General features: G+C 52.9%; 1 protein-coding gene across 2 annotated transcripts; it reads left to right on the top strand.

The window, feature by feature from the left end:
• Positions 1-19524: 19524 nt before the first annotated feature.
• SBK1 (SH3 domain binding kinase 1) lies at positions 19525-66683 on the top strand. Of its 2 annotated transcripts, none has more exons than XM_032431026.1 (4): positions 19525-21626; positions 63497-63729; positions 65048-65250; positions 65824-66683. In XM_032431026.1, exons 1-4 carry the CDS (start codon positions 21601-21603, stop codon positions 66661-66663), a joined length of 1302 nt encoding a protein of 433 aa, XP_032286917.1. In that variant the 5' UTR covers positions 19525-21600; the 3' UTR covers positions 66664-66683. The 2 variants fall into 2 exon arrangements, with proteins under 2 accessions (XP_032286917.1, XP_032286918.1); XM_032431027.1 differs by lacking the exon at positions 19525-21626 and adding an exon at positions 44759-45573.
• Positions 66684-70459: the final 3776 nt, after the last annotated feature.

Below are 70459 nucleotides of genomic sequence, written 5' to 3'. Positions count from 1 at the left end.
AAGGACCTGAGTAGCTGCTTCTGGGCTCCAGACAAAGCCTAGAAAAAAATAAATAAATTCAGTGTTCTTTTGTGTCATTCAAGTAGCATTTTAAGGTTTCCTTCATACAGATTTTTTTTTAAGTAATCTCTACGCCCAATGTGGGGCTCGAACTCACGACTCCGAGATCAAGGGTTGCGTGCTCTTCCGACTGAGCCAGCCAGGTGTCCCTTCTTCATATAGATTTTATGCATTTCTTATTAAGTCGATTTTTAGGTCCTTTATCTTTTGTGTTGCTGTTGTAGTTGGGGGTCACCACTTCCATTATCTCTTCTAAGTGGCTGTTTTTAGTAAAAATAGGGAGGCTATTGATTTCCTTCATTAAATTTTGGACCCAGCCAACTGAGTATTTTTATTGTTTTGTTTTCCTTTATTTTTCCCAACAGATTCACTTAGGTTTGCCAGGCACAAAACTGTATCATCTGAGGGGGGCCTGTCTGGCTCAGTTGGTAGAGCATGCAACTCTTGATCTTGGGGTCGTGAGTTCGAGCCCAATGTTGGGCATAGAGATTACTTAAAAAAAAAATCTGTATGAGCAACTCTATGCCAGCAAATTAGATAACCTGGAAGAAATGGATGCATTCCTAGAGATGTATCAACTACCAAAACTGAACCAGGAAGAAATAGAAAACCTGAACAGACCTATAACCACTAAGGAAATTGAAGCAGTCATCAAAAATCTCCCAAAAAACAAAAGCCCAGGGCCAGATGGCTTCCCAGGGGAATTCTACCAACATTTAAAGAAGAATTAATACCTATTCTTCCGAAACTGTTCCAAAAAATAGAAATGGAAGGAAAACTTCCAAACTCATTTTATGAGGCCAGCATTACCTTAATCCCAAAACCAGACAAAGACCCCATCAAAAAGGAGAATTACAGACCAATATCCCTGATGAATATGGATGCAAAAATTCTCACCAAAATACTAGCCAATAGGATCCAACAGTACATTAAAAGGATTATTCACCACGACCAAGTGGGATTTATCCCTGGGCTGCAGGGTTGGTTCAACATCTGCAAATCAATCAACATGATACAATATATTAACAAAAGAAAGAACAAGAATCATATGATCCTCTCAATAGATGCAGAAAAAGCATTTGACAAAGTACAGCATCCTTTCTTGATCAAAACTCTTCAGAGTATAGGCATAGAGGGTACATACCTCAATATCATAAAAGCCATCTACGAAAAACCTACAGCGAATATCATTCTCAATGGGGAAAAACTGAGAGCTTTCCCCCTAAGGTCAGGAACGCGGCAGGGATGTCCACTATCACCACTGCTATTCAACATAGTATTGGAAGTCCTAGCCACAGCAATCAGACAACAAAAAGAAATAAAAGGCATCCAAATCGGCAAAGAAGAAGTCAAACTCTCACTCTTTGCAGATGATATGATACTTTATGTGGAAAACCCAAAAGACTCCACCCCAAAACTGCTAGAACTCATACAGGAATTCAGTAAAGTGGCAGGATATAAAATCAATGCACAGAAGTCAGTGGCATTCCTATACACCAACAACAAGACAGAAGAAAGAGAAATTAAGGAGTCGATCCCATTTACAATTGCACCCAAAACCATAAGATACCTAGGAATAAATCTAACCAAAGAGGCAAAGGATCTGTACTCAGAAAACTATAAAATACTCATGAAAGAAATTGAGGAAGACACAAAGAAATGGAAAAAATGTTCCATGCTCATGGATTGGAAGAACAAATATTGTGAAGATGTCAATGCTACCTAGAGCAATCTACACATTCAATGCAATCCCCATCAAAATACCATCCACTTTTTTCCAAGAAATGGAACAAATAATCCTAAAATTTGTATGGAACCAGAAAAGACCCCACACAGCCAGAGGAATGTTGAAAAAGAAAAGCAAAGCTGGCGGCATCACAATTCCGGACTTCCAGCTCTATTACAAAGCTGTCATCATCAAGACAGTATGGTACTGGCACAAAAACAGACACATAGATCAATGGAAGAGAGTAGAGAGCCCAGAAATGGACCCTCAACTCTATGGTCAACTAATCTTTGACAAAGCAGGAAAGAATGTCCAATGGAAAAAAGACAGTCTCTTCAATAAATGGTGTTGGGAAAATTGGACAGCCACATGCAGAAGAATGAAACTGGACCATTTCCTTACACCACACACAAAAATAGACTCCAAATGGTTGAAAGACCTCAATGTGAGACAGGAGTCCATCAAAATCCTAAAGGAGAACACAGGCAGCAACCTCTTCGACCTCAGCCGCAGCAACTTCTTCCTAGAAACATCACCAAAGGCAAGGGAAGCAAGGGCAAAAATGAACTATTGGGACTTCATCAAGATAAAAAGCTTTTGCAAAGCAAAGGAAACAGTCAACAAAACCAAAAGACAACTGACAGAATGGGAGAAGATATTTGCAAATGACATATCAGATAAAGGGCTAGTATCCAAAATCTATAAAGAACTCATCAAACTCAACACCAAAAGAACAAAGAATCCAATCAAGAAATGGGCAGAAGACATGAACAGACATTTTTCCAAAGAAGACATCCAAATGGCCAACAGACACATGAAAAAGTGCTCAATATCGCTCGGCATCAGGGAAATCCAAATCAAAACCTCAATGAGATACCACCTCACACCAGTCAGAATGGCTAAAATTAACAAGTCAGGAAATGACAGATGTTGGCGGGGATGCGGAGAAAGGGGAACCCTCCTACACTGTTGGTGGGAATGCAAGCTGGTGCAGCCACTCTGGAAAACAGTGTGGAGGTTCCTCAAAAAGTTGAAAATAGAACTACCATATGATCCAGCAATTGCACTACTGGGTATTTACCCCAAAGATACAAAAATAGGGATCCGAAAGGGTACGTGCACCCCGATGTTTATAGCAGCAATGTCCACAATAGCCAAACTGTGGAAAGAGCCAAGATGTCCATCAACAGATGAATGGATAAAGAAGATGTGGTATATATATACAATGGAATATTATGCAGCCATCAAAAGGAATGAGATCTTGCCATTTGCAACGACATGGTTGGAACTGGAGGGTGTTATGCTGAGTGAAATAAGTCAAACAGAGAAAGACATGTATCATATGACCTCACTGATATGAGCAATTCTTAATCTCAGGAAACAAACTGAGGGTTGCTGGAGTGGGGAGTGAGGTGGGAGGGATGGGGTGAGTGGGTGATGGACACTGGGGAGGGTATGTGCTCTGGTGAGTGCTGTGAATTGTGCAGGACTGTTGAATCTCAGATCTGTACCGCTGAAACAAATAATGCAATATATGTTAAGAAAAAAAAAAAAAGAAGAAGGTAGCAGGAGGGGAAGAATGAAGGGGGGGAAATAGGAGGGGTAGACGAACCATGAGAGACGATGGACTCTGAAAAACAAACTGAGGGTTCTAGAGGGGAGGGGAGTGGGAGGATGGGTTAGCCTGATGATGGGTATTGAGGAGGGCACGTTCTGCATGGAGCACTGGGTGTTATGCACAAACAATGAATCATGGAACACTACATCTAAAACTAATGATGTAATGTATGGGGATTAACATAACAATAAAAAAATTTAAAAACAAAATCTGTATGAAGGAAACCTCCCTTTTTCCATTTCATAGAGATGACTGAAAATCGAGAAGGGTGTTTCCCCTGATTCCAAGTCCTGCATGTTCAGTGAGGAGGAAGAAAAGAGAAATTCACATCTCCGGTGGTACCTCCTCGCCTTTACATAAGTTCACTTCTTTTCCACCCCCTCTCCCTTTACATAGTAGGTTTTTTTTAAGATTTTATTTATTTATTTTAGAGAGCATGAGCAAGAGAGAGAGAGCACAAGCAGGGGGAACTACAGAGGGCGAGGGAGAAACAGGCTCCCTGCTGAGCAGGGAGTCCAATGCGGGGCTCAATCCCAGGACCCCAAGATCATGACTTGAGCCGAAGGCAGATGCTTAACTGGCTGAGCCACCCAGGTGCCCCTACATAGTAGATTTCTATCAGACTTCCAGCCCAAGATCAAATATCACTTCCTGTGGGAAGCTCTCCTTAACCTCTCAACCCAAATCTGGGTGGCCTGTACTTGTCCATCATGGAGGTCACCCCAGTCATTGCGCTGCACTGTGGGAGGACGTGATGAGTCTGTACCCCTCTGTGGCTGTGGCTCTAAGAGGGAAGGGAATGTGTTCGTTTCAGGGAGCGCTTGTTTTCAGTTTGCCCAACATCCATCACTCCCTCGATGCCCTTCTGAGGTTTTTCTCCTCTCATTAAATACAGTGAGTAGGGGCTGAAATCAAAAGTTTTCTCTCCTCCAGCCAAGGTGAGGAACATTCGGCCAAAAGTAGGCCAGAGGGACCTCCCTCCCAGGAGTTTGAATATCGGGACAAAGATAGAAATGTTTGGACTGCTGTTCCAGATGCGTGCCCACTCTATGTGACAAGTCCTCCTTCCTAGCCTCTAGAGCTGCCCACTTCTAAGGCTCCTGTTGACCCCATGAACAGCCCATTTCCTGCCAAGAACTTCACTTTTGCTTAAGTTGGCCACAGTTGATATCAGGGTACACTATGCTGCAGTAACAACCTAAAATCTCAGTAGCTTAACACAGTCGAAGTTTATTTCTTGTTCATGTCACAGTCATGGAGGGTTGGCAAGTCATTCAGGGTCACAGGCCCTTTCCATGTTGGGTCTCAACACTCCCTTCAGGTCTCTAGAGTTCAGATCTTCTGCATTTGCTGCCAAACAGGAAGAGAATGTGGAGGGTTGCCCCAGAAGTGCTTTAGGGGGAGAAAGGTCATATATCACTTTCTCCCCAAATTCCATTGGCCAAAACGTAGTCACACGGCCCCACCCAACTGCAAGGGAAGGTAGGAAATGAGGTCTACCTATCAGAATGAGAATAGAAAGAGGGTTTATACTGCTCACCACCAACCAAAGTATATCTTGAGTGTTACACTTGCCATTGTACTTTCAGCCCCAACCCCATTCCTACACAGAGTGCCCACTCAGTAAATATTTACTGAATGAACAAATGAATGACACACGATATTGTGTAGTCTTCATAATCACCTTCGTAAGGCTCAGAATAGCTAAGTGACTTGCTGATGGTCACCCAACTAGTAAGTGGCCAAGCCAGGATTCAGGGCTAGTGTTCCATTGTCCCATGCTGCCACCCAAAATTTCCATCTGTGTGCTGAGCCCTGAGCTGTGTGGGAAAATGAAATCGATAAGAGCCAGCCCTTGGCCTGGAGGAGTTTACATCAAAAGAGAAAAGTTGAAGAGCAGCCCAAGTTTGCCATGATTTAAAGACCAGCTCAGGACAAAAATGGAATGAAATGGCACACACTTCCATGCCAAATGCACTGCACAGATGGAGAGCAGAGAGATGCACTCTGGGGTGAACCCAGTGGTCTGGGAAATCCTCAGAGACAAGGCAGAGCTCAAACATCAAGAGAAGCTATGTGCACACAAATTCTCCCAGGGACATCTTGGATTCAGGCTCTGGTCAATCAGCATGCTGCACTGGATTCAACAGCAGGCAATTTGGGCTTTAGGTGTCAGCCTAACTGCTCACCTGCCACACTATTTGTCATGGGCTGAAATTCTCAAAACTGTTTTAGTTTGTATGAGAGAAAAGCAATTCAAATTGGCTCTAACAAGATAGGTATATATTCTGATTCATATATATTAAAAGTCTGGGTATAGGTGGCCTTCAGGCATAGTTTGATCCAGGGACTCCTACCAGGTCCTTGGAACTTGATCTCGCTGTCTTTAGTCTTGGCCAAGCTCTCCCCTAGTGGTGGACCCTGGCTGTATCAGACTCTTATCCTCTCAGGAATAAGTCTAAAGGAAAAAACTATTTTCTTCCTGAATTGTTCTGGAAAGGATCCTATGACTTATTCTAGGTTAGCTTTAATTGAGCCTTCACTTTTGAGCTGGGTGGAATCTAATTTGAAGTCCTGGATGGTACATATCTGTACTCTGTCACTCCTCTATTTCCAGATCTTGGTGACCTCAGGAAGGATGCAGAAGGAAGAGACTAGCAAAGGGACTTCTCCCCACATAAAGGGAGACCTCAGCCTGGCACCTCCTCTTGGAGCAGTCAGGAACCTGCCCAGCATATCATGACACATGCCGTAGAAACCTTTAGTAGACGGGTCTGGATTTTCTTCATTCAGTGAATGGAAGCCTCTGCTGGACAAAAGGGAGCCAAAAAAAGGTGTTGTAGGTCCCAAGGTTGACAATAGTTGGTGAGCTATCCCCCCCCTCCAACTGCTTGAAGGAGCAAGATATTCTTCTGTTGAGTACCCTTGAGCAGCATTATCCTATCCACATGACTCACTTTGACAAATAGAGCCTGGCATGGGAACCACTGGGGACAGAACCGGTGGCTGGGTTTGGGCTGAGCAGGCTGGAGCGTGGTTAGGAACTGTCATGCATCCACATGGCCCAGAATTCAAGAGGCCGCCACTGTTTAGGCAACATGTGTGACAATAAACAAAAACCCACTTGTGCTAATTTAAATACAGTGATAGTATATACATTAGGAATGCTTCAGCAACAACTAACAAAGACTTAAAAATGAGGACTTTTTTTGCATACTAGTAAATAAGTGACATGACGCTGTGTAGACTCAGCTGCTCAATGGTGCTATGGCATCTCTGTGATTCTCTTAGCCTTGCCCTCATGGTGGCAAGATGGCTGCTGCAGGTCCAGACATTGTGTTCACATTCTAAGTAAGAAGCAGAGGGAAAGAGAATGTGCCAGACACACCTGGCCCCCCCTTTTTTTGGATAAAGAAAAAGCCTTCCGATAAACGTTGAGCAGCCTTCTGCTCCCATCTTAATGATCAGAACTGAGAAATACAGCTTCCTTAAGCTGCAAGAGCAGCTAGGAAAGGAGACAGTCTAGTTTACTAGACTACGATGACGGTAGAAGGAGTGAGGAATACCAAACAGCATCAACCACAGGAAAGTTTATTACAAATATGGCAGTATAATATTTTGGGGACATCAACCTCTGTTCTTTTCAATTTCTTGATATTTTTTTTCTTCCCTGCCATCAAGCTAAAAGCTGTGCTTGTCACCTCAAGAGAGGAATGTGAAAAAGTGAGAAACAGAAAAAGCCATGAGTCTGGCTTTTGTGTCTCAATACTTTAAGTCCTTATCAGAGAAACATAAAAGCCAAAAATAGGGTTTGCCACCTTCAGATCAGGAATATTTCCCTGGGGTATAGGGAAAAAGACAAAGAGGAGATGTAATGCAAAAAGAGAGAGTTTGGGAAGTCTCTGAAGGCCAGGCCCTGAACCCTACTTCTCGTGGGGGAGGCAGCAAGACTCCAAAGAAAGGTTTGAGAAGCCCAAGAGCAGATGGAAAAAATGCTTCCCAGAGTGCCTTGGTTCCCAGCGGGCATGAGAGCAGCAGAATGATCCCTGAGCCTTGGCAATGGACCAGGAGAGGCCAAAGTAGCTGCGCAGACAGAAGCTAAGTGGGCTGTGTAAGCTGATGGTCAGGGATAGATAGCTAAGAACGGATGTCTTGGGCACACCTGCATGGACTTCAGGACCAACACTGCCCACCACAGCTAGGCACTTCAAAGACCACCCAGGAATTAGACACATTCCACAGCAAGGTGCAGGTGCCATCTTGGCTTGCAACAGAAATGATGGTGAATTACGAAAAACGTAGAGAAAACTATTCATGCACCCTTGAGTATGTGGACTGAGGGGATAGTCCATGACAGAGATGGCTGGTTGCCTCCCCCAGCATCCATTCTCCCCTTGTCCCCTAGGAATAAACCCTTACTTTTAGCTGAACACATTTCCCAGACTTCCCTGCAGTAAGGTATGATCGTGTAACTATGTGGTGGCCAGAAAGATGTTAAAAAATTGCTCTGTGGGACTTACAGGAAGTTGCCCTAAAAGGGAGGGACCTGGGGAGCCGGGGTGGCTCAGTCAGTTAAACATCCGACTCTTGATTTTGGCTCAGGTCATGGTCTCAGGGTCGTGAAATCGAACCTGAGTTGGGCTGCACCTGGAGTCTGCTTAAGATTCTCTCTCTCTCTCTCTCTGCCCCTTGCCCCACTCGTTCTCTCTCTCTCTCTCTCTCTGCCCCTTGCCCCACTCATTCTCTCTCTCTCTCTCTCTCTCCACCCCCCAAGTAAATAAATAAATAAAGAGAGGCACCTGCTCTTTATCCCTTCTTCCTGGTTGCTACCTGACATAGACAGCTCCAGCAGCCATCTTGGTCCAAGAGGTCACCTTGAAAACAGAAGGTGGGAGAGAAAGTGGAGCCCGAGTCTCTATGACGTGGCCTGACTGCCTCCGGACGTGTTTGACATGAATGAGAGACGCACTATTATCAAACAAAGTGCCACAGGCTGCGTGGCTTAAAGAACAGAAACATATTTTCTCATGATTCTGGAGGCTAGAAACCCAAGAGCAAGGTGTCAGCAGGCCTCCATCTTGGGCATGTAGACGGTCATCTCCTCCCTGTCTTCACGTGGTCTTCCTTCTGTGTGTCTCTGTGTCCCAAACTCCTCTTCTTCCAAGGACACCAGTCATATTAGGTCAGGGCCCACCCGAACGACTTCTTTTTTACCTTCATCACCTCTTTAAAGACCCCATCTCCAAACAACGGTCACGCTTGGGGCTGCGGGGGTTAGGACTTCCGCACACGCACTGGAGGAGGGCCACACCGCTCAGCTCTACACACACCTGCCAGGAGGCTGGGACTGGCTCAGGCCCTCCACTAACCACCGACCGTCCTCCCGCGATGCACTTGAAGGAGTTGAGGACAAGGCCTGTCCCCGCGGCCAGCCTGCCCTGGGCTTCAGAGAAGAGACGAGTTATGTCTGACAAAGGTCCATTCTAGATGCCTTTCATGGTTAGCTGGAGAACCCTCATTTTACAGATGGAGAAACTGAGGCAAATCCCTACCCTTATACCAGGGCCTTGAATCCCACCTTCTCCCACCTTCTTGAAAACTTCTCTCTTCTATATTTTCAACCCCTTTCAACTGGACCCATCCCATTAACTTGTTAAAGATAATTCACCAGTTAAAAAAAAAAGGGGGGGGGGGCACCTGGGTGGCTCAGTCGTTAAGCGTCTGCCTTCGGCTCAGGTCATGATCCCAGGGTCCTGGGATCGAGCCCCGCATCGGGCTCCCTGCTCGGCGGGAAGCCTGCTTCTCTCTCTCCCACTCCCCCTGCTTGTGTTCCCTCTCTCACTGTGTCTCTCTCTGTCAAATAAATAAATAAAATCTTTAAAAAAAAAAAAAAAAACCCTAAAAACAGAAATGAAGTTTCATTTGTCATCCCTCTTCCCCACCCTCCCCATGCCTGAACCCCTTGTGGAACCACATTTTACTGTTTTCCCCAGTGTTTTTTATGCAAATATAAGCAAATGCAGAAATATTTTCTTATTTCCCATTTTCCCCATGACTTACACAAAAGATGGCACACCAAATACACACTTCCTCCCATTGCCTTTTTTCTTTTCACCTAACGGTATATCCTAGCGATCTTTCCATTACAGTACATAGAAACTTTCTTCATTTTTTTATAGCAGCAGAATATTCCGTTTATGCATGTACCATGGTTTATTTAATCTGTGCCCTATTGGGCTATTTCCAGTCTCGTGAGAAAAAAGTCAAAGCCACAATGACCAACACACACGCATTTTTATCCATGCCAAGTAGCTCCATAGCATAAATTCCCCAGAAGCGAGACTGCTGACTCAAGGATAAATGCACCTGTAATTTTGATAGATAGCGACAAATCGTCAATCACAAGAATTGTTCAAATTTGCAAAACCCCTCAGAAATGTACACAAGTGCCCATTTCTCTTTCAGCTCCCTCAAGTCAGGAGAAAAATGACAAACTAGGGAAAAATATTTGTAACTCAAATCACAAATGAAGGACTCTCCTGCCTAATATGTGCAACTCTTAAAATCAATAATAAAAAGACCAATGAACCAATAGAAAAATGGATTAAAAACATAAAAAAGTCTCTAAAGAATAACTTCCCCAGACCTATGAAAAGATGTCAAGTTCACTCGTAATAAGGGAAATGAAATGCACATCAAAACCATACCAAGAGGCTATTTTTCACCTGTTAAAGAGTGACCAAAAAATCCAAAAGGTTGACATTTCATCATTATTTATGCATTTCCTTTTTTTTTTTTAAGTTTTTATTTAAGTAATCTCTACACCCAACATGGGGCTCGAACCCACGACCCCAAGATCAAGTGTTGCATGTTCTTCCAACTGAGCCAGCCAGGCACCCCATTATTTATACATTTTCAAAATGCTCTCCTTTGTCCTCTCCAGCCACTATCCTATTTCTCATCTCTGCTCCACAAGCAAACTTCTAGAAACAACTGTCTAATGTCACTGCCTCCATTTGCACACCTACCCAAAACACTGCCAAGGTAGGAGTTCTCAATCGCGTGTGATTTCGCCCTCCAGGGGACATCAGGCAATGTTGGAAACAATTTTCGTTGTCATGGCTGGGGGTGGGGTGCTTCCAGCCTCTAGTGAGTAAAGATCAGTGATGCTTCTAATCATCCTCCAAGGCCCAGGACAGGCCCCACAATGCAGAATCATCCAGCCCAAATGTCAACAGTGCCAATGTTGAGATTCCTGACATTGAGATTATCTCTGGCGTCCAATCCAGTGGACTTCTTCTAAGTTTTCATGTACCTTGACCCCTCATAGCATTCAATGTGTTGACTGACTCTCCCTTCCTCCTTTTCGAAATGCTAACTTCTGTGATGCTAGCTTCCCCTCCTCCATTCCCTTCATAGGCTCATGTCCCATATGTGGCAATCCAATGTTGGGATTCCTCAAGGCTGGGTTTCTCTCACCCCACAATGACCCTAGTTGACATCACACACACGCCCTTGGCCTTAATCGCTGTCTGTCCAGACCTCACCTTAGAGCTTCAGTTTTGTAGCACTAACTTCCGGCCCCACAGTTCCACCCAGGTGTTTCCAAGGTCCCTGGCTCCCACCAGGCCAGGCTTGCCTTCTTGGTCCCTCATACCACCCTTGGTGACTGGTAAAACCATCAGTCTAGAAATGCGAGCTGGATGCTGGGACATCATCCTCGATGCCTTCATCTTCATCATGCCTCACCAGGTCCTGAGATGTACCCTCTAAATAAATACCTCTCTAATTCATTCACTTCTCTCCAGTCTCACTACCATCAGTCCTCTCCAGATCACCGTCACCTTTACCCTGGACCACTGTGTCATCTGTGTGGGTTCTCCACCACCACCCTGCCCGCCCCCCCAGCAGCCACAGGGAGCTTTTCGAACCCCACATTGACGTCCACTTGCTCTTAGGATCAAATCAAAACCCTTTACCTATTGGCATGGCCTGGTACCTGCTAGCCTTATCTCAGAGCAGCAGAGAGGATCCCTGCCCCAGAAGACATCACAGGGGACTTTCCACCTGAGATATCCTGTAATTCAGGCCCCTGGTCACTTATAGCCCTTCGTGTCACTTGATACACTGACACTTGAGTGATACAGACCTGAAGGAATTGAGTGGCAAGCTGTGTTGCGACCTGGGGCAAGAGTGTTCCAGATAAAAGACCAGGAAGCGCAAAGACCCTTGAGGAACAAGACAAGTTGAATATATTTCCCCACATACTTGTTGGCAGTTTGTTTTTCTTTATTTTGGAACTGCCATTTCACGGTCTTTGCTGTTTGTCCTATGGGGCTCGGGGGCCATCTCTTTCTGATTTATAAGAGCTGATTTTGTAGTAAGAATACTAACCTTATTCTGTCATTTGGATTGTATGCTTTAAAAATAGTTGGCCATTTGTTGGGGTGCCTGGGTGGCTCAGTCGGTTAAGCGTCTGCCTTCGGCTCAGGTCATGATCCCATCCCTGCATTGGACTCCCTGCTCAGGGTCCTGGGATGGAGCCCCGAATCGAGCTCCCTGCTCAGCAGGGAGCCTGCTTCTCCCTCTATCCCTTCCTCCTGCTCGTGCTCTCTCTCTCTCACAAATAAATAAATAAAATCTTAAAAAAAAAAAGCATCTGCCTTCAGCTCAGGTCATTTCCCAGGGTCCTGGGAGCGATCCCTGCATTAGACTCCCTGCTCAGCGGGAAGCCTGCTTCTCCTTCCCCCTGCTCTTGTGCACTCTGTCTCTCTCACTCTGTCTCTCCCTCTCAAATAAATAAGTAAAATCTTTTAAAATAATAACAATAAAAATAAATAAAAACAGGTGGCCATTTGTGTTTATTTTGTTTGTGGTAGTTCTTTTTCTTTTTTTTTAAGATTTTATTTATTTATTTGACAGAGAGAGAGACAGCTAGAGAGGGAACACAAGCAGGGGGAGTGAGAGAGGGAACACAAGCAGGGGGAGTGGGAGACAGAGAAGCAGGCTTCCTGCTGAGCAGGGCGCCCAATGCGGGGCTCGATCCCAGGACCCTGGGATCATGACCTGAGCCGAAGGCAGACGCTTAACGACTGAGCCACCCAGGCGCCCCATGTTTGTGGTAGTTCTTACTGTGTAGAAATTTTAACATTTTTTATAGTCAAATTTATGATTTCTGAACTTGTTTTCTTGCCAGCAGGACACTTCCCCATTGAGATTTTTTTTTTAATTCATTCATATTTTCTCCTAATTTTTTTATAGTTTTAGCTTGAAGTTTGAAATGCTTGATCTATCTGGTGTTTCCTATGCTTTGAAGAGTGAAGTATCCTTGAGGTGCCTGGGTGCTCAGTCGTTAAGCGTCTCTGCCTTTGGCCCAGGTCATGATCCCAGGGTCCTGGGATCGGGTCCCACATTGGTCTCCCTGCTCAGCGGGAAGCCTGCTTCTCCCTCTCCCACTCCCCCTGCTTGTGTTCCCTCTCTCGCTGTCTCTCCCTCTGTCAAATAAATAAATAAAATCTTTTTAAAAAATAAAAATAAAGAGTGAAGTATCCAGTGAGTAAGGATCTGGATTTATCTTTTTTCAAAGAAAACAGAAAAAGAAAGAAAATAGAATAGCCCATCTTTTCCTCACTAATTTGAAATGCCCTCATGCCAGATATTAAGCTCAAACCTACCTCTTTACACTCTCTGCAATGCGGAGGGCAGGGTTCTACAAACCAGCTTTCTTCTGGGTCAGCGCCCTGTGTACACTCTGCCCATAGGGGGCGCTAGAGATAGACTTTGAGGCTAAAGGATGAGAAGGACCTTCCTGTCCCTGGGGCTAGGACCCAGGGGCTATGGTGATGCTAAGGGGTGGCTTGCAGGGCTTTAGCCCTCCTACCACTTCATCAGATCCCCGCAATCCCAAATAAGCATATTCTAAATTCAGCAGTACCCCCTGCACTCCATTGTTGCCACAAAACGAACACCTCTTCCTCTTCCTCTTTGAATCAGATTGCCCTCCCAAAGATGTCTACAGAGAAATTCTAGAACTGATCTTACTTGGGTTCAGAAGGAGAGATCAACAAGGCCGTAGGGTGCTGCTGTCCCACACTTGAGACCCGCCTCACTGAGATCGACACACAGCTCACCCAGCCCGTGAAACTTGTCTTTGCAAAGCGGAGCCCACACAGGGGTACTGACTCAGAGATAGCAATCCCAGCCCCTCACTCTCCGGTTCCTCCTCCCAGCCACGTCCCACTCCGGAAGAAGGACCCAGGCCTCAAGGCAAAGTCCCCTGGTGCCAGGGGTCAACCCATCATAACACAGGATCATGAGGCAGGAGCTCTCTTGTTGGCATCTGTTGCAGGGCTGCAGTATGTAGGGGAGGGGTTCTATTTTGTGTGACTCCCCAAGGGCAGACTTAGGGCTCAAGGGCGGAAGGCATGGGGCCCTTCCCATTGCCAGCAGCCATCTTGGGAAGGAGTGAGTGAGTTCCCCATCCCTGATCCTTTGCCTGGAGTGTGTTCCCTCCAGTATTAACATGACTCACCACTCATCTCCTTCAGCTGTCACTCAAGTGTCACTGTATCAGTGAGTCCATCTGTGACCGCCTTATCTAAAATTGCAAACCTCCCACTCCATCCCTCTTCCTTGCTTCACTTCCTTAGCACTCATCATCATATATTTTATCAATTTATCTTGCCTATTATCTGTCTCCCACCACTGGAATATAAACTCCACACAGGCAGGGATTTTTATGTTTTGTTCATTACTGAATTCTTCGTGTCTAAAACAGTGCCTGGCACATAATAGATGCTCAACAAATATTTGTTGAACAAATTCCTCCCAACCACCTTAGAGACACTTAGAGGTATTGTTTTTATTCCCATTTCACAGGAAATGAGGCAGATGAAACAACTGGTCTTAGCAGCAGCCACGGGTTTCCAGTCCAGACATGCTATGGCCAGCACCCCTGCCCTTATTTCTACACTATATTGAGGTTACAAAATGCTTATTGCAGCATTGCCTGGAACAGAGGAAGCCTGGAAACAACCTAATTTCCCATCAGTAGGGGGGCAGTTAAATAAATTACAATACTAGGCATCCTGTAATAGCCTATAAAACCAAACTATAAACAAATTTGGAACAATCTCCAAGATATTGGTGAGTAAAAAAAGAGCAGGATGCAAAACAGTGCATTGCATGTGCTCTTGTCCATTAAAAAATAAACAGGATAATCATACGCACATTGGTTGGATATGCAGAGAAAAGTTCTGAATGGATACTATAGAAATGGTTGACAAGGCAAAAGGGAAGCTTGGGGGTCTCTAGTAAGAGGAAGTTTGCATTCCATTTTGTATTGTTGGGATTTTAAATCATGAGCATGATTTACTTTTTTTCAGCATCGTAAATCTTCCACATTGTTTAAAACTCAAAAAAAGCTACAGGGCTTATATAAAAAATTGGCAGTCCCTTATCCCATCTCTTTGTACTGCAGGTCTTTTCCTAAAGGCAACAACTTCAACTCTTTTAGCTGTTCCTTCTGTTTGTTATTCTCTCTCTAAGTCAGGGTTTCTCAAACTTTAAGGAGCACGTGAAACACCTGGGATCTTGTTAAAGTATAGGTTCGGATTCAGCAGGTCTATGTTGGGTTCCAACATTTTGCATTTCTAACAAGTTCCCAGGTGATGCTGATGCTGCTGGTCCATGGATCATTCTTTAAATGGCAAGATTCTAAATAACATGCTAATACACCTAGTTCTTGATTTTTCTGCTTTTGATCTTACTTCCTAATATAGAAAATGAAAATTTAGTTCTCTTACACCCTCACCCCAGCCTCTCCCACACACATGCATCCTGTCCTCATCCTCCTAATATAGTTATATACCTTTTTGGTTAAAATAATTTTTTAGTATTTAGTAGATAATATTCATAGCTCAGCCACATAGTATGCTATGATTATATTTCCCTTATTGTGCAACTTTTTGTTTTCCCTGGAGTTAATAATTGCTTTATTTTTTCCTTTCATCTTTATTAATGCATTCTCAAACTCTCCTGACAAAACTGAAAATCTATTCTTGATAGATTCAAACACGTCATATACTCTAAATCTCAGAGCCTCTGTCTTCTTAGTCCAATATAGATTGGTTATTCCATATTTTTTTATTTTTTTAAAGATTTTTTATTTATTTATTGAGAGAGAGAGAGAATGATAGAGAGAGAGCATGAGAGGGAGGAGGGTCAGAGGGAGAAGCAGACTCCCTGCTGAGCAGGGAGCCCGATGCGGGACTCGCTCCCGGGACTCCAGGATCATGACCTGAGCTGAAGGCAGTCACTTAACCAACTGAACCACACAGGCGCCCAGTTATTCCATATGTTTCCTCAATTAAAAAGACCAAGAAATAGACTGGTAAACAGAGTTTGTAGCAGGAAACAGAAAGGAGTGTTGTTCCTCAGCTATAAATTAGGACTTAATGACTGTTCATTGTATCCTAATCTCCCTTATTCCTTTTAGCAATACTTCACCCCGTCCCCGTTTTTGGCTGTGCATATTGGGCTGTGCTGATAGACGCTGAATTTCCCAGGCTCCTTTCAAGCTGGTGGACTAAATACTTGCTGACAATATGAGTAGATGTGAGGAATGGCACTTCTGCATCACTCTATCTTTCCTCCCTCTTGAGGACGAAAACGTGAATAGGGTGCTCATAAGCCAGCTTCAGCCAAGAGGATCACCTACCTCTGGACTGTTACCTGAAGAGAAATAAAATTCCACCTCATGATAACCTTGGACCAGACCTGGACTGACACAAAACTTTTCCCCTGTGATGTAATTCACATGCTCCTCTGGGAAGACACTGGCATTCTCGACAGAATGCTTGAACAACATTCCCATAAATTTTAATTCAAGTAAGACCTCTTCTAGGAAGTGAGCTTCCTATCCACTCAGCTGTCAGTCCGTCAGTGCCACTAATGTTCCAGAATCAGACATTCTATTTTCTTGTGTCCAACAATGAATATCTAACCATTCTCTTCCCTATAAAAGGGAAAGGTCTCTTTGAACCAAGTTGGTCATAAGCCTCTTTCCTCATGGCAAACTTGAAATAAAACTTTGGCATATACTCCTAATTAACTTATCAGAAGACTTGTTTGAGCTGCTGTAAATGTGGGGCCTCTTTGTTACCGTGGCTTAGCTGTACCCTAATTAAGAGGGAGAGAAGAGCCATCGCCTACCCGCCCCCACTGGGCAGAGAATCCCCCGCAAGTGGGACCCTTTCCTCTCTGGGCCTGTCTGGGTCCCCATGTGCACTGCCCAGTGCATGGCCTGGCCTAGAGCATGCACCCGGTGACTACTGAATTTGAAATTGAAATGGGAGCTAGTGGTGCTCATATTTGCTTCTTCACCAGACTGGGAGGTTCATCCCAGTGATCATGCAGGTCTTGAGTGAAGGACTTTGAAAAACAGCCATGCTCAGTGTGCCAAAGGGGAAGGTGTTTTGTCCAAGCTTCAAAGAGCCCTGGGAGAGAGGGCTGGCCCAGGAGATGGAACTTAACTGACCAGTTACTGTTGCCAGGCATTTTATATGCTTTGATTCATGTAATTCTCCTGAGAGCCCACAAGGTGGGTATTTGTTGTTGTTGTTTTTTAAAGAATTTTTATTTAGTTATTTGACACAGAGAGAGAGAGAGAGCACAAGCAGGGGAAGCGGCAGACAGAGGGAGAGGGAGAAGCAGGCTCCCCGCCGAGCAAGAAGCCAGATGCAGGGCTCGATCCCAGGACCCCAGGATCACGACCTGAGGCAAAGGCAATCACCCAACCAAATGAGCCACCCACGTGTCCCCAGGGTGGGGATTTGGAGTAAACCTCAGCAGTTTTTGCCTGCCCATCATCCATGGGCCATGAAAGGGAACAGGAAAATGAATAAAAACCGGGAGGGGCCCTGCGTGGACCAAGAACAATAATGTGTCATGAACTAAAGAGATGGATTAACTCTCTTATTAGAGTTCTGCACACCTGAGTCCTAAATGGAAAATAAGGGGATGTCGGGGAACGTCCTCTAGGGCTTGGCTGGGGCCTGGGTGAGGCCTCGCAGTCACCATTCTCCACATCCTGGTCCCTGGGTTCCGGAGGGCCATGGCGCTAAGCTAGGAACCCAGCAGACGGCCCCTGCCCATGGCCTGAGTGTTTCCAATTAGCCAGGCATGGGCCCTGGGTCCCTGGGGAAAGGCCTGGGTTCCTTTTTTGGAGGCTCATTGTGTTCTGGAAACATTAAGAAATGCCAAAATCAGCCTTATGAAGACCGAAGAGGATCTTAAATGTTTACACTTGCCTAATAAACACTTTTAACACACACACAAATACGGTGCAATACAGTTGTTCCGTTCACAAGGTAATTACGGGATTCATAAAGGATATTGACTCAGGGCACCCCGTGGGATGCTGTGGGGAGGATGTGGTCTGAGATGGGACACAAAGACATGCTCTTAATGTCCCATGAATGTTCCAGGTCCTCAGTCCCTTCAGGGAAATTGTCATGCCTGAATATATAACTGCACGTATAAATCGTATCAGAAGCTTACATTGAAGTCTTTTAGGGAATGTGAGGCCTGGACCAGATTTCCCCCATGCCCTGGGCAGGTCTGTGAGCCTGGCCTGAGCCCAGGAGGATGACTGGGGCTGACCCTGAGTTCTAGGCAGGAGAAGGCTCCCCCAGGCTGCCAACACGGGAACCAAGGACTGCAGGCCTAACTCCAGCACCCACAAGCTGGTGGGGCTGCCTCAGTTGGCATGTTTCTGGCCCATGGGTCTGGCATAGGGACCATCCGTCTTGGAGCAGGGAGCAAATAAATGGCTGAGATTTAAGGACTCAGACCTGCCAAGATGCTTGGGGCAGAGTTTGGAGCTGCCTAGTGTCCCTAATCTTTCCTCCTTGGCTGGAATCAGAAGAAGGTAGGGGTAAGAGAGAGAAAGGTGGGGTCTCAGACCCCTACAAACTTGGTCTGAGCCTCCAACCCCCACCCCCAAGCCCAAGAGCCAGGCCCAGTCACCCAAACAGGAGACAGACAAAGCTTCACAGCCACTGAGAATTAAAACCTATTGATTTTCCCCATTAGCTAGAGAACACCATCAGAGTGCATTAAAACCAGGCAAAGCACCAGCATCGTGAATAATTAACATCCACAAATGACAACCCATGGGGCCCAGGGGAGGGGGCACAGGGAGCCTGGAGGCTTGCGACACCCTGACCCCTTCTGACTCCCACCCGAGGGAGTCAAAGCCTGGCCTGGCCTGGCCTTCCCTCCTCCTCCTCCCCCCTGAATCTCCACGCTCCTTCCTGCCCCCTCCCCTTTCCTCTCCTCTCCTCAAGGAAACACCAACTCTCCAAGGCAAGCGGCCCAGGCAGACAAGGAGCAGAGAAGATAGAGCACTGAGACGAGAGTCCAGGTGCCGGTCTCTGCCGTGTGTCACTGCGTGACCCCAGGGGAGTCTGCCCCTTTCTGAGCTCATTCCCTCCTCTGTGGAGTGTTGGGGTTGGATTAGCGTGCTTCTAGCTAAGTCTATAGGTTTGCGGTTCCTGAGAGGGACAGTGACTGATGCAAGGCATCCAGCAGGGACTGTAACAGAGCCCGCACTAGAACCTGGGGCCCCTAGGCCAACCCCCCTCCAGCCCAGACTAAGGGACACCTTTGCGCAAATCAGAAATAAGTCCCCCTCTATGGACAGATTCAAAAAGGCACCCCTGTAGGTAGACTGATGTTAGGAAGGCGCTCTTCGGGCTGACCAATTAGCAAAATGTGACCCCACACACACACACCCCCCACACTGTCACAGGGCTAAAGACGCAAAGCTTGGCAGAGCAGAGGTAGGGCTGGATATCAGCCCCCCACTCACCCTCTGCCAGGCTGCCCCGTGCACTGTGCGCAGCCTAAACACTCCATGTGGGGGCTGTGTCCCCAGCCCCCACCTTCTCTTAGCCAAGGAGGAGCAGCTCTGTCCTTTCAGCCAGTGGAATTCAGTTCAACAAATATAGATGTTTCCTTCCAAGCTTCTCCGCCCTCGTCCGCCTCCTCAGCCCCTCAGCGGACCCAAGTTCCTGTTCCATCCTCCTCCCATCCATCCTTCAGCCTCGGAGCCCCGGGAGAGGCACCTCTGCGGTGACTACTTGCTATAGCCCTGACCGCATCACCTCCGTCTGCTGCCTTGCACCTCACCGTCGGGCCCGCATCTACTCCGCTCTCTCTGCTCCTGAGCCCCGGGAAAAACTCTGCTCGCTCCTTAAAACCCAGCTTGAAGACCTGCTCCTCCACTCGTCCCTGTCTTCCTCAGACAAGCCAGCTAGTTCTTGACTCTGGGCCTTTGCCCCTACTGACCCCTCTTCCTGGACAGTCTCCCTCCAGATCTTCCGGCCGCTGCTCCCTCCTCCTCCCGCTGGTGGCAGCTCCAAGGTCACCTCCCCTGGAGGTCCTCCCTGAGCACCCTCTCAAACCGCCTGCCCATCTTCAGCCTCTCTCACATCTCCCTGCTTTATTTTTTCATAGCCCTTTTCACACTCGGAATTTATGTGTCCTCCGTTGATTGGTGTTTCCAGGGCCACTGTGAATGGTTGTGTGCGCTCTAAGTTGCAAAGGAGGTGAGTGGGGCCGGAACCCAGGCTGTGACGGACACTCGGCGCTGCTGTTCGAGGGCCGCACCTGCCTACACTGTCACCGTGTATGTGAGCTGGGACCCCGCCGGCCTCCCGCCGTGACATGCAAAGCCCCACCGAGGCAGGAGCAGTGTCTGCCCTCTCCATTGCGGGGTGCCCAGCGCCCAGCACGGTGCCTGGCACATAGATGCTTCCAACATTTCTCAAGCAAGCGAATTTTATCCGGGTTCCCTCACTCCCACCCGATTCCCACACTCCTCAATTGGATGTATGACTGCATGTAACCGATCTCTGGGTCCCACGGGGGGTGGGGGGGCGTCCAGTTGGGGAAGGAAGCCAGTCAGGGAACCGGACCCAGAGTCAGCGACGGTGACTGTTCAGGGAATGTGGTGGGAGGATCCAGGGGCCTGAGGGGTGGACGTGTGCGTGGAGGCGTCCAGCAGATGCTCCCTGGAGCTCAGAGCCCCGTCCGTCGCAGGGGTGCTGTCCCGAGCCCCCCAGTCCTACCTGGCTCCCTGGAGGTGCTTACGGAGGGTTGAGGTGGCCCAGGCACTCTGACCACGATCCCGACGCCCACTGCCCCTCGGAGCCGGCTGGGCAGGCGGTGGCAGCTCAGGGTCCCACGGAGCTGGGGCCGGACCCGAGGCGCCGCCCTTCCCTCCGCTCCCTGCAGCCGCTGCCAGCCCCGCCGGCCTTCCCAGCTCTGGCAGGGAAGGAGTTAAGCTCCAGGCTTCTCAGCGTGAATGTAGAGCTATTAATACCCACAGCCAAGCGGTCTGCCAGAGCAGCCACCGGAGTCCAGGGATCAGGCAGCCGGGGGAGCAGGCGGCCGGGGGAGCAAGCTCGGCCGAGCCAGAGCCAGGACTCCGAGGGCCCGAACTTTTCTTGGGGGACGGCGTGGGCGCGGTGCCAGCTTCACCCACCTTCGAGCTTCAGGTCCTGACCCTCTCTCCTGGAGGCCACCCACGCCAGCCACCCCAGGAGGGCAGAACAAACTTTCTTAGGGGAAACCACCTCTGCCGCCCGCCGTGCTGGCCGGACAGGGAGGAGCAGACGTCCGGACGGACAGATGAGCGGATGGACAGCGCATCTGCGAGCCTGCCCTCCCAGTCCCCACTCTGACTGGCCGCCGCAGAGTGGGCAGCCACGGGGCCTAGGTCTCCGCCAGGGGCAGCCAGGGGCCCTGCTGGACCTTGGTCTACCAGCCAGCAACCTCTGAGGGCGGGCGGCTCCCTGGAAGCCGCTTCCCAGGACCCAGCCCCGTGGGCCAGGACAGGAGTCCCCATCAGACAGAGCCACAGGCTCTTCTCCCCGCCGAGGCCACGGGGAACCTGAGTGAAAAGGCGCAGGCGGCAGGTGGGCAGGCGCGGGGCCCCGAGGCCAACCGGCTGCTGACCCTGGAGCGCTCTGGCTCGGACACCCCTGCCCAGGCCGGGGACGATGCGGCCGAGGCCCCCAGCAGCCACCCCTGCCCCGTCCTGGAACTCCCTCCAGCCTGGCCTCTGGGCTGTGGAGCAGAAGATGGACCAGCCTTCTGCTTCGTGTGCTTCCACAGGGAGGAGGAGGAGGAGATGCTGAAAGAGGTCCCACCGCAGAGGTCAGTGGCCCGGTGGAGGGGGGTGGGGGCGTGGGCGGGCTGAGGGCACAAGGCTCAGACCCGGGGCCCTTCTCTGTCGGTCCTCTGCTTACCACTCACGGCCACCTCCGCGAGTCAGACTCTCAGACACCCGGCCCGCACCGCAGCTTCCTGCCTGGCTCTCCCATTCTGGTCCCACGGGGCCTTTCCCGTCCTCTCCTGTTGTGCTGCTCACGCCCACCCTGCTCAGAGCCCTCCACGGCCTTCCACTCCCCCGGGATGAAGTCGGCACTCGGCTGGGCGTTCAAGGCCTGCGTGATTGGGCTGACCCCACCCACCTCACTGTGCTCTGCTCCCCTATATTCACCCCCAGTGAAACTGCCCAGACCTCCCTTTCCCTGGTTCCCGTCCATCCGGGCTCAGCGGCAATGTCTCCTCCTCCAAGAAGCCCTCCAGGAAGCCCCCGCCCCACTCTGAGCTGAGAGCCACCTTTCCTCCCTGCACTGCATTGACACCTAATCATGTTCAGTCTTTGTTGAATTACTCGGTGGAAAATGTCTGCGTGTATATATGCTCGAGTGTGTGTGTGTGTGTGTATGCTTGAGAGTGTGTGTGTGTGTGTGTGTGTAAAAGGGAGAGAACAGTGACAGGGTGGGAATGTAGGTTTGTGCGGCTGTGTGATTGAACATTGCGGGGGTGACTGTGAATGTGCATACGTGTTCGTGGGAGTGGGTGCAAGTCCTACGTACCTATGTAGGTGAGGGTTCATGCCCCAGGGGCCATTGCCCCTTTTGCCAGCTCTCCCCACCCCCACCTGCAGGGAAACCCAGGCTCCAGCCAAGTGCATTACCCAAGCTGTGACCACAGGCTCCGGGAATGGATGGCAAGTCTGCAGGGGACACAGGGGTCACCTCTGCTCCAGCCCAGCCTGCCCATGCCTCCATCACTGCCTGAGTCAGCACTACCCTGGGTGGGGAGAAAGTCAGGCTGAGGGCTGACCCGGGTGCCCCTTCCAGGCCCCTTTCAGGAGGGTGGGGGGTGGGGGTTCCTGCAGCCTGGACCGGCTTCCTCCCTGAATTTCTCTGTTGGACCCCCAGTCTATAAATTTCCCTCTATGGGCCTCTGTCTCATCTGTGGAATGGGGAGAAAGCTCCTGCCATGGTTGTCAGTTCGTCACTCAGCAGTGACTGAGCCCCCCCAGAGCACCAGGGCCCTCACCTTCACGGGGTCACAGCCTGCCAGGAGAGACAGACAAGCAAACAGATGAGTTTGGCAGAGTGATGGGCACCCGGACGGGCGTGGATGCACTGTGCTCAGGGAATCGGATGGGAAGATGGACAACTTGTGCCTGCAGGGGCCCTAGGAGGCCTGCCACGTCTGTCTTACTGTCCGGGTCCTCCCCCAGGTGGTGAGTGACATTGAAGAAGCATCACAGGGAGTGGGGACAGCAGGAGCAAAGGCCCGGTGGTATGAGAAAGAAATTGTAGGAGGATGGGGGGAGATGAGGCTGGCGGGGTCCAGAAGGGCCAGGTCACAAGGGGCCTTGACTGCCGAGCGAAGGACTTAATCCATCAACGGTGGAGTGAGCAATGGGGAGGGCCAAAGCAGGAGACTCAGTGCGACTATCCGTGCATCCCAAAGCAATGGGCTCCTGAGAGAAGCATTATTCTCATAGTAGGGGCTTAAAATGCTTGTTGCATGAATGAAGATGGCATGGGGACATAGGATACCAGAATCATCTGAGTGGATTGTCAAAAAATACACACTCCTGGGACGCCTGGGTGGCTCGGTCTGTTAAGCGTCTGCCTTCAGCTCAGGTCGTGATCCCGGGGTCCTGGGATCCAGCCCAGAGTCCGGCTCCCTGCTCAGCGGGCAGCCTACTTCTCCCTTTCCCTCTGCCCCTCCCCTTCCTCCCCCTGCCATGGGGGATGCCCCTCTGCCTCCTCCCTGGGGATACAGTGGCCTGAAAGTCTTCTTTCCAGCTGGTGGGCGCTGGCCCTTTAAGGCCCAGAGAGGGGACACCACCAGGCTGGCCGACAGTGACCACAGGTGCCAGGTGGTGAAGCTAAAAATACTGAGTGATGTGGACACTCAGGCTGCAGGCTGGGGCGGGTGGGAGGGAAGGCTCTGGAATCTTTCTTTCCTACTGTAGGAGGGGCAAGTGAGCAGTGATGTTTGGTAGGGTCCCCTTAGGAGCTGAGAGGAAGTGTCCCCCACCCACACCCCTCTCAGCCCTCCTCCAGCCCCTGGAAGGCGCCAAGATTCACTCCCAGTAGCCACTGCCATACTCAGTGAGGACAAGAAGGCACACACCGGACCGACTGCCCGCAGGCGACGTGCTGTAATTGAGGTGTGAGCATGGAGAGCCCGGGGCTTCTGTTGGGGATGATGCAAGACATCTGCATTGGATGAAGGCTTGTCACCCGCAGTATTGCTTCCCAGCCACCTACCTCTGGCACTTTGATGTATTAATTAAGGCGACGCCAGCTGTCGTAACAAATAAGCCTGGGAATCACTGTGGTTTGACAGAGTAGAGCCTACATCTTGCCTCTGCAAAGTTCTAGGGGGGTTGCGGTGTCGGGGAGACCGTTCCCCTGCTCGGTCTTTCGGGGACCCAGGCTCCTCCCACCTTGTGATGCAGTTGTCACCCAGGGCTTCAGGATCCACTGCTGGATTCTCTGCAACCACTGGTAGACAAAGAAGAAAGAGCACAGGAATTGCATGTGAGGTTTTACGAGCCAAAGCTGGAAGTGGCCTACTTTACCTCGTCCACGCTTATTGGCCAGAACGGCTAATTGCAAAACAAAACAAAACAAAACAAAACAAAACCCCTGGGAAATGTAGTCCAACTGTGACAAGTTCCTAGGGCTGTAAAAATGAAATATTTGAAATATGTGAAAGCACCTGGCACGTAACAGGTGTCCAGTGTGTCCGTCTGTCCATTCATTCATTCATTCCACAAAGTTCACTTGAGACTGGAAGGTGAAAACACCATCTGTGTGCACATGGGGCTTATAGCCAATGTGGGAGCCAAAGAAAACATAAGTAAACAAATAAATATGATCGAAACCCACTGTTAAGGAAATAACCAGAGGGATGGTGGGGAAGACACCACCTTTGCATAAGGTGAATAGGGGAGGTGGGGATATTTCAGCTGAGAGCTTAAGAATGAGAAGGAGCGGGCGCCTGGGTGGCTCAGTTGGTTAAGCGACTGCCTTCGGCTCAGGTCATGATCCTGGAGTCCTGGGATCGAGCCCCACATCAGGCTCCCTGCTCAGCAGGGAGTCTGCTTCTCCCTCTGACCCTCCTCCCTCTCATGCTCTCTGTCTCTCATTGTCTCTCTCACAAATAAATAAAATCTTAAAAAAAAAAAAAAAAAAGAATGAGATGGAGCTGGGCAGAGTGGGGGTAAGAGCATCCCAGGCCTGAAAAACAGATGTGCAAAGGCCCAGGGGCAGACAAGAGTTTGGCCAGCACGGCTCGCACAGAGCACATAGTGGGGAGAGTGGCATGAGGTGAGGAACAGGCTAATTTACAGAGTGGACACAGGGTACCAGTGTGGAGGTCATGGTGAAGATAGAAGGGCCATGGCGGTGGCCTGGACCAAGGCGGGCCTTAGAGATGGGGAAGCAGATGTCTCCTAGGTATATTTAGGAGATGGAGTTTGCTAATGGGCTAAAGGAAGAAGGGAATGGAGGATGAATCTGAGGTTTCTGGGTGGGAGAGACACATGGATGATGGGAAGGCTCAGGGGAGGGAAGGTGCGGTGAGAAACTCAAGAATTCTGTCACGGCTGTTTTCAACTGCCACGGAGAAGCCCTTGAGCTGGCCAAGAAACAATGATGTCAAGTGAGGGCTTGATCCTGAAAGTCTGGGGCTCAAAGGGGGAGACCCTTGGCTGGTGATAGACTGTCAGAGACATCAGCAGCCAAGAGAAGAGCGTCTCCAGGAGAAGGGAGAGCAGACAACTGGCCTCAAAGATGCCAAACAATCAAGGGAAGAGAGAATGAATTTGGCAACACAGAGGTTGAAAGTGACTTGGAGAAGAGACGTTTCATGAAGGGTTGGAGACAGAAGCAGGTGTGAGTGGAGCCGGCCGGTTAGGATGCAGAATGAACACAACACATTTAACTTCTCTGAAACCCCATCGAAAGGAAGGAAGCGAGTGAATGCTTTAAGGTATACATTTGAGTCCTGGGTTTGCTGCCATAACAAATTACTGCAAACTTGGTTGCTTAAGACCAGACAAATGTATTATCTTACAGACTGTATGTCAGAAGTCCAACGCAGGTCTCACTGGGCTCAAACCAAGGTGTCGACAAGGCTGCCCGAGGAAGCTCTTTCTGGAAGAACTTTCTGGAAGTTCTAGAAGAGAATCCCTTTCCTAGTCTTTTCTGAGGTGCCCTTTTCCAGAGGGCACCTGCACTCCTTGGCTTGTGGCTCCTTCACTCCCTCCCTCCCACCAGCAGGTAGCATGATAGCATCTCTCTGATCACAGCTGGGAAAGAAACGTTTTCTGCTTTTTATGCTTCATGTGCTTAGATTGGGCTCACCTGAATAATCCAGGATCCTCTCCCCACGTCAAGGTCCTTAACCTTAATCACATCGGCAAAGTCCCCTTGTGCCAGGTAAGGTAACCTACTCACAGGCTCTGGGCATTAGGACACAGACATTGGGGGCCGAGGGGGCGTTATTCTGCCCAGGACAGTATGAATCTGCAAGAACTTATACATTTCATGGCAGACAACAGCGACAAAATTTTGAATCTGGATGGCAGATGAACGTGTGGTAAGTGATTTCCCAGCCGGATGACGATGCACCTGAAGCCAGCCCCAAACTGGAAGTGAGAGAAACAAGGAGCTCCACAGTTAACCACACAAAACCCCCAAAGCCTCCAGCTTTAGTGGGCTAAGTACTCCTGGAAATGGGAGTAGAGCTGGGGCCCAAAACAGGAGGATTGGTGTAAGAAGGGCTTTAATCCTCAGATTTCCTTCTTCCCACAGCTGGGCGGCCGCCCCTCCCCCACCCTGACAAAGGCTGAACGTTTATTCTCCAGAAAGAATAAAACACAGGGTCTCCAAAAATATCCTGGAGTCTGATGGGCCAAGAAAAGAATACCTATGTAGGCTGGCATCAGGGATTTCCCAGTGAAACAGCGCAGCCAGAATTCTCTAGATTGAACCCCCTGAGCCAGCCAGCCCCCGACCCAACACAGGGCTACTCATCAGCTTGCTTTTATAAATTGTATTTTTATATTCTTTAATCAAGGCATCCTTAGAGTGGAATGCAAAGGCCTTAAGTGGTTGGTTTAATGAGTTTTAACGAATGTATACACCTGTAACCCACACCTCAATCGAGATCTAGAACATTGCCATGTAAGGTAACACATTTGCAGGTCTCTTCACGCCCTGATCCATACCTGCCCCAACACACACACACACGCAACCACGCTTCTATCAGCTCTTTAAATCTTTTAAGCATGAGCCGGGGACTGCCAACATTGGAGAAAAACCTGTAATATAAGAAGCAGAACAAAAACAGAAAGGGGCGCCAGCGTGGCTCAGTCATTAGCGTCTGCCTTCGGCTCAGGTCATGATCCCAGGGTCCTGGGATCGAGCCCTGCATTGGGATCCCTGCTCAGCAGGAAGCCTGCCTCTCCCTCTCCCACTCCCCCTCCTCGTGTTCCCTCTCTCGCTGTCTCTCTCTCTGTCAAATAAATAATAAAAATTAAAAAAAGAACAGAAAAACAAAATTTGGAGGAAACAGAATATACAAGGGAAAGAAAACCTAAAAATAAAACAATTATGACTATATTCTGAAATTTAGAAAATACCTTGCAACTATGAAACAAACGCTAGATGCTATTTTGAAAGACAAAAACACTCTGAAAATGAACAAAACAAAAAAAATTCTTAGAAATTAAGAATATCATCCAGAAATGAAAAATGTATTTAAAAGAGTTAGAACAGGGGTCAGCAAACTATGGCCCGCAGGCCAAACCCAACCTGTCACCTGTTTTTCTTTTAAATAAAGTTTTATTGGAACACAGCCACACACACACACACACACACACACACACACACACTTTTTTTTTTTTTTAACTATGTCCTATGTACTATGGCTGCTTTCACATAAGCAGAGACCATATGGCCCGTAAGCCTCAAATATTTCCCACTGGGCCCTGAATAAAAAAAAATTGGCTGACCGCTGGATGAGAAGATAAAGAAATTTTTCAAAAAGTAGAACAAAAAGGTAAAGATACATGTGTAGATTTGGATCCTCCAGTCAACAGATGCTATGATACGGAGTTAGGAATGCAAGAAGTCCTGGGGGCTGATGCTTAGAAAATAAAGGAAGAGGAAGCAGGACTGGACAGGGAGAGTCTTCAGATTGCGATGGAGAGCCAACACCTGTGAAATGGATGCTGGAAGGAAACCGATCTAAGCAAAGGGCACCTGACCTGGAGGCAGATCAAACAAAATCTTGGCCAACCAGGAGGGGCTCCCAGAGCAAAGACTGTCCATCCGAGGTGCCCCATATTGGGCAGAAATGGCTAGGCCCTGGTGTCTCTGCTGAGCTCAGTCACTGGCTGGGGCTTCCCAAGAAGACCTTGGTCTTGACTCAAAGGCTGTGGCAGATCTCAAAAGCCCTGTAGTTGGAGGCTGTCGGCTACCTGCACCCCTCATGGGTGAGTGACAAGTTCTTCAAGAAGGTAGAACCCAGCAGGGCACCTCCAGGGCTGCCACTTTGTGGAAAGTAGGAAAGAAAGAGTAAGAAAATGAGAGGACCAGCACAGGAATCTCACACCCGAACAAAAGAGTTCCAGAAAGAGAAGAGAGGGAATAATCAATGAAATATTTCAAATATTTTTCAAAATGGAAAGACCTGAGTTTCTAGATCAGAAGTGCCCACTGCATGTCCAACCAAAGGATAAAAATAGACCCACACCAAGGCCAGTCACCAGTAAATTTTAGAACACAAGGACAAGAAGAACATTCTACAAGATTCAATAAAGCATCAAGAATTGAAATATCATCAGACGTCTCAACAACAATCCTGAAAACCAGAAGACAATGGAGCTGTTTTCAAAAGTATGAAAGAAAATGGTTGTCAACCTAGAATTCTATACCTAGCCAAACCATTCACAAAGTGAGGGGAGGAAAAAGATTGTTTCAGATTTACAAGTGCTCAAAACTTTTACCTCCCATGCACCTTTTTTTTTATTTTGTATTTAAATTCAATTTAATTAACATATACTGTATTATTAGTTTCAGAGGTAGAATTCAGTGATTCATCAGTTGCATATCACATCCAGTGCTCATTCCATCAAGTGCCCTCCTTAATGCCCATCACCCAGTTACCCTATCCCCCCACCCACCTCCCCTCCAGCAACTCTGTTTATTTCCTAGAGTTAAGGGTCTCTTATGATTTCCCTTGCTCTCTGTTTTCATCTTATTTTATTTTTCCTTCCCTTCCCCTATGTTCATCTCTTTTGTTTCTTAAATTCTACATATGAGTGAATTTGTCTTTGTCTTTCTCTGACTGACTTATTTCACTTGGCATAATATCCTCCAGTTCCATCCACATCATTGCAAATGGCAAGATTTCATTCTTTTTGATGCTGAGTAATATTCCATTATATAGAGAGAATATATACATATATTCCAATGTATATATAATGGAATAATGGGATATATATATACATATATCACATCTTCTTTATCCATTCATATGTCAAAGGACATCTGGACTCTTTCCATATTTTGGCTATTGTGGTCCCATGCACCTTTCTTAAGAAAGCTCCTGAAGGATGTGTTTCACTAAAACCAGGAAGTAAGACACACAAGAGAAGGACCTGGGATCCAGGAAACAAGGGAGCCAACACGAGAGAGAGAGATGAGGGGCATCACCCAGATGATGGTGAAGGGAGATCCCTGGGGCAGTGTCTCTGGGCAGCAGGCCTAGTGGGCAGGCATTTCACACTGAAATAAGTCAGAAGGGGGTGCCTAGCTGGCTCAGTAAGTAGAACATGAGACTCTTGATCTCAAGATGGTGAGTTCGAGCCCCACATTGGACATGGAGCCTACTTTAAAAAAATTGTGAAATAAGTCAGAAGGTTCTAGGAAAGATTTCTTTAAGGAGATGAAAGAGAATACCTAAGTATTTTAACTTTTGAGAGATTTACACAAGTAGGAGAGAATGTGGGTCACATTAGACATAAACACATAGAAAAAAAACTTTTGTGCAAAAAAGGGAAAGAAACTTAAAATTTAAAACTTCCACTCTGAAAGACACCATTTAGAGGATGAGAAGACAAGCCATAGAATGGGAGAAAAATATTTGCAAAAGACAATTGATCTGATAAAGAACTCTTTAGCCAATAAAGGACTGTTATCCAAAATATACAAGGAATTCTTTAAAGAAAAGAAAAGAAAAGAAAAGAAAAGAAAAGAAAAGAAAAGAAAAGAAAAGAAAAGAAAAGAAAATCAACAGCTCAATTTTAAAATGGGCAAAAGATTTGAACAGATACCTCACCAAAGAGGATATAGAGGTGGTAAATAAGCATATAAGAGATGTTCAACATCGTATGTCATTAGGGAATAGCAAATTAAGACAATGTGAGATACCACCACAGTCTTATTGGAATGGCTAAAATTCAAAACACGGACAACATCAAATGCTGGTGAGGACGTGGAGCAACGGGAACTCCCTTTCATTGCTGATGGGAATGCAAAATGGTACAGCCACTTTGGAAGATAGACTGACAGTTTCTTATAAAGCTAAACATAATCTTACTGTAGGATCCAGCAATAGCCTTCCTTGGTGTTTACCCAAATGAGTTGCAAACTTATGTCCACACAAAAACTTGCACATGAATAGCAGCTTTATTTATAATTGCCAAACTTGGAAGCAACCAAAATGTCCTTCTACAGGTGAATGGATACACAAACTGTGGTCCATTCATATAATGGAATATTATTCAGCAATAAAAAGAGATTAACTATCAGGCCACAAAAAGAACCTTAAATGCAGATTGCTAAGAAGCCATTCTGGAAAGGGTACGCACTACAGGATCCCAACTACCTGATATTCTGAAAAATACAAATCCGCAAAGGCAGTAAAAAGATCAGTGGTTGCCAGGGGGCTTGTGGGGAGGGAGCAGGGGGATGACTAGGTGGAGCACGGGATTTTTAGGACAATGAAATTATTCTGTACAATAGTGCAATGGTGGGTCCACGACACCATGCATTTGTCAGAACCCATAGAATGTACAACACAGAGGGAGCCCTCAGCCCCAACTATGGACTTTAGTTCATAATAATGTATCTATTGGTTCATCCATTGTAACAAATGTACCGCCCTAAGGCAAGATGTTAATAATAAGGGAAACTGGGGGCATCGGAGGCGGGGGAGGTCTATGTCCTTTCTGTACAATTCTTTAAGCCTGAGACTGCTCTACAAAATAAAGTCTTGGGGGCACCTGACTGTCTCAGTCAGTAGAACACGCCACTCTTGATCTCGGAGTCATGAGTTTGAGCCCCACGTTGGGCATAGAGATTACTTTAGAAAAACAAAATCTATTCTAAAAAAGGAAAAGGAGGGTGTGGAGAAAGCTTAGTATTCCACATGAAGCTGTCAGTAATGTTTCCACAATATGTAGGTACCAGCAATGTTCCGATGAGACTGTATTAGGAGGGCGGGAATAGGAAGTGTGTGGGGGACGGATGTAAGGGAGTGTAAGGGAGCTAAATCCTCATCTTCCAAAGTGGGGAGTTGGCAGGGAAAACCTAAAACTGGAGAGAAGCAATGGGAAGGTGCTAGGTAGCAAACCCAGGAGTAAAAATTCCCGCAAGAGTTGAAAGGATTGTCCTCAAGCAGTGGGCAATGGGAGTGGGGCTGCTCGTGTTTCTTGATTCTAAGCTGTGGGCACGTTTAACTGGAATAAAAACCCAAGCCATATTTGCAAAAGGAAAGTGGAAAGAACACTAAGAACAAAGGAGAGACGTGGAGGTGGTAGGGCAGCGACAAGAAGCCAGCTCTGTCCGGAAGCTTTGCGCACCGTGCGGGGTAAAGGAGGAGATGCCCAAGCCTGCGTGCCCGTGGCCACGATCCTGGGACAAGAACAAGGTTGGTGGAACAGGGAGGCAGGGGAGTCCTGAAGAAACAAGGTCCTAAGGGAGGCTTGGCCTCACACGGAGGAGGGCTTCCCCCAACCCAAGCAGATGGGAAGAAGCGAGAAGTGAGCAGCTGGGTGGGTTTGTGCTTTCGTGGCGGGAGGCAATCTGATCCATCTGTTTTCTCAGTGAAGTGGGAGCCACGGTTGGAGGAGAAAGGAGAAGGTGGGAAGGAGTCATCCAGGACCTTGCTGCTCAGAGTGGGGTGGACAGACCAGAAGCATTGGCACGAGCTGGGGGCTGGGTAGACAGGCAGGATCCTCAGCTCCACCAAGGTCCCTAGGAGACTCACAGGCAGATGGAAGTTTCCCATCCCAGAAAGGGGGAAAAGAAGCTGGCAGGCATAGCGGGTGGTGGGGGGCGGCAGTGAGTGCCCGTTCAGGACTGTGAACTAGGAGGGAAGCTGCCAGCCCAGTGCGGGATGCTCGTGCAGAGCTGGCTTGCTCGGTGCAGGCAGAGAGCGGGTGATGGTTGCCATCCTGCCAGGCAGGGACCGCGACAGCAGAGGGGGGGCACAGGAGTGGGGGGTCTAGGCAGCAGCTATGGTGATGGTGTGCGGAGCCCAAACAGGACGAGAGGGACGGTGGTGGCACAAGGGGCTGATGGGCAGCGGACCGGTGGGCTCGAGGAGGTCAATGAGGTCAATGAGCTGTTGCATGCGGGTACCAGAGTAAGTGACCACGAGGACAGAAGGGGGAGACACTGAGATCTCGGGGTGGGGGGTGAGGTGTGGGGTCATTATGAGATCTGAGGTGTAAGCTTGGAAGCAGAAGAGGTTGGGAAACCGAGAGGCCTGCTGTAGGCTGCCTGAAAGTTCCTCTATCCTCCCACCGCCCCCCCGGAAGTTTGCTCCCACAAATCTAAAGATGGCGAGAGGAAATGGATTGATTTGCTCTCGGGTGTGGTCTGTGCATCATGATTTTTGAAAGCTTTCCAGGAGATTATAATGCGCAGCAGAGTTTGAGAGCCCCACAGGTGTAGACAAAGAGACCCAGGCATTGACAGAGAGAAAGGGCCAAGCAGGGGGACAACAAGAAGGTACCCTGGAGTGGGCATAGCCCAGGGAAGTCTGACCAGGAAAAGGGGCCTCAGGTGAACCAGCTGGGCAGCGGCACATGTCCTGTGTTGTAGGTGAGCGGAAGATGGAGATGGGGCGGTCTTCCTCTGCAGGACCAGATCGTAAGCAGGGGTGTGCGAGAGTGTGTGTGAGACAGACAGGCAGACCGTCCCCCAGTCTGCGCTGCATTGTGTCAGACTAGCCACTAGAGGGAGCGCTGCGCTCACACATGCAGGGACTGGACCCGCGGGTCGCCGGCGGTGAGGCTTTGGCCTCTTGATAGGACAGCTTCCATGTTCTTGTTGCAGATTTTGTAGCCACACACCCCTGGGTTTAACTGCAGTCCCCACTACTTCCAAGGCCGGGTGACCTTGGCCAGGTTACCCAAGTGCTCTGTGACCCAGTTTCGTCAGCGGTAAAATGGGCACGGCCATGGTTCCAACCTTCTGAGATTGTTGGCAGCATGAATGAGGTCATGCCTGGGACGCACGGTGCCACACTGGGGGATGCTAACCCGACGTGATGGTGGAGGAGGTTTTGCTGTCGCCTCTGTCTCTCTCTGCTTCTCCTGCAGCCCCTCGGCCCAGCCCAGGCCCAGGGACATGGAGATGGGCTTTCTGGGGTTGGGGGAGAGCAGAGACTGGGGTGGGGCAGGTGGTCCCTAGGGGCAGGGACAAGGAGAAGCCCAGTCACCTTCCCTCCCTGCTCAGTCGTGCTGATTCTCTTATCTTGGAGCATTTCTCATCCTCTGGCTCATTCCCAGCCGTGGTCTCACCCTTCTGGCCACTGTACCTTCCTCCCTCCTCTGGGGAGCCCAAGGGACCAGCAACTACCCTAGCCTGGCAACCACATCATCCCTGGAGCAACGCCACTGCCTGGTACCCAAGGGGCTCGGAGGGGGTGCTCCTTCCCAGCCATTCTCCTAACTGGCCCCCTCACTGTCTCCTGCCCACACCAGCCAAGAGCTGACCTATCAAGCCGCACCACAGGGGGACCCGCATTTCCAGATCTGCAGACACCCCAGGTGCAGAGGTTGCTCTGGGAAGAAGGCCCACAGAAGCAGCCCACACAGGGGGACAGCCTGCCCTGACATTAAACACCGATTTGCCAGTATTGTTAAAAGCAGGGCATTATATCCTAAGATCTGGATTTCCAACTTCTCTTGAAAACTTGGAGGCTCTGAGAGCCTGAGCTTACATTCCCACGTGGCACCAGTAGGCCCCAGGGGAGAGGAGGCCACCGTGCAGGTGAGCCAGGCCTCTCTGGTTTACCACTGTCCCCACCCAGGACGTGTCCCCCAGCCACAGTCCCTCCCCGGCCGCTGTGAACATCTCAGTCTGGGAGCCTGTGCCAGAGAGTTCGGGTGAACCCTTCCATGGTGCCGCCGCTTGCCCAAGGCAGGCTGAAATGAGGTGGAAGATCAGGGTTCCCCCAAAATGACAGCAGACCCTCAAGGGCAAGGAACCCTGGGGACCAGAGAGCTGCTTAGTGTCCTCACCTGTTCATAGAAATTCATGGTCCAGATGCCCACCGTAAACTACACACACACACACACACCCCTTACCCTCGTGGTCCAATCCGTCAGCAGAACCCCCGCTTCTCCCCACCTTTTCCTCCTACTGCCCCAGTCCAAGTTGCTGTCTTCTCTAACCCAGCTGGGTGCAGGAGGCTCCTCATTTCTCCTCTTGCCCCCCAAAGGCTGTCTGCCCCACAGCAGCCAGAGGGAGCCTATGAAAGCCCATGACATGGCTCATTCCCTCCAGTGATTATGGTGGCCTTGAATGAACTGTCCCCATTACCTCTCGTCTCCTCTCATGCTTTACCAGCCTCCTCATTGTTCCTGACATCCCAAGCACACTCTGGCCCCAGGGCCTTTGCACTGGCTGTTGCCCTGGCTGGCCTATTGTTCCCTGCCCAACCCCCACCCCCACCCCCGTATCCACATGGCTCCCTCCCTCACCTTCGTCAAGCTTCTGCTCAAGTGTAACCTTCTCTATGAGGACTTCCCTGTCCTCCCTGTCCCCTCTCCGCTTTGTTTCCCCCCTCGCATGAATCCCTTGCATAACTGTTGACTGGAGCGCCCTGTTTGTTGTCCTCCCCGTCACGAGAATGGGTGAGAACAGAGATTTTTTTTTTCTGTTTTGTTCATTGCATAGAGGAAGCACGCAACAAATATTTGGTAACTGAATGAGTGAAAGGATAAATGGGTGAAATGAGAGCGTGCGGAAGGGCTGTCAGGACTACCAGATGGTGTGTGTCACGCAGGGCCCCAAACCTGGGGCTCACTGCTCTATCATTAGCGTCTTGCAATTGTACGAACTTCATCTTTGAATTTGTAAGTGAAGTCTGATGGGACATCCCGCCCGCGTCCCCTGCGTGGGTTCTCAGCTACCGGCTCCTGGCCCCACGCAGTCACCCCTGCTGTTCCTTCGTGTGGCGGGGGCCTGGGTGAAGGCAGGGTCCAGGCTGGGTCCAGGCTGAGTGTGCAGTGGGGTGGCCCCGGGCACCTGTGAGGGGCTGCACTGACCCAACGCGTAACCCCGCGCGCAAGGGAGCATGACACTGAACAGTAACTAAAAACCCGCCATGACGGCCTGAGAGAGAGAGCTGGGTAGAAGGGCAGGCTTTTGCTCCGCTTTCTGAACAAGAGGCCCACATTCTGTAGCTGGCCCTACTATCAAGGGCTCACGCCTCCCCAGGACTAAGTGCTCTACCCGCCGGAGCTGGGGTGGTGATGGTGATTAGAGAGAAACAAGGCTCAAGCAAGAGAAGGCCCCTGGGGCTCCTGGAGCAGGTAACTGGCCTGGAAGAGAACATTCCCTCGACCTCCTGAAGGCCCTGCCCTGTCTGCACGGTGAGCAGGAGGCTGAGGATGAGCCAGGGCAAGCTCCTTCCTCCCTGGCCTCAGTTGCCACATCCGTGGGCCGGGACAAGAGGCCTGCACATCCTTCCGACAGTGACAGTTGGCAAGCTTTGCAGACTTACACGCGGTGGGATGTGTGCGTGGCAGTCATGGTTCCCGGCCCGCCACGGGGCTTGTCAGGTTGCTCTGAAGGGTTCCTAAGTCAGGGCTCAATTTCTGTCCCTGTGCCCCAAAATGTTCAAAGGGAACCTGGTTTTAGCCCCCAAGGGATGGGTGACAGGGACCAGCCCTCAGTGATGACTTCAGGCCCAGGTGTCGATCGTATATACGAGCTTGGTGAGGGTGTCAGACCTTGATGGTAAGTTCCGACCGGCCCCTGGGGGTGGCCGCACACCCTGATGGTCACTGCAGGTCTTGGTAGTGGCCTCAGACCCCCGTGGTGGCCGCAGACAGACCCTAGTGACACGTGGGAGGCACCAGGCATCTCATTCCCTGGCCCTCCGTCCTGCCTAAGCCCCCATCCCTCCCCAGTCATTAGAATTTGAGCCATTCTCCAGGATCCACTTAATTAGCCAAGCTCATTAACTCCCACAGGCTTCTCCTCCCCACCTAATTAACTGACTTAATTAGGGCTTGCAGGCCTGGCTCCACCCAGCCCCCTCCTGCTCCCACCCTGCCCACCTCCTCCAGGCCCTGGCTCAGCCGAGCCTCCACCAGGCTGGGAATGGATTGGTTGTGGCCGGGACCCTTCTAGCACCCAGACCTCTGCCCTGTGTCCCTCCCCACTCCCTGCACCCCAACCCCAACATTGTCCCAGGACACCAGGACAGGGCTCCTCCCGGGCAGGGCAGCAGCTCATAGGCAGAAATAGATAGAAATCGGGAAATTGTGATAGGGAGGGGCAGGGGGAGAGAGATGGAAATGAGGCAGAACAGAATGGGATGAGAGGAGGAGGTGAGGATGGCTTTGTTGAGACGGATGGGCTGGGCAGCACAGTGGCTCTGGGCCTGGACTCTGGAGCCTGCCTGGGTTCGAGTCCCAGCTAGGGGTGTGAACTTCAGCAAATACCTCCCCTTTCTGTGTCGTGGAGACACGATGAGAGCAGCCTCACCATAGGGTTGTCGTGAGGTTTGAATGAGTTAATATGCGTATGATGCTTAGGACTTGGCCTGGCACAAATCTGTGCTTGTGAAATAAGCAGGCAGGGATGAACAGAGGTTCCCTGAGGGCTGGGGGCTGGAGGAAGGGATGGGGCGGCCAGAGGGTCCCATCCCTAGGGGGCAAGGACACCCCCTCCCCAGGCAGATTCTGGGAGGGCCAGTAATGGACGGAGGCCGCCTACTGGGCAGAGCCCTTGGCCTGGGAGAGGCTAAAAGAATAAGAACACAGTGTCCATTCCCACTCCAGGGATGGAAGAGGCTGGCCTTGTTAGTTCAGGACCTCTACAGCCCATGCCTCAGTTTCCCCATCTGGGGGAAGGCCAAGCCTTGTGGCAGTAGCTGGCATACCCTCGATGCCTAATAAACGGTTTGGGGGGCAGGTGCTCAGCTGCGCTTCACCTCCCCTGGGGCCAAAACAAAGAAGGTGTGCTGTGCTGGCAGGACGCATGTCAGACAGAAAGCAGAACTTCCTGGACTTGAGGGGTACAAGCTCTGCAAGGTGGGAGAAAGGAAGTGTGTCCCAGTTGTTGAGCAGGCTCTAGGGGAGAGATGGAGGTTGATACCCAAGAGTGAGCAGGAAGCAGGGAGAAGGAGGCTGAACGCCGAGACGGCCCTTTCCCTGTGTAGCCCCTGCTCACCCGCCCCTGCTCACCCGCCCCTGCTCACCCGCCCCTGCTCACCCCTTGCCAACCCAGCGCAGCTGTCACTTTCTCCAGAAAGTCCTGACATTTGTCTCTCCTTTGTAGTCTGATCTCGGTCAGAATTTGCCATTTATTGGTGTGATTAGAACAGTGTCTCCCCCACGAGGCTGGAAGCTCCTGAAGGCAAGGACGGCTGTGTACCTCACCTATTTATACCTGGTGCCCCCTTCCGGTAGGCGCCCATTATCGAGAATGAATGAATGAATAAATGCATGCCTTGGCCTAGAACCCAGAGGTTCCTGAAGCTTAAAGGGAAAGGGACCCCATGTGGCAGCCCAGGAACCCACCTGCGTGCTCAGCTATGAACCCACCCAGCTCCTCAAGTGACCCCAAGAACAAGTGCCCTTGGGGAGCAGGAACTAGACTCCGAGGATCTGAAACCCTTGCTCCTGGGCGGGCTGAGCTCCCTCTGAGAATTCCCTTTCACAACCTGGGATGCTGAGGAAGTAGTGAGTATGGGGACAGACGGCAGAATTATTCATTTACCCCTGCATTTTTAAACACTTCAGAAACCCACATTTGTACATAGTATAAAGAACTTGGGGTTGTAAGTGGCAGAGACCCAAGTCCAGCTCACAAGCACAAAAGAAACTTTAGGGGGTTACATACCCGAAAAGTCCAGAGTCTTCAGGTATGGCGGGATCCAGGGGCTCAAATGATGGCATGAGGATTTTGACTCATCATCTCTTGGTTCTGCAGTCTGCTGTTTTGGCTTTAACCTCTGAGAGGGTCTCCCTGGTAGTACTAATTCCAGACGTATATCTCTGTATCTTTTGGTTCAGTGAGAGTTATTTCCTATTGGCCCGGCTCAGGGTACAGACCTATCTCAGAAACAATCAGGGTGGGGCTCCTGGGTGGCTCAGTCGGTTAAATGTCTGCCTTCGGCTCAGGTCATGATCACAGGGTCCTGGGATCGAGCCCCGCATCGGGCTCCCTGCTCAGCGGGAAGCCTGCTTCTCTCTCCCACTCCCCCTGCTTGCTCTCTCTCTCTCTCTCTCTCAATTAAATAAATAAAATCTTAAAAAAAAAAAAAAAGAATAGCTTTTGCAGTATGTGATTCTGTGTTTTCTAAAGCCAGATCCAGGCATTATCTAAAATGACCTCACCTCATACTCTCTGAGAGACACAGGACTGGGCTGTAGTTCGGCTCCCTGACCCCCTGCACTCATACCTGCTGCTCTCCTTAGGGGCTGGATGTGGCTGTTTCTCTGCGAAGTTGTGGAGGGAGGATCTGATAGGTCCTCACCTCCCCACCCCCAAGCTTATTGCAGGGGAGCAAGAAGCATCCTCTGGAATCCTCAACAGACTCAGGGCTACCCAGAGCTGGTTCAGTCCCAGCTCCTTCCTCGGGAATGGAGGACCAAAGCTATCTCCAGGAAAGTAGGCATTTGGAAGGAAACAAGTGCTGTCTAGTACACATCCCCAGGGGTCTGGATCTCCTGATGCCCTAGTTTGGGTTTCCCAGAAACAAACCCTGAGACAGGGATTGGAAAGGAAGTCGTTTATTTGGCAGGTGATCTCAGGGAGGGGAGTGGAGAAGCGGGCCAGGAAGGCAATGCCAAGCAAGTTACTGCAGGTACTGCTGTGGGTGTGAGCAGAGCAGGCGGGATCAGACAAGGAAAAGTGATGAGGATGCTGGCAAGTAGGAGTGGGGGAGGGGCCGGGGAAGACTGGGTGGGGGACTGACAGCGTCTGCCACCAAGACTAGCACTTACCACGGGGCCCTGGGGTTGGCATGATGCTCACATAGTCCAAGTAGAGTACAACTCTCTTATCAACTCTCCCCCCATCTTTTAGCAACATTACCCCAATTTTCCCTTGGGGACCCGTATTCCTTGACATATCCTTCCCTAAGCATTAGGGGGTTCTCGGGGGGAGGAGGGGCTCACTTGTTGGGCTCTAGGAGTCGGCTTGTGACCCAGCGCCCACCAATCAGTGTCTACCAGCCCCCTGGTCACCCTGATTGTTTCTTTTTCTTTTTTTTTTTTTAAGATTTTATTTATTTAGGGGCGCCTGGGTGGCTCAGTCGTTAAGCGTCTGCCTTCGGCTCAGGTCATGATCCCAGGGTCCTGGGATCGAGTCCCACATCGGGCTCCCTGCTCGGCGGGAGGCCTGCTTCTCCCTCTCCCACTCCCCCTGCTTGTGTTCCTGCTCTCGCTACCTCTCTCTCTGTCAAATAAATAAATAAAATCTTTAAAAAAAAAAAAAAAGATTTTATTTATTTATTTGACAGAGAGAGAGACAGTGAGAGAGAGCACGAGCAGGGGAAGCAGAAGAGGGAGTGTTCTCCTTCTCCCTCTCTCTCTCTCTCTCTCTCTCGAATAGATAACATCTTTAAAAAATAAATAAAATTGAAAAAAATAAAAAGGCTTCCACTGAATAATTTTTAATTATTTTGAAAATTGTAAAAGAAAATACAGAAAAGTGTAAACCTGTGCATATCTACAGCTAGAATCAATGTTAACATTTTGTCATATTTGTGTCAGATATTTTTTTAAAAGATGTATTTATTCATTTGAGAGAGAGCACACGCAAGTGGGGGGAGGGGCAGAGGGAGAGAATCTTCAAGCTGACTCCCCGCTGAGCACAGAGCCCAAAGCTGGACTCAGTCCCACGACCCATGATATCATGACCTGAGCTGAAACCGAGAGTCAGATGCTCGACCGACTGAGCCACCCAGGCGCCCCCCGTGTCAGATATTTTTAATTAAAAAAAAAAGAAAAAAAACATGACACAGAAAAATGAATTCCCATTATCTACCCTGACCCCAGGCCCATTTCCTAGATTCCATCTCCAGGAGCAACCACTCTCATGATTTTAGAGATATTCTTCTCCTATCCGTTGGCAAGCTTTCAGCTACAAGGAGCAGAATTCCCTTCAAAGCCGCTCCAAGTACAACTCAGCAGCTCAGCAATGTCATAAAGAAGCGGGTTCTTTCCTCTCTGCACTGCCATTATACTGTACTTCCCATCATCAGTGGCATCCTGCTGGTTGCGGTCGCAGTGTTGTATTTTGACACGGGAGGTGGGGACTCATCAGGACTCTTGCCGGAACACTGTGTTTCTCACTTCAGAATATATTCTCCATAAAGGTAATGAGAGATTTAAAGATCCATCACCTCCAGCTGCTGTCCATCCTGGGCTGCCCTGCTGTCTTCCTTCTGATCCATCCTGCGTTCTGGTGGAGCTGTTGGTTTTTGTTATCGGCAATAGCTTGACCTGTGTCTCCCAGGGGCGCTGGATGCTCCTGTTCCTGGCTGTGAAGAGCTTCCATAACCTTTGCTCAGAATGTCATCATGGTCTTCAGCTTCCTAAACCTGATCTGCTCTCTGAACTACTCAGGCACCAATGCCACCAGGATCTCTGGCCATGCTGATGGCCTGGGCATGATGGTGGCCATCTGGGCAGAGGGTGCTTCCTGCACTATCATAATGCGGACCAACAAGCCAGGAATGCCTTCTCTTTGTCATGACTGGGAACGTGAGGCAATAAGGAGCATCACAGAACACAGAAATCCCCAAATGCCACCATTTTTCCCCAGCATGGGGACTACCAATATGGCCGACACATCGATTTCAGTTCAACTAGTAGAGTCACCCAAACTCATATAGTTTGAAACGTAATGTATATATTCTAGAGGACAGGGACTCTGTTTCGATTCCTTCCCCAACCCCCACAACAGTAGCAGAAACTTCTGACATATCAGTGAACACAAGATGCAGCCAAAGGGAGGTCCTGGGATGGATTCCTAGCCCCACAAGCTTCCTTGAGCACGGAGTGGCAAACTGATTGCCTGCGAGTGTGAGTCCACACCAACATCAGAGAGGGTGTGGGGCCCAGGCCGAGGAAACCTAAATGGACATCTGTTTTCTGATGTTTCTTCTGTGTTGTTATGGAAATCAGAGTTAAGTTTTATCTTTGTGTTCTGCTATCCAGATCACACCCATTAAGACCCTCTCTGGAAGGGCAGCATTGCTTTGGATACAAAAGTTTGAGCTATCAAGAGTGGATTATCCCCAGGTGTCAAGGAAAAAGGAGTGCAGCATTACGAATAGCTGTTTTAGCTCCTCTCTTCAGATATATTGTGAAGGTTCACTCCTCCAAGAAGTGGGCCAAGGATGGGGTCAGACGCTGCAAGCAGCTATCTTACTGGGGAAAACGCTTGGGCAGGAAAATCAGAAGGGAGCCAGAGGAGGCTGGGCGAACCATCAGCCTCAATAGATCCAATGCGTGGAAGAGGAAACACAGGAAGGAAGGTGGGATAAGAACGTTAAGAACGTTTTGATGAAGCCAATGGGAAGTCCTTGATCCCCAGTTGCCTATCAGGGAAGCTCTGTGTCTCTAAGGAACTGGGCGCTTTAGTGTTTTCGAGGCACTCAGTCACTGACTGGGATCAGCTAGAAGGAAGCAAAGTGGGGCCAGCCTTCTTTGTGAACTCTGGAGAGCCTCCACCGCTGCTGCCCTGGGCAGTCAGAGATCTAGATGGTGCGTTTTCATGACTGCCACATCCCACCCCTCGGGCCACGCAGCTCCGCCGTGGATGCCTTGAGTCTGTCTTTCTAAATGGAAACTGTGAAGAGGGTGGTTGGTGAAATGAACTACAGCCCCTCCCCCTCGTTGTACTTGATCTCAGGGCCAGGACTGGTACCGGTCCTTTCCCCCTTTACTACCCATTCTTAATTATCCACACTCTCAACTTGGCAGGTCTCCATGGATCTCCCGGGGGTGTGACCCAACCCTTCAGTCCTGAGGGGTCTAAACTCTTGGTTATCATAACCAATGGATCACTCCAATGGATTACTGACTTCCACCTGTATTTCTCCCTGCTCCCACTTTGTATAAGCAGCCCTGCCTTCTTCTAGTAACTAATCAGGGTACTTGTAACTTCTAGTAATGGATTAGGGTCAATTATAACTGCCAGGAAGTGACTCCTCTTCTGGCCTGCTGGTTCCAAACACATGGAGCCCAAAGTGCCCTGGCAACAGCCACAGCTTAAACATTAAGGGGACCCTGGATGTGTCCCCTGAGAAGAGTGTGCCCCCTTTGGGGACCAGGACTTCTCACCCTGCAGAGGGGCGGACTTGAATACCCATTTTGGCAAACATTTACTAATTGCATTGTGGGTAATCAAATCCCCAGGCCAGGAATGAGGGAAGGCTTCTGCAGAAGGTGGCCTTGATAACCTTTGATCACCATGGCTGGGAGCATTTCAAGGCCAGATTCCGCTCCTGCCCCTCTCTAGGCCTCAGTTTTCTCGTCTGTAACAAGAGGAAAACGCACTCTAAATTCGAATGTTCTGGGACTCGGTTACTAGACATTTCCTTCCCTCTTTCTCCCTCTCTAGCCTCCTGCTTCTGCCTGCCCCATAACTTAAACCCCTCCATTAGTCTGTTTGGGGCAATAAGGCCTTACTGGGAGAGGTGTAGAACAAAAGGTGAAATTTGAAACTCTGGACCATCAGCAGGACATGGAGGGGGCAGAGAGGAAAGGCAGACAAAGAAGAGATACCTGGAGTGGGGAGGGGTGGGGATAACTTGTATGGAGAACAAAGAAGAGGGGAAAGGTGTTCTACTCAAAGGAAACCAAGTGTAGAAGGCACGGAGGTCTGAGAAAGCACATATTCTAGGAACGCTGGCTAAGGTCAAGGCTTAATGGAGCAGAGGGGACCTCATTATGGAAGGGTAGAGGCCCCAAAGGCTACGGGGTCTGAACACCAGGATAGGGAAGTTAGATTTCTCTCCCTGGAGGTAACAGGGCATCCTTGGCAATGCTATGCAGAGGAGCAACCCAGTCCACTTAGTGCTTTACAGAGCTGATGGTCCCACAGTACTTGGATTCTAGAACAAAAGCATCTAGACAGAAGCAGGAGGGAGAAAAGCTGGGAACTTAGACAATATTCTCAGAAGCAGAGTTTCCAAAATGATGGCCCATGGTCTAGATTTGGCCCCAAAGCACATTTCATTTGGCCCATTCACTATTTCCGAACTTGGGGATTGGTTTCAAATACGGAAAAATTGGAAGACGCTACGTTAGAATATGGATTTCCTGCTTCTCTTGAAAGATCATCTGTCCTGTCCAGGCCCACGATGCTCCAGTTTGCCTCATCTCACCACTTCCTATCACCTGACACCTGACCCTTGTCACTAATTTGTGTGATCTATAGATACATGAGTCTGCCATCCCTTGTTCAAAATTATCTAGATGCAGTCAGGGTGGTTGGGAAGAGTATGCTAGGTGGAGAAAACAGCCTGAACAAAGAAGAAATAGGGAAGGTGCTGGGTGTGTTGGGGGCTTTTTTGTTAATGAAACAGTGCGGCTGGGGCTTCATGGAGGAGTCTGAGAAAGAGGGGGAATAGGGCCTGGGAGGATGAGTGGTCTCTATCTCATCTCCACCCTCATCTCCCCCGCTTCCTTCTAGGCCACCAAACATCAGCATCAGACAATGCTCCTTTCTAACATCCAGGTAGTGTCTTTGCACACGCTGCTCTCTCTGTTCGGAATTCCCTTTCCTCTCTTCTCTCTGGCGAGCACTGTGCAGATCAGCTGCATCCCACGACTAGTCACTGTTCATAGCGGGGGTCACAAAAAGCGACCTAGTCTGGTCACGCGCGGCCCCCAAGGCCCCAGGTCACGACCTCTTCCCTGAGTAGACTGGTAGTTCTCCGAATTCTCGCTCAAAATAGAATGGATGGATGGATGGATGGATGAGCGGACAGACGGGACAGACTGACGGATGAATGAATGCACACGGGATTGCAGAGCAGAGCTTGGCTGTTTCCCTCCTTGGAACAGACACATGCTCCGCCCCACAAGAACAGACTGGGACAGTCTGGGGCAGTCTGGTCCCGAAGGGGCCAGGAGGCTGGACCAGGTGACCCTCTCAGACTCCCCCGAGTCCTCCCTAACCTCGTTCTCGCCCCCTCGTGGGCTCTGACCTAGAAAAGACGGGGGTGGGAAGATGGAGAGGGAGCCCACGGGCGCTAGGACCCAGCGCGGCCGGAAGGCGGGGTGGGGGCGCCGCGCGCCGCTCCTTCTGCGCGGGGAGAATCTGCGCCCCGCGGCGCGCGGCGGGAGGGCGCGGCGGGAGGGCGAGCGCGCGCCGAGGTGAGTGCGCGTGCGCGAGAGCGCGCGCCAAGCGGGGCGGACAAAGGGGCGGGCGGCGGCGCGCGAGCCGGAGGGCGGAGCCGCGGGCCAGGCGGGCAGGTGCGCGCGGGCCAGAGGGCGGAGCCGCGATGCAGCGATGGAGCGCTGCCCGGGCGGGCGCCGGGGCCGGGGCCCGAGCAACTGGCGGATCGCGAGCCGGAGCCGCAGTCAGAGCCCGGACCAGGCCGGGGTTCGGGACCTCAGGGCCGGGCTGCTCGTAGCGGCGGCAACGGAGCCCCCCAGCGGCTGAGGGGCTTCCTCCCAGTTCCTGCCGGTGGCCGGGACTCAGCAAGCCCCCGCAGCCGGGGAGCGCGGGGATACCCCCCACCACATCCAGGACCCAGAGACCCCCAAGAAAGCGGGAGACCCCTCCAGATCCAACAGAGAGCGACTCCCCAGCTGGGGAAAGCGGAGACTTCCTCCGTATTCAGAAGACAGTGACCTCCCTCCGGTACGGCTAAGACTACCCCTCTTCAATCTGGGCCCCCCCAAGACCTAGAACGCAGTGACCCCCCGTCCGGGATTGCTGGGACACCCCCCCGTCAAGAACCTGGTCATTACAACTCCACACCTCAAGACACGAAGACCCAGCTCAGAACGCCCCTAGATCAGGGGGTTCCTAGACCCCCCAATTCCGGTACACAGGAACCCCAAATCTAGGGAACTGAGGACAGTGCGAGAGCTACCCCTCACCAGCAAGAGGCCTCGGGGCCCCCTCAAAGCTCCAGGACCCGGGCGACTGAGCCCCTCGCGGCGCCCTTCGCATCCCAGCCTATGGTTGTGGCGCCCTGAGCCCCCCCGGGCCGGGCTGACGGAAACCGAGACGGCGCCCAGGCCCCCTGCCGCGGCGTCCCCGCGGCCCCAGCCCAGGTAAGCCGGGCCCAGGTGAGTGGCCGCCGAGGTCCCTAACCCTGCAGGTGGGGAAGGAAGTATTGGGTGCACACTGCCCCCTCCCCAGCGTCGCCATGGAGCCGAGGCTGAAGGACGTCTCTTTGTGTCTCGCTCGGAGGAGCCGCCCCCTCCTCCTCTCCCTTCCCCCACCTCACACCCTAGCCCTGGGGTTTGGGCGCTGCTCCCGGGCCCCACGGGGGGAGTAGTGGTAGAGCCCCTTGTGCCATAGAGAGGGGGGAAGAGGGTGGAGAGTCTCCCCCCGCCCCTCCCAAAACTGTGAGCCTGGAGCTGTTGGACTCTCAGTCCTTGGAGTAGATTTACCCCTCCCCCCCAGGCCAGGCTGAGTTCTCAAGTGAAGTCCCCCCTGGGAAGGGAAGATTTGGGGATGTCCACAGGTGAGGGGGTCTGTGGCATGTGGCCCTAGGGTGATGGCTGAGGTTTTGGGTGTGTGTCTTTGTCTGTGAGAGGGCAGGGAAGGGGTGTGTTTGAGAGAATGGGTGGGAATCCTATATTTTCTCTGCAATTCCATTGCCCCCCCGGCCCAGGCCACAGGGAGGGGCTTCCCCCAAGTCATACTTTGTATGTTTTGCAGGAGGGAACAAGCTCTTTCCAAAGTGAGGCAGTGATTTCTGGGGAGGAGAGGTAGTCTGGACGAAGAAGCCATTTCAGGTCAGGGCACCTTTCTGTCCCCGTGTGCCCTGGGGCCAGCAATCCCAAGACCTTCCCTTCTCCTCCTGATCTCCATAATACCCAGGGCCAAACCTCAGGTTGGATCCGTGTGTCCTGGACAACCAAGGGACCATTCTAGGTCCTTGCTTTAGCTTTCCAGGCTATACACAGCAGTAACCCAGGCCGGCCCTCAGTGAGGTCCCAAACCCCAGGCCCCGCAGCTCATGGGAAGACAAGCACCCAGGGGATGTTGTACCCTGAAGTTCTGGATCAGAGATCCCGAGAAGGGGCTGGACCGTGCTGAAGGAACACTCTGGGCTGCTGGGGTTCCCCCAGTCTCTTCTCTCTGAGCCCTCTGCAGGCAAGCAGTGATGCTGGGGGAGGCAGGACTTGGTACAGGTAGCCTGGGAGTCCTTTGTTCATTTATTTATCTAACAAAGCTTTAGGTAGTGTTTGTGATGTGCCAGGCACTGGAGTCAGGGGCTTTTCTCCCCACATCATCCCGATCCCCTTTCCTGATCTCTCCGGGTCAGAAGACCCTGGGCTGCTCTCAGTTTGCCCAGGCCACTCGCTGTTGGGCCAGTGGAGGTAGGCCTGGTCAGGTCCAGCTGACCAGTCCTGACCCCACACCTGAAGCACCTGGTCCTCCTCTTGCTGTAGACTTGGGGGCCCTGAGCCTGGGTGGCTGATCCCTCTACTCCCCCATTCCCAATACCAGGTGCCCCCCCCACCTTCTGCTGGCATTGGCCCACGGGAGAGGATGTGACCAAGGAGAAGAGGTTGGGGGTGCTTCCGGCCAGACCTCTGGCAGCCCCTCCTGCAAATTCAAGGACAGCTGAGGCAGCCACCCTCAGCCCCGCTGCTCTGAAGACTGGGTGACCTTGGACAAGCATGTGGCATCTCCCAGAGAAAATGACAGAGAGCGAGCCACTCACTCTGCAGTATGTAGATCACAGTTGGGCCACGAGGAGCACCCAGGTGTATCCTCTCCCTCTCTGAAGGAGTTCATTTCCAATGGGTTCCCAGGAGCCCAGGGCCTTATCATATGACCCACAGGCAAGGGAGTGGAGTGAGAGGCCAAATCCAGAGATTTGAGTCACTGTGACTAGGGAAAACCATCAAAAGGCCAGAGGGGGACCGGAAGTAAGATCTCCCCTCCTCATTAACCTGCAGTGGCTCCCCACTGAGTCTGGAATAAAGCACAAGTCCAAACCCTTTGTGGCGTGCCCCTAACCCGTGCCTCTCAGCCGTCAGCTCGCTCCTCACTCACCATCTTCTACTTCTGGCTCCTCTCCTCTGTGTCCTCTGATTCCCTCCCTCCTTTGGGGCTGGTCCCTCAACCTGAGAAGCCCGGCCATAGGATGGCTCAGGAGCAGCCTTCTGCCTCCAACTTCCCTTTTGACCTGAAATGGCCTGACCCAGAGAGCAGAGCTGAGTTGGACTGGCTGATGGTTGGCTTGGAGACAGTAGCCCGTGTCCTCATGTGCTGGGAGACCTTGTCTCCACATCTAGACCCTGGGCTCCAGGACACGAAACCCCAGGTCTGTCTTGTCCACGCTGCGGTGGCTTGTCCATCCTAGAGGCCAGCGCATTGTACAGCACCTGTGTAAAATACAGCTTCTAGACGCATTCTGGTGATCCAAATAGCGTTTTCTCGTGTTTGCGTTTGTTGCCAGTGTTGAAAACAACATACGATTTCACAGGCGAGTTCTGATTTTTGGATCTTCTTGAATCAGATGACGTGGCATCCCCAGGCCAAAGCCGAAGAATCACCTCCTTCTTTAAGGGCACTTGCCCTCCAGCCCACCCGGGGCCTCCCCTGGCCTGCTCACTCATTTACGTGACCTGCTGGCCCCTCCTGCAGGCATCTGGCTTTGCAAGCCCAGGGCGGAGGCCAGAAAATGTTTGCTCAGCGTGTGACCTTCGTCTGTATGTGTTTTGCACACGTGGGTGTTCCTTGCCTCCACCATGGCCAAGTTAGGACAGGCACAGAGCAGTATCCCTCCGGGGCTAAGTGGGGAAGTGAACCCGAATCCCTGTAGCCAGAACATCCCAGCCTGGCCCCACCTTTACTCTGGGCTCCGGCCTGTGACCTCTCATTGTGCTAGAAGGATTCAACTACCAAAACCTTTTTAATTGTCCTGCTTGCTCAGGAGCAGAAGTCCAAGGCCATAGGCCCAGGCACTGCTGAGGACTCTTGGGGGAGGGCTGCTGTCTGGACCTCAGTTCACCCATGTGTCCAGAGAGGAATTGGACCTGAGGTTCTCTCTGCTATAAGCTTCCTCCTTGCTCTAACTTTCTAGGACTGAGTTCAAGGCGCTCTAAGTTTTGGTCAGGCAGGAGAGGTAGGGGCCTAGATGCAGGAGTCACTCAAAACTATTGACATTCCCTAAACATTAATGAAACCAACGGGTGTTGCCAAGTGGCTGGGCCGGGGGCCAGGGGCCAGCACTGGGCCCCAGCCACTGGGCATGGCCCTGGAAGGGAATGTGCCATCCTCCTGGATGAAGATCTATAGCAGCCCGAGGTCAAGGGACATAGCAGAGCACCATGCTTGAGATCCCAGGCTCTGGACTCTGCCAGGGTTTCCCACTTAGCTGCCGTGTGACCTTGAGTAAGTTACTTATCCTCGATGTGCTTCAGTTTACTTCTTTGGAAAACAAAGATAATACCTACCTCAAGGTCATCCAGGGGAGTCAGTGAGCTAAAGCATGAAGAGGGCTTAGGAAAGGGTCTGGCACATAAAAAGTGCTCAATTAACTATTGGCTCTTATTAAAAGGGGCATTGGCAAGCAGGCCACTAAGCCTTGGTGGTAACGCCACCTCAGTTTCCCCATAGCCAGTCCGGGGAGACCACAGGGCTTCTGCTGTCCCCATGAAAGGGGAAGAGAGTGTTGGAGAGCCCGTACTGTGTGGTGCTTAAGAGCGTGAAGCATGACCCTGCTATGGGTGGGGTGGGGTGGGGTTCGAGCCTGAGAAGGCCCTTCCAGAACCTGGCGCTGTGGCTCTCAGGGTGGGATCCAGGGCAGCTTAGCCAGAGTTCTGTAGTTGAGGCCCTCCTTCCCACCTCTGCTTTCTAGGTGAGGCACCTGCCTGTGTCTGCTGAGTGAGTTCCCCAGGCGGCTGGGCATCAGGCCAGAGCCAGGAGCAGCATCTCCAAAGGATCCCGAGTCTTACCCAAACCACCCACTCCCTCCCCTGCTCCCCTCAGCCCCCTGTCTGGCCACAGGAAGCAACAGCAGTAGGCCTGAAGGGTCCAGTTAGAGCCCCTCCTCTCTCCCTGCCATAGTTCGGCTTCAGTCTGGAGAGAGAACAGGTCCAGATTCCCAGCTCAGCCCCCACTTGGGGAGCCGCAGAATATCAGAGTTGGGAGGAAGCAGTGGAACATTTTTCAATGTCAAGTGCTCCCTGCCGGACACTGGGCACTGCTTTCTCATTTAGTGCTGAGAACAGCACTACATTAACCCAGAGGGAGGATTCTGACTGCCCACCGCTGTGAGCCACCAAAGTGAAACCGGCGTTGAACTGCCTGGGTTCGGATCCCACCTGTACCGGTCCCTAGCCATGTGACCTTGGACAAGGCAGTTGTCCTGTGCCTCAGTTTCTTCTGATGCAGTTATGGGGGTGATAAGAGCCCCTACCGTCTAGAGTTTTGGCGAGGACTGTTACAAGTAAAGCACTTCAGCAGTGCCTGCCACTTCAGTGTTTGCTCTGTCGCTTCTGCCACACCCTGCGGGGTATGCAAATGAGCTGGTCCGGGCGGGAGGAAGCCACGGCGATTCCCTGCTGCACCAGCTCTCCTCCCCTGCGACTCCAGCCACAGAATGTTCCAACTGCCTCTGGTTGTTGGGATGGCCCTGAGGGACCGGCGTGGAGGCTGGACAGGACAGAGCCTCCTCATCCTCCTCCTGGTCAGGCCCCAGAGAGGCTGCACAAATCCCCACCCCAGCACCCCCAGCCCCCATCACAGCAGGAAGACTTCCCTCTCCCTAGCCAGGGCCCACTGCCCTGGAGGGAGATCTTCCCATCTGCCGGCCCCGACCCCAACTGTCTCCAGGAGGGGCAGCGAGGCCCCCAGTTAACATATTTTAGTGGCAAAAAGCACGACCTCTAGACCCTGCTGTGTGACTTTGGGCAAGGTGCTTAACCTCTCTGTGCCTCGGATCTCTCATCTACAAAAAGGGATGGTGCTAGTACCTGCCTTGTAAGGTCATTCTGAGGATTAAGTGAATGAATATTCGTAAAGTGATGTGAACGGCACTGAGTACCCCACTAAAGGTTTGCTGTTAATGTTAGTCCCACAAGCCCTGAGCAGAAAGGGAATGGGAGTGCCACTTTTACAGGTAAAAAAAAAAAAAAAATGGAGACTCAGAGGTGAAGGTCTTTACTCGAGCTTCCATATCTAGGATTCAGAGAACATTCTGCCCACTTTTCCACCATTCACACACAGTTCACAGGGCAAAGCCGGCCAGAAGGACCCAACAGAACCTAACCTGGGCTCTGGCTGCAATTCTGGACATGTCACCCAGCTTTCCTGCTCCCACACCTCTGCTCACATGGGGCCGTGACAGGCGAGCCCTGCAATACAGAGGAATCTGCAGTGCAGGCCCACGGAACTTTTCCAGAAGCTTCTAAGGCTTCCCTCACCCCCTTCCTCCACAGCCACATGCCTAGGGCAGTGGTGGAATTGCTGTGGGGGGCTGGACTCCAAGTCTCTTAAGGGTAAGCTAGGTCAGGTTCGTGCTGTCTCTTCACCTCCCAGAGCCTGGCACACAGGTTGGCTTCAGGAAGGGTTTGCTCAGGTTGGGGGTTTGGTGTGCGTGTCACCGAGTGAAAGCCAGGTCCTTGCCGTGGCCTCCTCACTGTTTCCAGAGCCTCTGCCATGAAAGCTCTTCCACCACCATATCCACATGCCTGGAGCCTTCTCAGTGGGACCTTTCCTGACCACCCACCTGTCTATGATCTCACCCCTCATCCCTAACATTTCCTCACCTCTCCCTGCTTTGTTTTCCCCTCTAGGACTTCGTACTCTCTGACCTACATCTCTTAGCCACCTTCCTGATTGTCGGCCTCCAAACTAGGATGGAAGCTCCTTGAGGGCAGGTCCGTTTGTTTGGTTCATGAATGTATTCCAGATACAAGAACAGTGCCAAGCACGTAGCAGAGGCTCAACAAATATTTACTGAACGTTCTGGAGCCAGACAGATAGCTCTAAGCCACTTCTTAGCTGTGTGACACCAAGCATGTCAGCTAATCTTTCGTTCTCTGAGTTTCCGTTTCCTGAGCTTTAAGGGACATAATGGGAATAATAATAGCTTCTCCCAAGATTGTCATGAGGTTTAAACGAGTCTCTATATATACATAAAGAACTCCGTATTTTACGTGGTTCGTAAATGTTAGCTATTATTAATAACCTTTTAACCTGCATATTATCCCCATTTTACTGATGAGGAATGGAGGCACAGAGAGAGTAAGTGACCTACCCAGAGCTTCATGGCTAGAAATTACCCAGGAATGCCTGAATGTGGGCTCCTTCCTCCTTCTACCCCCTCTGTAGGGGCTCGGGAAGAGATGAGGGCTATAGCTAGGGAAGGGCTCATTTCTCCAGGGAGCCTCTGTCTCTCCAGTAGTCGCCACCTGTCCACTGGTGGACACCCAGCCACCGCCCCTGGGCCAGTCAGCGAGTGGCAGGCCACCTCTGTGCTCTCAGCCCTCCACTCCTGTTGATCGGCCTGGGTGCCGGGCTGCCCGCCTCACCCAGGCAACAAGGCTCCTGCCTCCTCCCACACCCACAGGGGCTGCCATAGGCACTGGGCCCTCAGGCAGCTGGGGAGGGGTGAGGCCCGGGACTGCTACTTCCCCCACAGGGTCTGGCTGGGGAGGGCGAAAAGAGGCAGAGAGCCCGTTCCAGCTCTGGGCACCAGCTGCAGGCGAATAGCGTCACAGGCTATTAATAACCACCAAGGATGTGCCCCAGGGAAGGGGCAGACTGCGCCAGCTGGAGGGGAGGCTGAGGCAGAGCCTCGCAGCAAGGGGAACCCCAGGCTGCCCCTAGCGGGGAGGGCAGCGGCGAGAAGGTCGTTTGCAGTTTCTGCTGCTTGATCTTGGGAAGGCTTCAGCTCTTCCTCTCAGTCTTCCCACCTGGGAAATGTGGGACCTGGGTCAGATGGTCTCCAAAGTCCCTTCTGGCTCAAGCGCGTTCAGGGGGTGAGATTTAGCCGAGCCCAGACAGCCGCCATTTCCAGCGTAGAAAACCAAGGTGCAGTCAGGGTGCAGCCTTCCCCAAGATGGTACAGAGTCACGGCCAATCCACGACAGAACCATGGTCCCAGACCCCTCCGTCCAGCCAGTGCCGGCTTAATTCTTACAGAGGCCCACGTTAGACGGGCATTGTCAGCCCCCTTTTACTGATGGGCAAACTGAGGCTTCAGCAAGCGGCACAGCCTGCCCAAGGTCACACAGCAAGAAGGGGCGGAGCTGGAGTTGGCACCAGGAGGGGAAGCAAGGAAGTGATTGGAGAATATCCTTCTCTTCCTCCTTTTGAACAGAACAGGATGTTTGCTGGAGTCTCTGTGTTGCAGGACCAAGGGGAGGGAGAGGCCTTATCTGGAACCTCTTGAGGGCTCCCTGGGGCCCTGACACCCCCCGCCAGTGTTGCGTGTAAAAGTGTGCACAGGGTGACTGGGAGCTTTTTCAGAGGAGAGGGTACTGAGCCTTCAGTGACCCATGAAGAGATAAGAACCACTAAAGAGCTTATTTCATAGATTGGAAAACTGAAGAGAAGGGAAGGCAGGGGGCTGCCCAGAGCTCCCTGGGACCAGCAGCAGGGGTCCGTGCTCTGCCAAGCACCTCGCAGGCCTCTTTCTGGGGCCAAAGGGCCAGGCTCTGGGTCCCCCCACTCCCTGGCAGCAGATAGGATGACCCCCATGTGAACACATTTCTGCATTGGGGTAAACAAATGAGGGTCGAGGACCCCCTCTAGGGAAGGTGGCCAACAGCAGAGAGCCAGACTGGGGCACCTGCCTTGGGGACATAAAGAGGGCTCTGCTCAAGGTGGGGTGTCAAGGGGGCTCCCAAGGGCCCCCACCTTCCCGAGCATGGGAATCCAGGGCAACCAAGCCGGGCCACTCCTCCTCAGGCCCTTCTCAGGGGATCCCAACCCTGGGCTGTGGAACCTGGGTGGATGGGCATGATCTCTCCTTGCATTTTCCTTTGGCTTTGTCTGGACCACCAGCCATGCCTAGTTCCTTTTACTGCCTAGACCTAAAAGGATCATACCTAGTGAAAAGTTTCATTCCTGCCCTGCCTCTGTTCACTCAGTTCCCACTGCTGTCCCCAGAGATGTGTTCATGCATTCATGCATCCATTCATTCACCAAATACTGATGAAGGGCCTACGATGTGCAGGCACTGCGCTAACTGCTGGGGGATCCGGAGTGAACGAAACCAGCCCGACAACATCCCCGCCCTCCTAGCGCTGAAGTTCCAGTGGGGAAGAGAGGGTCACAAGAGATCTTGCCAGGCAGTAAATTATATAATACATTAGAGTGTTGCCCTCTACCGGGGGACACTAGAGCAGGATAAGGGGAGTGCGGTAGAGTAGCCCTAGTTGAGAAGGTGTCAGTTGAGCAGAACTTGGAGGAAAGGAGCCATGTGGCCATCTAAGGGCAGAGAGAACAGCCCCCAGGCCGGGAGCTGGTGTGTCTGGGGAACAGCAGGGAGAGCAGCATGTCTGGAACAGGAGGAGGGAGGAGACAGGTCAAAGGGGTAAACTGAGGCGCTTGTAAGGATTTTGGAATGAAATGGGAGTTGATGGTGGGTGTTGAGCTGGGGAACAATTGGATCCAAGTGGGCTGTGGTGGGTGGGGGCACCAGTTAGGAAGTTACTGCTGTACCCGAGGGACCAGGATGGCTCAGACCAGTGGGAGCGGGTGCTGAGGGAGGTCCAGTACGTTTATTAATGTCTGGTGTTGATTCCAGAGTTACTTTATGCAAATACACGCAAGTGAGAAACCTATCCGTATCCCCCCCAACCCCTGGTTCAAAGTAGCATACTAAACAAAGTGAGCCGGAGACGCAGAGAGGGCGAGGGAGCTGGTGACAGCTGCTTGCTCCACCAAGAAGCAGCTCTCTCCTACATGGCTGGGGGAGGGCCGGTGGCAGTGCCCTCTGGGGGACACCGAACATTCTACAGAAATCCCAAACCCATTCACCCTTCAACCTGGCCACCCATTTCTAGAACTGAGCATATAGACTCATCTGCACATTGCCAAATGACTTATGTACAAGGCAACTCGTAGTTTACAGTAGGAAAAAGTTGGACACGACCCAGTAGGGGTTTGGTTAAATAAATGGCAGTATATCCACTCATACCTTTCCAGCCCCCTGGGAGGGGGGCCTGGGTTCCAGTTCTGCAGAGGTCCCTCCATCCCCCTCCGGGCTGTCTCCCCACCTCGCGCTTCCTCTAGCCTTGCACAGTGTCGTGCGGGGCCTGCCTGGGTGCTGTCCTCGCCTGTGGTGCTGAAGACAGTGGGGCCAGAGACCAAGAGCAGAGAAGAGATGAGCAGGGAAGTTCAGGGTTCAGTCCTTGTCTCTGCCCTTTACCAGCTGAGTGGCCTGGGGCAGGCTGCTTAACCCCTCTGGGCCTCAGCGTCCTTATCTGTAACACGGGGGTGCCATGAAGATGACACCCCCAATGTGAAGCATTGGCATATTGAGAAAATGAGTGATAGTTTGCACGATATCAATTTAGGAACAATGAAACAGAGTGGTTAGGTTTTTGGACACTGGAGTGGTAATGCCTGGGTTTGAATCCCAGCTCTGACATTTATTGGATTATCTTGATCAAGTGACATGACTGCTCTGGGCCTCAGTTTTCTCATCTGTAAGTTGGGGTGAATAACAGTCCCCGTGTCGTAGAGTGTTGTGAGGCTTAGATAAGTTAATTTCTCTGAGGCTCTTGGCACACCTCGGGGATCCTTAGTGTTAGCGGTTATGTCACTTTCCTCTCTCACTAGCCTCTCTGTCCCCTCCCCAGTGTCACTCCCAGCCACACACCCCCTCTGCTGTGCTGGGGCTGGGCTATGAGAGGGAGAGCACACCCCACCGTGCAGAGGCCCTGGCCTCTAGCCCAACCCTGCCACTGACTTTCTGTGATTTTGAGCAAATCACTGTTTTCTTCTGGCCATCGGTCTCTGCATCATTAAAATGGGGCTAATGGGGGCACCTGGGTGGCTCAGTCGTTAAGCGTCTGCCTTCGGCTCAGGTCATGATCCCAGGGTCCTGGGATCGAGCCCCACATCGGGCTCCCTACTCTGCAGGAAGCTTACTTCTCCCTCTCCCACTCCCCCTGCTGCTTGTGTTCCCTCTCTCGCTGTCTCTCTCTCTCTCTCAAATAAATAAATAAAATCTTTAGAAAAAAAAAATGGGGCTAATGATACCTCACACAAGCCCCTGGGAAAATAACTATATGCCTACAGGGTCACGTTCAAGAAAGCGAAGACATGAAAAATTACAACTTGCTGAACACATAAAGAATTATTCACCTAGCATTTGTCACACCCTGGCTAAGTACTAGGGATACCAAGGTGATTAAGGCATGGAGCTTGCTGTCAAGGAGCTCTTGGGTTTCTTGCTGGATTGTCAATCCCCTTCAAAGCCCATTTGTGTGTCACCTCCACCAGGAAGCCACCCTGATCCCCACTGCCATGCCCTCCTTGGAAATGCTGGAGCACTGACATTGCCTTTCTGGCCTTCTATTTATCTGAGTCCTTATTTTGTCTGCCTTCCTAATTCATAGGTTCATATCTTCTACCTGATGCATTGCTCTAACCTATTCACCCCATGCCAGTGCCCAGGCCCAAGTAGATATACTTGTCCGGAATCTTTAGGTTGCAAGTAACATCAACTCAACTCAAAGTGGCTTAAGCCAAAAAAAGAAATGTATCAATGCATGAAACAAATGGTCAGGAGTATAATTGGCTTTAGTCATGCCTGGATCCAGGTGCCCAGAGTCATCAGAAATCCCTCCACCTTACAGCTCTGCTTTTCTTCTCTGATGCTTCATTCTTGGGCAGGCTCTCCCCGCACGGTGGCAAAGCCGGCCCCCCGCAGCTCCAGACCTTGTCCTCCGGCTTTGCATCCCAAGAGTCAGGAGGCATCTCTTTCCTGATAGCTGCAGCCCAAGTCCTAGGTCTAGATCCCAATGGGTCACCTTTGGTCACAGGTTCATCTCTGAACCAGTCATAGTGATCTGGTGGATGGGATGGACCTGCTGGCCAGCTAGGCCTGGGTCCAGCCTGCCCCTAAAGCCTGGGTGGAGACATTCTACTGAACCGTATGGCCTGAGAGAGGGGCCATTCCCTGAAGAAAGCAAAATTCATCTGAGAAGGAAAAAGCACCACAGGCTGACTCAAGAAGCCACTGAATATGCCTGAGCAAGGCAAGGCGTGGGTCAGATGTGGTCTTAAGACATGGATAAGGAGGCCTCGGAGGGAGAAGCCTGGAGGTGGGAAAGGGGGATTGGGGGGTACCCGACGCCGGCTCAGCCATGTAGACTAGGGGCATGAGGCTCCAGCCCCTCCCTCTACAAAGAATCAAAGTGGAGCAGACCCCCCGTCCCCACTCAGTACCTGAAATAATGCTTTTGTCTTATGGCTGCTTTTGTGACACAGCTTTTCATAATAAGACGGACCCAGAGCGGTGACCCACCGAGCCAGCAACAATCATATGTTCGATGGAATCCTTCCAGGTCAGGGCCTGGTTAAGGATACCCTTGGGGTTTGCCTGGGCTAAGGGCACAGCATGGGTGCAGTGACCTGAGTGAAGGGACCTGGGCATGGGGACAGAGAATCTTAGAATCCCAGAGTGAGAGTAAGAAAGGCCTGGCTGATGTCTCTTGGTCCAACCTCAACCCCTGCTGCCGATTCCCCAACAGATGGGCATCCAGTTCTCTGCTTCTCTACCCCCAGCGATTGAGAACCCATTTCCTCCCTGTTGTGACATGAGAACTGTCTCATTTTGAGTTGCTCTCTGCTTGGGTTTACCTTCAGGAGCCTCAGAGGACACTGTGCACAAGAGCATGGGACCTGAAGCCTGACAGCCTGAGTTCAAATCCAAATTAGTTAGCCCATCTGTATCCATTTCTGTAAGATGGGGTGATCATAGTAGCACCTACCGCCCAGACTTGTGATTGTTAAGTAATTTAATCCATCATGGTTAGCCCAGCACCTGGCATATAGAAACACTCAATAAATATTTGCCAGTACTCTTGTTCTCCCATGAGACAGGATAAGAGCAGGCCCCCCCTCTCTTTACAGACTGGTCACCCTCCAGGCAGTTGGACATACAGAGGTTCAAATCCTAGCTCTTTGGCCTCCTTGCTACATAATCCTTGGATTAGACTAGTAGTGCTATAGCTGCTGTAACAAATAAGCCCCTATATCTCAGCAGCCTAACACAATGGACATTTACTTCGGCTTCCATAGAATGTCAAGTGGGCAACCTTCAACAGCAGGAGACTGCCCACAGCCAGGCACTCAGGCTGCTCCTAGCTCCACTGTCTTTTTTTTTTTTTTTTTAAGATTTATTTATTTCTTTATTTGAGAGAGAGAGAGCCCGAGCAGGGGGAGCAGGGGGAGCGGCGGGCAGAGGGAGAGGGAGCCCGATGAGGGACTCGATCCCAGGACCCTGGGATCATGACCTGAGCTGAAGGCACAGGCTTAACCGACTGAGCCACCCAGGCGCCCCTCCACTGTCTTTTAGGACCCAGGAGGCCTCTGTATCAGGCCTGCTTAAAGGAGAGAAAATAGAGAAACCCCGCCCACTCTTAAGAGGCCCCGCCCAGCAGTGACTGCCATCATTTCTGCTCACATTCCATTGGAGAAACTGGTCACACCTGGCCACACCTGGCTGCCAGGCGGGCAGGAAATGTACTCCCCTGCTGACAACCGCCCTCCAGCAACAGCTCTGTATTATAAAAGAGGAAACCAGGGGCGCCTGGGTGGCTCATTGGTTAAGCATCTGCCTTCAGCTCTGGTCATGATCCCAGGGTCCTGGGATCAAGCCCCGCATCGGGCTCCTTGCTCAGCAGGAAGCCTGCTTCTCCCTCTCCCACTCCCCCTGCTTGTGTTCCCTCTCTCGCTGTGTCTGTCAAATAAATAAATAAAATCTAAAATAAAAAAATAAAAGAGGAAACCGAAAGTTTGGGTTTTTTTTAAGATTTTATTTATGTATTTGACAGAGAGAGAGAGACAGTGAGAGAGGGAACACAAGCAGGGGGAGTGGGAGAGGGAGAAGCAGGCTCCCCGCTGAGCAGGGATCCCAATGCTGGGCCCGATCCCAGGACCCCGGGATCATGACCAGAGCTGAAGGCAGACACTCAACGACTGAGCCACCCAGGTGCCCCAGAAACCCAAAGTTTTGATGGACAGTTGGCTATCTTTACCAAAACCATGGTAAATCACCAACCTCCTGGGCCTCTGTGCTTCATCTATAAAATAGAAAGTATCACTTGATCGTGGCAATGGACATTTACTAAAATCCTTGAATTGTATGCCCCACTGTGGGTAAATTTTGTGGTGTGTACTAAGTTAAGCTGTTTGTTTAAAAAGCAGGAGACCTCTTGCCCTTCTTCTCAGGTACTTATGAGGACTCAGTGAGTGAAATTTTGCCAGGCTGGTACTGTGTGTGTGTGTGTGTGTGTGTGTGTGTGTGTGTGGTAGGGAAGGGCGGTTCCAAAGCAGGCCTGAGTTGGGTTATGCATTGGGTGTAGTTCTCATAAGAGAGGCGCCAGCTCAAACCACCTGCCAACAGGAAGTGGTAGGCAGTTCGGTCTTGCTTCTTGCTTGGGAAGCGCCCCCAGCGTGTGGCGGAAGACCCAGCCCACAGGGCCAGAGCCACAAGTGCTGCCAGGAAGGCCGGGTGACACCCCGCTGCCTTCAGCAACAGAGGGGAAACCAGGGGCCTCCCTTGGGGTCAGTGAGGACACACACTTGAGGCGTGAAGCATGTGGGGTCCCCCGGAACAGCACGGTCAGCTTGAGCGTGGATGGTAGTGTCAACCACACAGGATGGAGGGGGGGAGGGGAGCAGCCAGGGGCCTCCACCACCCGCTGCTGGAAAGTTCACAGCCACCCAAGTGCACGGCTGCTCCTTCAAGGGGAGGCAGGGGTGATGAAGGTAAAAGAGTTTTAGATCAAGTTCCCGCAGATGCCAGGCGTATATGCCCTCAAGCACTCGGGGAGGCAGGTGTGCCTTACTTCACTCTCTGGCCTCGAGTCCCCGCCTGAAAGAAGTTACTCTGTCCTCACTGCTGTGGGGATTAAGTGAGTTAATACACCGGAAGCGCCTGACAGCCGGTCGGCTCTCCACAGGAGCCGAGTGAATACATGGGCAGCTTTGGCCCAGGCTTTGTGCTCTCCTGGGCCTCAGTTTCCCCACTTGGATACCCAGGGATCCGGATGGGACACTCCCAACATTCTGACTCAGGAAAACAGTGGTTAAGAGCGCCAACTTTGGAACCAATCCCAACGCGAGCCGTCTGACCTTGGGCAAGCTGTCCGGGCTCTCTGCCTCATTCTCCTCCTCCGGAAAATGGGGGTCATGAGAACACCTACCCGCTGAATCGTGAAGATGAGCTCATCCTTAGAGCTGGGCCCTGTTTCAGTGTTAGCTGCTGCTGTCGTCATTGTTGTGATTCTCCCCGTCGTGAAGGTGTGGTCACCGAGGCCCAGACAAGTGACTCGCTCAAGGTCACCCGGCTAAAAAGTGGCGCACGGCAGGATCAAGGGCAAGCCTGCTGAGCCCCGAGGTCCGTGCTGTTTCTGTCGCTCCCCACTGTGCCTCTTAAGTCACATGCGTGGTAACTGGGTCAGAGGCGGTGTGTACCTGGGCCATGACACAGCGACAGGGACGGCTATGTGGATTAATTCCTTGTCTCCTGCTGACGCCTTGCAGAGAACAGGCCGGAAGGAGGGAGGGGTCAATAGTGGAGACCCCCAAAACTGGGCCCTAGGAACCAAAGGAAGGGATGAGGGCAAGTTGAATCAGATGTAGCCCCTCCCCCCGGGGACCTCTTGGCCTGTTGATGGGGACAGACAGGGGACAGAGTTGAGACCACCCCAAGACATTTCAACAGGAACCCTCAGAGAGAGACACACAGACCCTGTGTGAATCCTGGGGCTCAGCGGAGGCAGGCACCTGGGGCAGCAGGGAAGGCTTCCTAGAGAAATGGGACCTGAGGATTGTGGATGGGGCAGGGGGAGGTCAAGGCAGGCAGCAGGACCGGCAGAGGAGACGAGAGAGAGGCAGTGCAGGGTGGTGGTCACAGCGCGGGCTGAACCTGGAGTGCAGGGGGCAAATGTGGGACCCAGACCCACCCCGCTGTGGCTGGGCCCCTGACCCAGGCCGGTGCCTACACAGCGCAACCCTGAGGCCAAAGCAGCAGGGGACGAGCCATGCACCCAACAGCCCCTGCGTGAGGGAGGAGGGGAGAGAGGGAAGAAGAGCTTCTAGCAACTTGCAGCTGCCAGTCAGTCTCCCAGAGGCTGCAGAGACAGCCCAAAATGACTAGCAGGGCCACAGCCCGAAGTGGGAGCGTCGCACACGTGTGTGTGCATGGACGTGCACGCCCATGGCCTGCCCCGCGTAGCAGCCCTGGGGGAGGCCACACACGGCAGGAGAAGTAGGTCAGCCGAGCAGCCCAGCAGTCTCTCACTGGCAGGCAAAGAGGGCGTGTACTCCTCGGAACCCCCGGGGGAGAGGCCCGCACTCTCCCCAGAACGCGATGTCCATCTCCCTGCTGCATCAAAGCAGATGGCCTGCGTTTCCTCGCTCCGAATTCTCAGCCCCCCCCCCCCTCCGGGTAGTGTGTGGGCATTTCACAGAGGTTGGGACGGGTGACCCCTTCCAGCGCTGAAAGCAAGGAAGGACCATCGTGGGGAGAGGCCACCCACTTTAGCCTAGTTGTGGCTTCAGTAAGAGCGACCCAGTGCTGTCCGGCCAGAGCTGGGATGGCATAGAGACTTGGTGACAGGTGCCACGGCCCAGCTGGGTGGCCGAGGTAGGGGAGCAGGACCCCGTCTCTGTGCGCCTGGCACCATCCCTCCCCCTGGGGGGGTCTAGGAAATGAGCTAGTCCAGGCTACAGACGGGCCCCTCTGAGGGCATCCAACAGACTGAAGGAATTAGGAAAAGCAAGGCAGTGGCTGTGGGGGGGGGAAGGTTCTATAGAACAGGGCTTACTCATGAATGGAGGGGAAGGGGGCTGAGAGGGGGAGCAGGATCCTGAGGCAGCAGAAGGGGCAGAAGCCAAATCGGAGGAGGGGAGGAGGGGAGGAGGGCCCCCTGCTCCCCCAGCCAGCCGGAGGACGTGCAGATGGAGCTCCGTTTGGGGCTGGGTGGGAGGCCAGGAAGTTCCCTCCTGATGTTCCTCCTCTTTGTGTGAAGTGGGAGGCTGGGTCGTGCCAAGAGGGAAGGGGAAGGCAGAGGAGGAGAAGAGGGTTTGGGCCTGGAAGGGGAGCTGCTGGGCCAGGGTGAGCATGCAGGGCTCCCGGAGAGCCCACCCCTGCTCATAGCCTCCGCGGGCCCGGCTAGAGGGAACACAGACCCACCACTGAGAGAGCACAGGCACCTGGCCCTTACAGAGTGCTTACTGTGTACCGAGCACCAAGCACTCCACGGCTAAGTCCTTTAATAAGTCACAAGCCCGTAGGGAGAAGGCACTATTCTATCCTTTTTATGGATGGAAAACTAAGGCAAGGGAAGGTGAAGGTACTTGCCCAAGGCCATCCAGCTAGCAGGTGACAGAGCTGGACCCAAAGCCAGGCCGGCCGGCTCCAAGTCTGCTTTCTCTCCCAGAGCCCTGGGCTGTCTTGCAGGGGTGGGGGCTGGGGGAGCACAGGCTGAGTCACCTGGGATTGGAGGTAGGAGGGAGTGAGGTGAGGGCAGAGGAGGTGCGCCAGGAGGCAGGCTCCTGGGGCTCGGCTTCCAGAGGATTCAGTGCTGGCCTCTCCTGCCGATACACACACAGACAGGAGCACACCTGCTCTGGAAGCCCGGCTCCCCGGCCCAACCCCCTCCCGCTTGACAGACAAGAAATGCAGGCCCCAGATGGGCATTCGCTGTCACCCAGCCCCGGACTCTCCCTGCTGCAGCTCTCTGCCCCCCAACACCATCTGGGGACAGACTCAGTACCTCTGACGGGTGCGTGCAGTTTGTGTGGATTCCAAAGGGGTCAGTCAGGCTGTGAATGGGGAGGGTAGGGGCTTTGCGGGACGGGCGCCCTGCCTTGTGTCCGGGGTGGGGGGAGGCTGGGGGGGGGGCCCTGGGACTGCACCTGTAGCTGTGTGGCCCTGAGCGGGGGGGTGTTGTCTGTGGAGGGGCAGGGTGGAAGGCCACGGTGGGTGTGGCCATATCTGCACCATCCTGCCAAGAGTTTTGTCTGACGCTACTTGGGTGAGGAATTTGGTACTGTGATCCCTGCCCTCAGACCTCACCTTCCCCACCCCCTGCCTTCCATTCTCAAAAGCTTAGATCACCTTTTATGAGCATATATAATGCATGTATTCACTATTTATTGTCCATTGCCCCCCCTTGGAACATAAGTCCCATGAGGATGGGATTCTTTTTTTAATATGTAAAAGATTTTATTTATTCATTTGAGAGAGAGAGAGCACAGGGTGGGGAGGGGCAGAGGGAGAGGGAGAAGCAGACTCCCTGCTGAGCAGGGAGCCCAACGAGGGGCTCGATCCCAGGACCCTGAGATCATGACCTGAGCCAAAGGCAGACGCTTAACCGACTGAGCCACCCAGGCGTCCTGAGAGTGGGATTCTTATCTGTTTAGTGTTGTGTCCTCACGGCTGTGAACAGCAAGCCCCTGGTGAACAGCAGGTGTGGATCAATATCTATGAATAGGAGCCCCCGTGTGAACTTGGTATATGGAGTGTCTCTGTGTGACGTAAACACGTGTGCCTTGTCTGACGCAGCGTCTGAATGACAGCCTGAGACAGATAGGCCAGTGGCACCCAAGTGGGGACTGCGGGTGTCTGCTGGGAGTGCTGGCTCAGGCCTGGCCCTGAAGCTTTGGGGAACGGGGATGCAGCAAAGATGCTTGTCGCCCCCTTGTGGTCATCTTGAGCCTGGCATCCCGGGACCCTAGGTACTGGGGAAGGAGGAGGTGGGTGGACAAGGGGGCCCTGGCTTGACGTCACATTTCATGCCATATCCCCCATAACAGGGAGAAGATGAGCGTGGGCTGCCCAGAGCCCGAGCCACCCCGCTCCCTGCCCTGCTGTGGGCCGGGGACTGCCCCTGGGCTGGGTGCAGGGGTGCCCCTCCTCACTGAAGACATGCAGGCGCTGACGCTCCGCACCCTGGCCGCCAATGATGTCACCAAGCACTACGAACTCGTCCGGGAGCTAGGCAAGGGCACCTACGGGAAGGTCGACCTCGTGGCCTACAAGGGCACAGGTGAGCCTCTGCAGGGCGGCCGGTTTTGAAGGCAGGGGTGGGGACTTGTCTGGGGCTCTCAGGTGCTCTCTTCGGGAGCCAAGAGGTCAGCAGGGAGACAGAGTTCGTGGTCCAGGTGGAGAGATGCAGCCTGAGCGGCCCAGGGAGACCTGAGAGGGGGTACAGGGCCCAGGCTGGAGGGTGGGCTGCTTGGGGACAGCTGAGGGGCTGACCCTGGGACATCTGGAGCTCAGGAGAGAACTCAGGGCTGACCCTACGGAAGTGGACAGGGCTGAGGGTGCGTCCTTGGAAACAGGGCACCATGCTTAAGGAGAGGTGGGAGATGCCCCTGGGAGGTCAGTATGGCCATCTCCGTTTCTCAGATGAAGACACTGAGACCCAGAGATCCAGTCCCTCAGCTAAGGTCATGCAGCTAGAGAGGGTTCGAGCCAGGACGAGACCCCACTAATCAGCTCCAGAATCTTCTCGCTTAACCAGGAGCACGATGCCTTCCGCACAGCATAGGCTCACAGCGGCGCCCGCTCAGCCAGTCAGGGACAGGGACTGCATGAGCTCCCACAGCTGCACACAGCTGGGGCAGGGGGCTCCGTGCCAGCTGACAGCTGCAGGAGGAACCACTTGCTCTCTGTGTGACCTTGGGCAAGTGGCTTAACCTCTCTGTGCCCAGGTTCCTCCTCTGTAAAATAGGGTAGCAACTCGGGCTGGCCCACCTCCTAGGGTCATTAGGAGAAGCAGGTTGTGAATGGGGAGTGCCGAGGGGAGGGCCTGTGATGTGTAAGTGCTCTGTGGACACGTGTGCGTCCCCCGGGGGGTACAGACGGCCACCCAAGCACAAAGTCGGGGACAATAGGCCTTGCGGCCCCTCACCTCTCAGTGTCTAATTCCTTCTTATCCACCCATTCAACACACATTCGTTGAGCAGCTACGATGCACCGCACTCTTGTAGGCGCTGGGATACAGCAGTGAGCGAGACAAAGATTCCTGTGCTCAGGGGGCTACGTCCTAGTGGGGGACGGGGGCGGGGGGAGAGCCACCAGATGAAATCAGTGTGTTGTACGTCAGGCAGAGAGGGAGAGCGTGGAGGAAGGAGCGGGCCGTCCTCACTGAGGGCTGCAGGCGGGTGCAGGAGACCCAGGCTGACCCCTGAGTCGCTGCATGGCCTCTGGCAAGTCCTTTCCCCTCGCCGGGCCTCAGTTTCCTACCAGTAGGATGAGGACAGACCCCCGCGGCCTCGCGGCCCGGACAGGCAGGCCTGGGGATGTCAGGTGCAGGAGCGCTGGGTCGGGGGCCTTCACCACTGCGGCTGCTGCCCCGTCAGGCATGAAAATGGCGCTGAAGTTTGTGAACAAGAGCAAGACCAAGCTGAAGAACTTCCTGCGGGAGGTGAGCATCACCAACAGCCTCTCCTCCAGCCCCTTCATCATCAAGGTCTTTGACGTGGTTTTTGAGACGGAGGACTGCTACGTGTTCGCCCAAGAGTATGCGCCTGCAGGGGACCTGTTCGACATCATTCCCCCTCAGGTACTTGGTGTGGTGGCACAGGGACGGGGAGGGTCCTCCGGCCCCAGGACAGACAGAGCCAGCAGCTACACCCGGAACAGTGGGGACCCGAGAGGGGAGACGAGGCAGCAGGGCCACCAGGGGCTTCCCAGAGGAGGTGCTCTGGAGTGGGGGGAGAGTGCCCGGAGGACTCCAGGCTCCCGGCTCTGTGTTTGGGGGGGTGGGGGAGTCTGCGCCGGCGCCCAGGGGGCGAGTGGCAAGGCCTCTCAGAGCCTTGGGTCCCTATAAGGGAAGTGACGCAATGGCTGCCGCCAGCAGGTGGTGAGACCGTGCGGGAGAGCGCGCTCAGGGCAGTGCCGGGGAGGAGGGTGCGGGGCGAAAACTAGCGGGCCAGGGAGGGAGCAGGCGTACCCCCCTCCCCGTGGGATGGGGGGAGGCAGCAGGGAGGGCCACGGCCAGAGGGGACTGGCAGCAGTGGGGACTGAGAGGCGGGAGGGGTGGCGGGGCGGGGACCGCCGTGGGGGGGGGGGGGGGGGGCCCCCCCCCCGCGCGCCCCCCCCCCCCCCCCCCCCCCCCCCCCCCCCGGGCCGGCAGGTGGGGCTCCCCGAGGACACGGTGAAGCGCTGCGTGCAGCAGCTGGGCCTGGCGCTGGACTTCATGCACGGGCGGCAGCTGGTGCACCGCGACATCAAGCCCGAGAACGTGCTGCTGTTCGACCGCGAGTGCCGCCGCGTGAAGCTGGCCGACTTCGGCATGACGCGCCGCGTGGGCTGCCGCGTGAAGCGGGTCAGCGGCACCATCCCGTACACGGCGCCCGAGGTGTGCCAGGCGGGCCGCGCCGACGGCTTCGCGGTGGACACGGGCGTGGACGTGTGGGCCTTCGGCGTGCTCATCTTCTGCGTGCTCACCGGCAACTTCCCGTGGGAGGCGGCGTCGGGCGCGGACGCCTTCTTCGAGGAGTTCGTGCGCTGGCAGCGGGGCCGCCTGCCGGGGCTGCCGTCGCAGTGGCGCCGCTTCACCGAGCCCGCGCTGCGCATGTTCCAGCGCTTGCTGGCCCTGGAGCCCGAGCGCCGCGGGCCGGCCAAGGAGGTCTTCCGCTTCCTCAAGCACGAGCTCACGTCCGAGCTGCGGCGCCGGCCCTCGCACCGCGCGCGCAAGCCCGCCGGGGACCGGCCGCCCGCCGCCGGGCCGCTGCGCCTCGAGGCGCCCGCGCCGCTCAAGCGGACGGTGCTGACCGAGAGCGGCAGCGGCTCCCGGCCCGCGCCCCCCGCCGTCGGGCCCGCGCCCGCGCCCGCGCCGGTGCCCGTGCCCGTGCCCGTGCCGGTGCCCGAGGCCGGCCTGGCGCCCCCGGGGCCCCCCGGCAGGACCGACGGCCGCCCGGACAAGAGCAAAGGGCAGGTGGTGCTGGCCACGGCCATCGAGATCTGCGTCTGAGCCGCCCCCGCCGTGCTCGCACCAGGCCGGGCCCGCGCCGAGCCGGGGGGATGGGGAGGGTGAGAATCCGACCGCCCCCCCCCCCCCCGACCCCGACCCCCGTGGCGGCGGGGTGGGGGGAGTAGCGCTAGGCTGGGCGGGGCGGCGGGCCCGGGCGCCCGGTCCGCGGCGGGCTGCGGAAATAGCCACCGAAAGACCTCTTGCCCCGCCTGTGGGGCGGGGGCTTGGCTCACAGGAGCCGAGCCCCGCAGACCCGAGGATTCAGAGGCACCCCTGACACCCGGAGCGAGGGAGCTTGCGGGCAGACTCCCCTCCCCAAAACACACACACACACCTCCCCTAACCCTGGGACCCTGACTAGTTGCTCCTAGCCCTTTGCACCCCCTGGCCGATCATCCCGCAGCCCCACCCCTGGTCCTTCCTCCTGGCCGCCCCCTCCGCACCCTCCCCGCACCCGGACACAGAAGGGGACGGAAGTGTTGGGGCAGAGAAGGGGCTACTTAGGGCCCTCGGATGCTGGCTAGGGGGAGGGCGACGAGCTGAGGGCAGGGGTGTTGCTCAGCTGCGCCCTGCCCCTTTCCTGGGAAGCTATACGGGAGAGGCAAGCCCTCTGCAAAATGTAGCAAATGTCTGGATGTGGCAAAAGTGTGTGTGTGTGTGTGTGTGTGTGTGTGCGCGCGCGCGTGCGCGCGCCCGATGTGGCAAAAGTGTGTGTGTGTGTGTGAGCGTGCCCGATGTGGCAAAAGTGTGTGTGTGTGTGTGAGCGTGCCCGATGTGGCAAAAGTGTGTGTGTGTGTGTGTGTGTGTGCCCACGCAGCTACAAGCCCGAAGAATCTAGTAACCCCCACAACCCATTCCCCTGAGATGAGGACACTGAGCCCGGAAAGAGGGCAGCTTGCCCCCGAGCTGCAGGGACCCTGAGAGGTGGAGCTCTAGAAGCCCTCCCCCGCCTCCCCATGAATCGTCCTGAAAACTCGCCAAGGGAAGGCCTGCCAGGGTGGCGGTCCGGCATCCCCAGGGCGACAGGTGTGAGTGCAGAGCCCAGGGCCGGCCCAGCTCCCCCCAGCTGGCCGCACCTTCCCCAACCCGGGAACCTCAGATCCCCTCGATCCTGGCTCCCCGAGCCCAGACACAGAGGTGATCTGTGCCAGGAATTTCCCTGGGTTTCTGCTGGGGACCGGCATGTCAGCTCCGGGCTGCCCCCATCCCCACGTCTCCCAGCTTCCTGGTACTGGAGTGGGCCGCTGTGGGTGTGAGGATGCTGTGGAAAAGGGTGGGGGTCCATGGAAACGCGAGGGGGGTGAGTGCGTGAATAGGTGTGTGTGCAGCGTGAGTGTGAGTCGAGTGCCCGCGTTTGCGTGTAGTCTCGTGTGTCCAGCGATGGCATCCAGACGCCTCTGAAACTCCGCCCGGCCCCAGGGTCCTCCCCAGGCAGTTGCCAGCGGGTGTCCAGGCCCGTGCTTCACCACGCGCCCCTCAGGGAATCTGGCCGGGAGGCACTACAGGTGGGTTCAGGCCCCGAGGCAGCAAAACAGGAACCCAACCTCACCCAGTGTTCCCTCGTGACCCCTGCCCTCGCTGTGGAGGCCCGGGACCCCGCAATAACCTCGACATGGGTGAGGCCGCTCCTTCTGCCTGGCAGGGGCCCCTCGGCCATCCCGGGCCACACCTGCCAGGGTCCTACCGGGGCTCCAGGCCGTTGGAGGGGGCTCTCCGAGGAGCCCGGCTGAGCAGAGAGGGCCCAACCACCCTCTGGCCCGGAGCCCCCACCTCTCTCCGCTCATCCCTCATTCCCACCGCGCAAAAGGGCTATAGGTCCCCCTGCCCTGCCTGGGTCCAGTTTACAAACAGCGTGCGGTTTGCCCCAGGGCCCGGCCCCGCCCCCCTCGGTGTGCCCGCCCCTCCCGAGCCCACCTCTGCCCTGGGCCCTGGGGCCCTCCACGCGCCAGGTAAGTAGCAATCCCTCCTCCCACCAAGGGCCACGTTTCAGAGAAGGGCCCCCCATCACTGCCCCCGGCCCACCTGGAGCCCATCCGGGCCACCTCTCTCTCCCAGCCGCGACTTCTCCTTTTGCCTTAGGCCTCTCGACATCCTGTCTCTCCTGCAATAACACGGACGCAAGATTCCAAGTAGATGTCCCTCGCCGTGCGCCCTCTCTCTCTCTTTCTCTGTTAAGATCCTATTTGGGAGTTTCTCCCTCGTCGTAGTATCTAGAATGTTAGAGCTGGAAAGGGGACTGTAGTTCTGTAGCCCAGTGCCTGTGTTCAGAGGCACAGGGAGGGGCAGCGACCGCCCGACACCTGAGCGGAACCGGGCCAGGCCCGCTCCGTCGCCGTCGGGGCCCTGCCACTGCTGTCACCGCCACCTCTGCTACTTGGGCTGGGACCCTTTGCCCCTTAGGAGAGGTGTTGGTCACTGATGTTTACCTCAGTTTATGTCACTGTCAAAGAAACAAATAGCAAAAAATTAATCACACCGTAGACACGAAGACTTAGAAGACAACACACAAAAAATCTTCCTCTTTCGATTCTTCTGTGAAGCTGTGTGTATGTGTGTGTGTGTGTGTGTCTCTCTCTCTCTCTCTCTCTCTCTCTCTCTCTCTCTCTGTCCCACCCTGGGCAGGCCGGGTCATCCCCGATCTCTGTCCCAGCCCCTGTGCCCCCACACTGCCCCTGTCCTTCGGTGCTTCCCAGAGGCCCCTCTGAGCTGGCCTGTGGGGTGTGGGGAGCCCCCTGGGCGGGAGGCAGGGCCACAGGTTATCTAGAGGGCCTCCCATCAGGCCCACTGAGAGAGCCCCAAGGCTGCCAATACTCCCTGAGCCTGTGCCGTGGCCGGTGGGACAGTCGTGGTGACTAGCATCAGCGTCCAAGCCTGGCTCAGGGCCTGGGCAGAACCCCAGTTCCCGAGCCCCAGCCCCTCATGTCTTGCCACCGCCCCCCCCCCACCATGTGTTTGTAAATACTCTGGCATCCTTTGGCCCTGAGAAGGTTTTTAAATGTGTTATTTACTTCTCTAATCATGACAATTGCTATAAAATAAAGTCTAGAAAAATTACCACTGAGTGGCTGTCTTGTCTCAGAATACCGGCAGAGTAGGGAGTGGGGCACACAATTATTCTTGAGCTGAAAGCTTGACAGATGTTCTAAAGTAGGGTCTGCGGAGTCTGAGAGCAGTAACTTCAGACCTAGAGGAGGCTTGAAGGCCACAGGAACAAGGACCAGGTTCTGGGAGGGAAGGGGCAGCGACTCGTCCCTGGCCCGATGTCCAGGTTCAGCTTGGAGCCCTCAGACTGGGCAGAAAATAGAAGCCAAAGCCCAGAGGAACAGAGTAGGCTGATTTACCCAGTCGTCACCCAGCAAATATTTACCGAGCACATTCTGTGTCCCACCCGGGATACAGCAGTGAGCAGGCCAGATGGCGTCCCTGTCCTCAGGCAGCCAGCAATGGAATGATGGAGACAGACATAACCCACATTTAAGGCTGGCTGCTGGGAAAGTACGTAACTGGGAAGCTCATCAAGTTTGGGGGTGTCAGGAGCTCACCAAAGACAGAAAACCAGAGGATTCGGAGTTCTCTGGGCAGCGGGGCATGGCTGGGTGGGAAGAAGCTGAATGGGCAGAGTTAAAGGCAAAATGGAGTGCTGAAGGTTGGGGGGCTGGGGTGGGCTGTAAGGAGTTTCATGATTCCACATTCATTCAGCAAGAATTTATTACCGTCTCATAGATAAGACCTTTCCTTCTGTTCCAGACCCTTTGATAGCTCCTTATGCCACCCAATCAAGGCTGAAGTCCTTAGG

Source organism: Phoca vitulina, unplaced genomic scaffold (genome assembly GCF_004348235.1).
Source record: "Phoca vitulina isolate PV1807 unplaced genomic scaffold, GSC_HSeal_1.0 scaffold45, whole genome shotgun sequence".
Lineage (NCBI taxonomy): Eukaryota > Metazoa > Chordata > Mammalia > Carnivora > Phocidae > Phoca > Phoca vitulina.
This window is presented reverse-complemented; position numbering and strand designations above follow the sequence as displayed.

What these genes read in the sequence shown, in the direction of transcription:
- SBK1 (XM_032431026.1), top strand. Translation starts at nt 21,601, where the DNA reads ATGCTGAAAGAGGTCCCACCGCAGAG. An exon ending in AAAGAGGTCCCACCGCAGAG is followed by an intron (nt 21,627 to 63,496) that starts GTCAGTGGCCCG and finishes CCCCCATAACAG; the next exon opens with GGAGAAGATGAGCGTGGGCT. An exon ending in CGTGGCCTACAAGGGCACAG is followed by an intron (nt 63,730 to 65,047) that starts GTGAGCCTCTGC and finishes CTGCCCCGTCAG; the next exon opens with GCATGAAAATGGCGCTGAAG.